Raw genomic sequence first — 52,318 nt, forward strand, 5'->3', positions numbered from 1 at the left:
TTGTCAGATTAGAAAGCATTTGAATTAACATAAATTAGGAAAACGGTTTTGGTAAAAGCATGTGCTTTTGGCATAGGTAGTAATTTGGCATTGCTATAATTAACAGCACTGCAAGTATTCTACTTGTATTATATTTATGGTTTGACTTGATAGATACCATGCAGGTTTTTTTCTGTCTCCCAAGTCAGTGCATTGTATCTCAATCCTCTTCTGTGTCTATTAGCAACTATGACAATGCAGTATGAAAGAAATATTTATTTATAGGTTTAATGCTTTTTGTATTGTAGCTGTTACTTTTGGCTTTCTAGGATAAATATCAAAAGGATTTTAGATTGTATAAAATGAGTGTGGTTTCTTGTCTGTGTTTTTAAAATGTTGGCAGGCTTGTGATACATAGGTAGATTTTCCTTCTTTTGCCTATACTGGAGTGTAAAACTGGTAGGGACCAGTCACATTTTCTTGTCTAACTCCCCACTGTGTTCTGTCTTGGATTTTTGAAAAATTTTCTGTTAACAGGTCAAATTCTAGATCTGTTTTAAATAAGTATGTCTTTAATAAAGCACTGCCATTAAAAATGCATGTGTTGAAATCAAGCATGGGCTATTCTAGGCACATAAGTTTCACTACGAATAGAAAGTCAGAACATTTTTGTGGTTGCCCCTAACCATTAAGACTGGAGGGAGGTTCTTTGAGAGAATTTCTAGCCAAGCCATATAGAGGTGATCAGACACTACTCCTTTTCTTGCCACTGGGAGACTCCTGTTCCGATAGAAAGAAAAATAAAATTACTATTATAAAGACAGTGGTAGCCTGATAACATGCATCTCACTAAACATTAAGTAGAAAACACCAACTGTTTGTATGCCAGGCTGAATATTTTTGATCAGGCTACATGACTGTATTAATCTTGTAAAACACAAAGGTACCATTAGGCCTTAATCTTGCAAGCTCTTGGTCACCTGGCTAATGCCATTAACATGATTAGTTGTACTGTAATACGTGGAGTCCTTATGATAGTAACTTTAAATATGTAAAGAAGCATTTTCAGGTTCAGGACCATAAACCCCATGGATAATACAATAAAAAACCAGAGAAGAAAAATATAGCACATGCAAAATTAGTCCATCAGCTCATTTCCTCATGTATAATTACTGTGGGATGAGAGTTTTACAGTATGCCTCAATTTGCTATAAACATTATGTGATAATCTCCTTTTTGGAGACTGAATTAATAGAGCTGAAGAGGTTTATCTTTCCAACACAAATACTGATTTATTCAAGTTGTGTATGAGAAATGTGGCTCTATCAAAAAATTGATTCTGAAAATGGTTTAATGGGTTTTTCTATTTGTTTCTTGGTGGCTGATTTTTCTTTATGTGATTGCATCATCCTTATTCAATTTTACATAGTTTCAAGTTCATTTGGCTAACCACTTGATTTATGATGTGCAAACAAAAACAATCCTTTCTCTAACTTTGAATTTTTAATAATTGGGGGAAATGAAAGGAAAATGTGTGGGTTTGGCAGGTGAGTAAGCAAGTGTAACACTCAAAATTTAGCACTGGATGTGTAAATGATGTTTTCAATACATTTTCACGAGTAGAGCTTTGCTTTAAGCTATAAGGAACTATTAGGTAAGGTTCATATTCAGCACAGCCCAGAGGACCATCGGTCCAGATTTAAGTCCTTCAAAAGATGCTTAAATTAGGTTATTTTTGCTCTCAAGCTTGAACACAAGGCTTTCTGCTGATCTAGTCCAGAAATCCCTACACACAGTAGATTATTCTCTGAGTTAAAATCAAAATTGTATAACTTACAGGACAATGAGGTTAGCTGCCCTAGAATGTTCTTGTAAGAGTTCATTCAAACGGACTTGGCGGTAACTCTGTTTTTAAACCAAAAAAAGATTCAGTTAGATCAGTGCCCCTTAGTCCTCCTTAGACTACCCCTTAACCCGCGACTTTCTGCTGTTGCTTTGGCACCACTGGAAGCCAGGATGGCTCTGTGGTCCAAAGTGATAGAGACTGCAAAATAGCAGGCTGTCTAGGGTATGTTGCTTGTTTAGTACTGTTACCTGGGGACCAGAATTGTTGACAACTGTGTAAGATTTCCTGGGAATAGAGATTTTTTTGTACTGGCACAGGACCAGATCTGGGTCAGATTTTTTCAGTGTTTGTTTGGCTGTGGAGTATAGCTGCTTGGGAGCTGCATGCAGGCTCCTGTGCTGTCTGTTTATGGCAGTTAATATATTAATTCATCTAATTTGTTGGTGTCCAGCTGCCATGCCACTAGGGCTATATAGCAGTATGTAAATAGCCACCTTGCCACCCAGCAAAAATTCTTCTCTTAATCAAAAGACAGGGAGGTCTCTGTATAATATGGAGTAAAAGAATTAGCTATTTTATGTATAATATATTTGTATGGACTTTTACGATTTGCATAAATGACTTACTTTGAGATTCAGTCAAGATTATGGTCATGCTCAGGCTCTCAAAGCTTTTAAAATGTAACACAAGTCACAGAAAACTAAAGATCAGGGCAGAGTCACATACAGTTTGCAGCACGGGAGATAGGTGTATCTTAACTGAGCCTACCAGATTGTGTCCATTTCCCAGAGAAGGTAAAAAGCTGTCTCTTTCCCAGTCAGACCTTAAATTTTCCTTCTGTACAGAAATTTTGCTTTCATTTTAACCCTGTGTTATATAAGTAAGAATCTTCCTAATTTATTCAGTTATCTCAAGAGAGTCACCCTATAACATCACCCTTTATCTCTGATGGTGCCATGTATTTTCTCCTGAATTTTAAACCTATTCTCATGTAGTCCATAAAGTTCCCAGAAATGACTTAGCACTGAAGATGGGGGACATGCCTTTCCAGGCATGTAATTGAAACTTTTTTTCACTGGTCTCGTTTTCTAGAAAGACTTGGCATTTTCATATTGCTGACTGCTTTCAATGTAGTTTGTTTTTGTTGCTGTTGTGTTGTTTTGTTTGTTTTCCTCCCCCCGCTGCTTCAGTTGTTGATGTGGACAAGACCAAGCTTAATGATTTTTTTTTTTCCTGTTGCATCCTCACCGTTTTTGTACATGGGTGTGTATATCTGGGAGTATATTCCCATCATCTTTTATGCTGGGATATTATAAGGGCTCTGATTCTCAGGTTTTGATGATTTATGCTGAGAGTGCTTTAAAAGTTGTCTGCCTTCAGCTGTCCACCCTAACTTTCTGTTGGTTATCAAATCTATAGAAAGGGTAATACAGTGAGCAGTCAGTCTGCTCCACAGCTGCTGCAGTCTGTGGTACAGTGTGTTATCTCAAATCACCATTGATTTCAGCTTATGTTAATATGGCAGGCTGTGACCTCTGGCAGCTCAGAGCTCTGACTCACAATCCTTGCTGTGCTGAGGAGGTTACCAGCACCATAAAGTGGAGATAACTACACTCTCAGTCCACTCAGGCTAATCCAAGAGGAACTATAAATTAGATCTCTAGATTAATTCTCTGTGAGTTGCTGGACAACTTGTCTCTTCCAGGTGGCACTGTGGGAATGGTTCTCAGTATTCTGTCAGTACTGGCCTGATGAAGCCTTCGCAGCTCTGCCGAAAAGGTACATTCCAACAAAATTAAAGAGAAACCTAGGCTCTAGGTCCACCAAGTGGATCAGGCAACATCAGCCTCAGAGTGCCTCCGAACTGCAGGTGGAGCTTTTACGTTGTAGGTAGGTTTAGACTTAACTCTGCCTTTGAAGTAAGAATCTGTGTTAAATCTCTGCTTTGGACAAATTCAGAGCGCCAGTCATAGGGTCTGGATTCTGCTCTAAATTTCCCAAAGTAGTGAATATTGGAACTGCACTTGCACTTTTAGATAACAAAATTAGATTTTTATCTTGAAATATAGACCCAAACTCTTGAGCTTGCCATTACAGCTAAAATCCTCTATTATTTTGCTCCATTTAGCAATCTGTTAGTGTTTTCCTAGAGTGTGCGTATTATTGCATAAGAAATTGTTCAGAGGTGCATGGATGGATATGTCTACCCTGCCCTTTTAAAAGTTTCAAGCTCTAAAACAACGAAGCAATTTAATAAAGCAGAGCAGAGCTTACTAGCTCAAGCTCAGCACAGTACTCTGTGGCTTCTGGTTTAGAGCTGGCTTTAATCTGGCTGACTCCAAATGTGGGCTGAGCTTGTTCTTATCAGTCTGGAAAATGCCATGTAAACATGCCTATAGAGTGCTCCAAGTGAGGTCTTACACAGTGCTGAGTAATGCAATCGTACTACACCTCTGGAGTGTTTACAGTAAAAATCCAATTTCTGAATGTCAAAGGTAGGTTCATACATGTCACGTGTTTCTAATTCTGTATCTGGTATTTCGCGTTTTCTTACTAATTGCTTCAAACATTTAGTCTATGTCGTAAGAAAAGGTACGAGTGTAAAAAGGTAGGCAAAGCTTTACCTTCTCCTTGAATGCTTCCAGCTCTGCATCTGTAATTTTCCATGGAGTCTCTCGCTTTAATTTCTCAGCAGTTGTTATATCTTTGCAGCTTTCATGGAGGCGATACGGTTCAATCATCTCTTCAAAGAATTTCCAGCTGAAACAGGAATTACAAAGGAGGCCTTACTGCAGGATACTAATTTACTATTTCATAGATATTCTGTGCATGACAGGCCCTGTTGACTACAGAACTGTAACTGAAAAACATGCAAAATCTTTAACTGTTCTGAGCTGTGTTGTGCCCTAAGTTATGTCTGTGCCACTTTAATATGTTGAGGTTATATGAGGATAAAGACAGCATTTGGCCTGTTGTAGTTGCGGGGAGTTTGCTGCATTTTCCTGGTTGTAGCATAGATACTGAAATGAGTTCTACAGTAGCTCCAAAATGCAGTATATTGGTTACTAACATTAATAGTGAATATGGGACGACTCATAAATACTGAGTTGTTATTCAGATTGTTTTATTGTTAACTCGAGCAAAGACGACCAATACAGTTTTACTGTTACAGTTTTAATGAAATGGAGAAACAGGCAAAATATATCTCCCATAGCAAGGGGTTGAGAGAAGTGCTGTGGGTTTTTTTGTTTGTTTGTTTTTCCTAGCTGAAGCTCAGATCAGTGTTCATTCTCAATTCTTCCACAGATTTTTCTCTGTAAATTTTGGGTTGTTTCTTAAAGCTTTGACTGACACCATCCAGAAAAGCTTATTGTCCTTCCATGCTTCCCTGCTTGTCCCTTCACTGGAGGTTTCCACCGTGCCACAGAGACCTCAAGGCTTCTCCTTCGCGTTAATGCATGTGCGCTGCTTTTAACTCTTCATGTGGGTAAGCCTCACTGTGAAGGGAAATGGGAGGCCTGGGCACTGGTCTGGCTTTGCTATATGGCCAGCAAGTCAAGAGCAGGGTTAAAGCCTGTGACATACAGCCTTTTACATTGCTATTGCTAAGTTGACAGCTTTTCCACATCCTCAGTGCCTTTTTCCATATGTAAAACAATGATAGTCTCCTTCGTGAAATAAATGGATGCCAGCTGGGAGAGAAACACAGTGGTCTAGCAAGTGTCTGGTCACAATATTCACTTGTTATGTTCTGACAGTGCTGATGTGGCAAATGTATTTGCTTTTTATGTTAATGCCAAATACAGACTCTCTTCTGATTTTTAATGCACATGCTTTTCTTTCGGCTTGTTGCATTGCAAAATAATTGCTTAGTACTGGGAAGAAAAAGGAAGAAATCATTCTGCACAGCTCTTTGTATAATTAAAAACAAAATATTAACTGAAGAATCAAAAGTGGACTAATAAAAAAAGTGGACTTTAGCTATTTGTAGGTATCTAGTAATAAAATATTCATATGTTTTAAATTGTGTCTCCTAGCTAAAAATCTCCTGTGCATTGTAGAAACACTAGTGAATCTATTACTGGTTTTACAAAGTTACAGGGAAGGGAATAGAGCCCCAGTAGGATTGAGGGAGTAGCCTAAGGCTGCACCGGTGTGCAGAAGAAAGGCTGGGGGGAGCCCTTTGGCTCCAATATCTGCAGGTATTGAATGGGGGGGAGTAGGGGATGGGATAGAAGAGTGTATGGCAAAGTGAGAACATTTTCAGCGGATCTTTAAGACCAAGAGCGATACTGTGAATTGCATTAGGATTCAGTTGCTCCCTGATCAAAGTACTATATACTTTTCTGTAAATAAAGCAGAAGAAATAGTCTATTTCTATAAAACTGTGCTTTTGAAAGCAGGTAGTCTTGAAGACTTTGGATGACCTGCAGTGCCTATGTTGCACAGAAACAGAAATCCGGAGATAAGGAAACTTTCCTCACTCATGTTAGCAAAAGAGAGGAGGTGCATTTGCCTGCCACACTGGGCTTCTCTACAATAGATTTTGAAACAAGGGCCTTCTGTACCATGTGTGTGGCAGATATCATTATCTAAAGTGTCAAAATACAAGCCAAAAAAATTAGGAGGAAACTGTGAAGGCCAGATTGTTTTTATATGCTGTGAAGACCAAAATGTTTAATGGTGGCATGGATCTGAAAGTATCTAATACACTTGGAGATGAAGCTGAATACTGTGTTACCAACTTCTTCACCATTGCCTAAGAGCATTTATTCTGTAAATAAGTTAACTTTTAAAAATATGCAGTTGAACCTTCATTATATTTGAGTGATGGGAGAGTACTATAATGTTGTCCTCAGGGGAAAGAGGAGTATGCATGCGTTCGGCCTGAAAAATGTTAAGTTTCTGAATGCCTGGCATGATAAAACCCAAAAGACCAAGTCAGCTGAGAGAGCAGGGCTGTGAAAGAGCTGTGGCTGAACAATACGATGAAATGAAGACTATTGCAACCTAAATGAATATTAAAAGCCATCATAAAATGATGCCCATAAAATTTAGTGACTCCTAACTATGATGTCTAATTAGTCTTTGTATAAAAAGTCTTATCATTACAACATAAAGAAAAAGGCTGCCTATAGTTCTGACCCTTTGAATTGTGATTTTTAAAACATTTTTTCCCCTGCTCTAAATTCTTGGAAAATAATAGCAATAAAATCACTGTATTATTATCCTTTGATATTTTTTATGATCAACATAAAAGAAACAAGCTCCTGATAAAAGGCTGCTGCTAAATAATGGATTTTGGTAATGTTTCTTACCTCTCTTTGCTGGGCTTCATATTGATATCACAAACAATATTAATGTCAGCAAATTTTATTCTGAATTTACTTAGAAGTGAAGCCATCCTGAAAACAAGAGATAACATTTCATCACTATATTTTTGAGTGCCTTGAATCAAAGAGCACTCATAAATGAGTTAAGATGTCAAATGCAATTGTGTCATTAACTATATGACAAATTACTTTAAATGCTCTAGTTAGTGTTTCAGTTTCCAATTACACAACCAGATTGATATGATTGCTGCAGTGAGGCACCGTGTTGTAATCCTGTTGATACTGGCTAAATTCTGATTCCTGTCCTTGCATCCATCTTGGCTGTTTTCCACTGACGTTTAATTAGATATGTTGTTTTTAACTTGCTGTGTAATTAAGCAGTTCCTGAATTCCATTCCAAGCTGCCTGTGTTTCCACAGGTGGTGAAATGACTATGCCTCTAATGTGTAAAGTGCTTTGGAAGAAAAGGTCCTATGTATAGTGATGATGACAATGAGCTTATAGTAGCGCCTTTGTTTTGCTTGAAGGCAAACAATGATTAAGAAATATAGTTTTTTTAGAAAAGATAAGTAAAATCAACTTGGTCTTAAGTTCTTTAAAGTTTACCAAGGTTAATCACGTTTATATGGGCTATCAGTCTATGGTATGTGCATCTGAGAAGCTTCACATGCAGTTTTACTTACTGCTAACTAGACAGTCTTGTGTAAATCCCATAAAACTAATGATATTTTCATTAAAGACTGCAGAGCATTCTTCTCGGAGAAAAGGTAATGTGAGCTGTTAATGAGAAAATTTGTTGAATACGAACTTCCTGTGCTAATCACCATTTACACTGATCCTTGAGGGCCATGCCATGAGTTCAGCACCTTTAGATGAAGTACATCTTTTTTTCTTCATACTGACCACAGTGCAACAAGCTGAGAATTCCCAGCTTTCTGCTATACATGCCTTACATTCAGCAACAATTCAAACTCTTTAAACAGTGAGTGAAAATAGTTATATTTACACCAGTTTTTCTTCTTCAATCCTATTGACTTTTCCTCCAGTAAAGATCCTTAATTTGCAACTTTTCCACTTCTTCCTGATAGTTAGAATGTAAGGAATTAGGATTGTTAGACCTGGAAGAATATACAAAATTGTGGGGAGATCAAATTAGTGCGTTGTATGGTAAAAACAAAACAAAAAACTCCATCCTTCACATTGACAGTGTTGGACGTAAGTTTATCTTAAAATATTTAAGCCAGACAGAAAGGTAACTACGTAATCTAAATGCCAACAGTTTTGTACATGTTCCCAAGTACATTTTTGTGTTTGGTAACACAGAAATCTCTCTGTACTTGATTTCCTTACCTCCATCATCAAACAGCCACCAAACATCAATTGTACCTTTTCCTTGCTTCTTCTTAAATTGAATGCTGGCTTCTAGCAGCTTCTGATTGAATTCACCCACATGCATTGACTGTATTGTGCTAATGGTGCTCTCTGCAATGAGAAAGAAAAATGTGAAGGGTCACTGAAAAGTGAAGCAACAGGGAGACAGGTGGAGAATAAAGCTTTAGGAGAATTCCCCCCAATCTCCTGTTCACTCATTTGGGGGGGGGGGGGGAATTACATTCCTTGGTACAAAATAATGGAGTAAAGATAAGTGAAATTTCGTCTACTCTTACTATAGTTTGCCTCTTAATTATGAACAATGTGTTTATGAGTTTACCTGTATAACATTCAAAAACAATGGATAATTTTCATAACCCAGCATGTTTGTATGATATTCGCCATTGTTAATTGTATTGAACTAATTGAAACCTTAAATCTGTGAACAGTTCTATATATGGTTAAATTTACTTACAGGAATCAAATTGGCTGATACCTTCATAAACAACAAGAAAACATCTCCCAGAAATGTGTCATGGTATTTTGTGTGTCACCTGAATCCCCATGAAGAACTAGGAAAAGACCTCTTTGATTGCTATCACATGCATCTGCTTTCTTTCATTTGACCATCATGTTTAAAATTCAGCAGGTGTGTAAATGTTTGCTTTAAGGCCACTATTTTGGATATACTTTTAAACAAGATATTGAAGGTGCAGGGCCTGACTTGTTTCTGACATATTTTCTATATGCTAAATCTGCAAAAACTTACTGCACAGATACTGTGGACTTTTAGTATACCAGTACACACAATTTCAATGGGAACCAAAGCTCCTGAGCTTGTGTAATACTGTGTCATTAAATTGTAATATCTTTAAAAGCGTTATCTCATTATCTATTCTCTGGATCTTATTAACTAACCTAAAATTCACTGAAACATAAGAAAACAGTTAGGAAATGTCTGATAGATTTTAGAAGTAAATGGCAATTTAAGTTTGTGTCCTTTACAAGCTTATCTATCTATTGCAAAATATAGAAGTCCCTAAAATGTGCAGTTATGGAGGGCAAAGCTAACGAGGTACAGTGAGAACACAAGTGGAGGTGAGACTAGATGACAGAAAACATAAGCATATATAGCAACTGCCCTGTGCTTGAGAGGGTCTTTGTGTTAATTGAAAATATACTTTGCTTCTTACTATTTGCTTGGCTGGCTTTAAAATGGACATTTTTGCGTATGTGCTGACAGTATCATCTTCCATTCCATCTTTTGAAGCCTGTGGCTTTATTACTGCTTTTCTTTCAATGATTTCAAAGGGACAGTGTCAGAGCAGTGTTTAAAATGGAGCAGACAGGCTTCTCTAGAGGTTTTGCTCTGATCTACTAGGTTCTGAAAATGCTTTGTTCAGTTTTCCAGTATTCCTAGAGTGTGGGCAAGATAGTTCTGAAACAGTTATTGGCTGTCCTCTGCAGTTCTAGCGTCCGTGCTGGACGATGCAACAGCTCTGGGGAGGATGAATGTATAAGCAAAATGGAGAGGCAGGGATATTTATTAATATAATCTATCTCATATATAGAGCCAAAGTGTGCAATATGTATTTCCTTTATGTCTTTCTGAACTAAATTGAAAAGGGTAGTTGAAGCAGGGGTGCACATTTTTGTTGTATTTGTTATAAAAATATATTCTACTGAAACCTGCAAAAATGATCTGAAGTCTACCAAGTAAAGAATAATGACATTTATGTTTCTAGTCTGTAGATCTTCTTGATACCTGTGGGAGTTGCATGCACAGCTAGATGTAATAGTCTCTGCAGGTGAAAATTCTGAAAATATTTGTCTGTGTACAAACACGGCTTCAGGTGGGTCATTATCATTACAGCCTAGCAATTGTGAAATAAGACCTTTAATTCTGTGTATACTTCTATGTCATTTTACTATATGGGATGTACAATTTTGATTCCATCACCTATATGTTTAGGTTATGTGTTATTTTACAGCATGCTGTATGTGTACTTTAGTGCTTTTACCACTTTCATTTGTGCATTTTTTTTATGAAATCATGCTTAGAACCTAGAGCTGTATTACCACTTTTACCTGATTTCCAGCTGGATACTGTTTTTGTGTGTGAATGTTAAGTAAAGTGAGATTGCTTGTTCCCTGAATGTTGTGTATACATCCTGATTTCTTATTTTAAAGGGGAAAAAAGGCCTCTGTTTAAAAATGGAAAATGCCCTATAAAAAACAAAAACAGACTTTTTCTGTGTCCATCTAACATTAATAACCAAATGCTATTTTTGACAAATAGATTTCAGAATAAGCAGGATTGTGAACCTCATCTAGCAAATGAGAAGAAGTAGTTTTGTCATACCAGGTAGAGCCTCCTACCAGCAGAGGACACTCACTCTATGCTGCCTTACAAAGTCATGGTCAACTAAGGCAGGTATGCACAGGGTTAGCTCCTATTCCAGAGGCTTCTGGGCGGCTCTGGTGCTTTGGCATTAGAGCCAAAGTCCAGTTTGTACATCAGTGAAAGTATGATGCATTGAAGGATCAGGGGAGAGAGTTCTCATTTCAGTACTTACCCTTTTTTGTTTCGTGTTTTGAGATATTGAACTTGCTGGCTTTTCTGAAGAATCCACAGATACCATGTTTTCCTTCTTCAAATTCATTATCTTTAATGGTAGCTTCTAGTGCCAATCTCTCCTGCTCCAGCTTCTCTAATTCCTCTGTATATTGGGAAGAAAGTAAGGGAACTGGTGACACATCACTTGTTATTTTAAACTAAATCACTTATTGAAATAATGGTGATGAAATTATTGTTGTGGCACTTAGTACACAATGTAAAGCTGCTGGGAGAAAAACTTTTAAGTGCTTTTTAAAGCAAACTGATAGGCAGCAGGAAGCTGAATTCATCTCTCAAAGCTCTAATTTAGGGTGCCTCGGTCTGTCACAGCAATGGCATGTACTAAAGTGCTGGTCAGCTGCCCTTGGACTTCCCTTTTCTTAATCAGACAGATCAGATGTGGGAGAATTACTGTATTTTATAGTTACATCAGATTTTACTTGTTTAATTTTGTTTTTTTTATTTTCAAGAGTATGAAAACACTTTAGGAAAGCTGCTTTCCTAAAGTGAGAAGCTGATGTATCAAGTCCTTTCCTCAGGGCCCCTACTGCTGCCTTTGAAATTTGTGAAGTCTGCTCTTTGACATCCATTGGCAGTGTACCAGACCTAATTTATGAACAGGGGACATGATTTTCTTGGTTGTTTCTTGCTCTTTGGACTTCGAAATTCTCAGAAATATATAAGGACACTGAATACACGATCAGTTTCTATGCTGAAATATTTTAGTATGTTTTAATGTGTTTTTTTTTAGTATTTGCTGCAAAGGCATAAGATTTAGCTAAACAATTCTGTAAATTCAGTAATACAAATGAACAAATCTATCTCGACAATATTAGCCTTCTGAGAAAAAGGTAGCATATATTGTTATGGAATATATTATCGTGAGGTACTAATTAGTGTGATATAGGCATTTGCCTGCTGAAACCTTTATTCAAAAGGAAAATTTTTATTTGAGTGAGACACGGACTAAGAGTGAGGCAAATTCATTTAGGAAATTGTGTTTAAAAAAAAAACCAACAAAACTCATCTGCTATATGTTAGCTCTGTTGGCACTCTCAATTGCTATCATTTCTTTTACTTAGAATCCAGATTGACAACCAGGTGCTTCTGATTATTAGAGGTGATGATAGCCACTAACTTAACAGCTATTCAAAACTAAAATTTCTGTTTCTCCCTTAAGCAAGGGTAATAGAATACAATGATACAATCCCCATTTCAGACAGTTTCTGACTTATATAGCATGCAAAGAGGTAGGCAATTCTCCTTGAGGTACCAACAGGGGGAAGAAAAAAGCAGAGATCAGTTTGAATTTTTTTCTTAAATCCCTATAGTATTGCACTATAGCTCTCCATGCAAATCAAGCTACCAGGGAGTCTGCCAGATAAATATTCAGCTACCCTTATTTTTTAAAGGAGTTTCTGAAGCCTTTTAATCCTTAAAGATGATTTGCTTTGGGGGGTTGCCCCATCCTGTAATCCATCTTTAATGGGGAGTTAATTTTGATTTTAATTAGTTGAGTAAGACAGTTATGTTCTTTCCAGGTTTTCTCCCTGACAGTCCTGAGAGCAGCCTGTGTCTCAGGGATGCTGCAGAGACAACTGGGAGGCAAATTTGCAGCAGGCGGCAGCAAAGAGTCACCATTCTTCTTTCTTATTACTGCCTATGTTCCTTGTCTATAGATTTTATCCAATTCATTTATAACACAGAAAATCTCTCTGGAAGGGAGGACATGGGACACTAGGTGTAATTTCCAGGTTTAGGTTGACTCTGTCTCATCAAGTGCTCAAACTTAATGGGAAGTGGGAAAATTATCCTACTGAAAATCTTGAGAATTGTTCAGATGGAGTTTTATGTGGAGTCATTTCCTTCCCAGGGTCCCTGGGAAAGTGGCAAGACACTTGTGTCCTAAAGGGGAAAAGGAAAAACAAAGGCAACGGTTGTATGTACATCTTGGAAGCCCTTTGTTTAAATGCAGTCACCTGCACAATTTCCCCCTACCTTTTCACCAGGATAGCACATCTCCCTGAACTGTCATGGTATGGTGGAAGATTTTGTCTTCCCTGCTAATATACTCACCGCTAATCTGAGGAAAAATGGACAAAAAGATGAGAAAGACAACTCACGTTTTCTGTGGTTTCAACATTTTTGCATAGGTGGGAGCTTACTGGGCCACAGCATTCCACAGAGGTTGTACAGAGTGGCAGTTTCCTGATTCCCACCTGTCCAAGAGATCTCATGTAGGTGGAGTGAGGAAGGTATTCCAAAAACAGGGAGGAAACATGCTCCAGAGTGACTGATTACTGTGCCTCTGCATGATTTTACTGCTTTAGCCCATGCCTGTGCTGGAAGTGCTTTGGGACTTGAGTTTGCAGGAGTGCAGAGCCTCTTACTCTGTGAAGTTTGGCCTCCTTCAGCCACTGCCTCCTTCAGCCACTGCCAGTGGGCATCCTGCTTCAGCAAGGATTTTGGGCAGGGCTGAAACTTACAGGGCAGAAGCAATGAGTTCTTGCAGAAGTTACAGGTCTAGGAACTGTGCCAGATACCAGCCTGTGATTCTAAGAGGTCATTCAGAGCCCTCCTTATCCTGAGAGGGAAGTAGTCTGTGCTAGCCATTTTGCTGTTGTATCTCATTTATACCTTTCAGCTGGTACCTGAAATTTTTGATATCCCTTTCATTAATTGTAGAAAATAGTTGCATATTGGCTTCTAGCTTCAGGACACTTTACACTTAATTTTCTTGATCATGGAATCTCTAAGGAAGACTTAGCTAAATTGATGTGTTTGGAAACAAGGATGGAAAAACAGTTTGTTAACTAAGCATGCAACCAGTATGGATATTAGATGGAATTCCATTAGTTGGTCACTACATACCTTGAACCTGGAGGACTTGAGATATATCAAATCCTTGGCTAATTCTGACGATAATCATGCCAAGCTCAAAATCAAATGCATCACTGGAAAGGGAGGAAAAAAAAAGACATGAAAGGATACCCCTTTTATTAATGAAAGCTGACTTGAGAAGATCAATAAAAGTGTTAGTGCTAACTGGCAGGTGTTGTTGCCATGTATGGGGCTGCTCTGGGTAAAGTTATAGGAGGATTAAGCAAAGTTCTACCAACTTTCTTTTGCTATAAAAAGAGGTGCCACTAGGCATGGGAACAGATAGACTATCAGTGAAATGGATCTTCCTTCTATGACAACACTTTAAGAAGTAGGTTGCCATTAGGTAATTATTTCTACATTCTCTGAGGAAATAAAAAAGCTGGGGTGGGTTTGTTCTTCTTTAACTTGCTGCAGCTTTGCAGTCAAATTTTCAGCAAGAATTTGTGAGAAGCCTGTTTCTAAATGACTGTTTTCTAGCTAAATCCCAACCCACAAAGCTGCTGAGCCTTAGGCACACATGAGATCTGAAGCAAGATTCTTCCTCTGTCCTATTGGCTTAAAAGAAGAATTCCATGATGTTCTCATATTCCCTAAGTATGTACATTAGGGTTGTTTTTCTCTGTGCTTCTGCCTGCAAAAAATGGGAAAATATAGTTCTGTAAAAGCACTGCTGACAGCAGTGCAACTTCTTTATGTAGCATTGTCAAGCCACCTCAGCTCTGACAGTGCCAGATGTTTGCTGAGCACATCTTGCTAGGTGTGTGAAGCCAAGGAGGCTTTTTTAATGTGCAGAAACTTCTGCTACAGAGCTAGCACTTGTGAATCCAGATCTCTAGGTGTTTTCTTCCATAGTTTCTACACATCACATTCTGTATGGAAATGCTATAATCTAGTCTAAAGGGAGTAAAAAAGATCACGCTGAACTGTGACTTACTGTATAACGCCCACATAGTTCTCAACTTGCATAGCTGTAGCATTTCTCCAGTCCTTCTTAAATCCAATCACCAAGGTATTTGGTTTCATTCTGCCCAAGCCGGAGGCCTAACAATATTAAAACACTGCTTGATCAGGTACACACACATGGTCTTACTGTAAATGAGAAATAATGGCAAAAGATAACCGAAGTAATGTTCTGGAGACACTTACAATGAGATTGTGTTTCATGAATGTCCTTCATGCTCATACCCAAGCAGAAAGTGGAAAGATTAGCTCTAAATCATCCCAACTATAAATGATTTTTAGATGACAGAAATGTAGTTTTGCTAAATTAGCATTCATTTGCATTTCTTCTGACATGCTCATATTAAAATGGCTCAATAACTTGGAATCAAGAGAGAATTCAAGCGTCGTTTGTATGCTTATACTAACATAATAACTTAAAGCTTTTATCGGATTTGGAATATTCAATAGACAAACTGTGTCTGAAGTCTCTTAAAACAGATAGGCGGAGAATGAGGAATGGATACCCTCTTAAGAATAACTTTTTTGCCTTTACTTTAGAAATGGTTATTGTTCTATTTGTTGTATTCTTTCCAAAAGATTATCCAAAACTAGCTGAGCATACTTTAAAGATAAATTAGTTTATAACACTTAGAAAGAATAAATCATTTGTCAGGATGTTCGATTGCATCCAAAACTGGGTGTGGATGCTAAAACTTTAACTAAACAGTAAGGGTTATCAGATTTGAATTCATCAAACCTAATTTTCATAGAAACCTTAATATTCAATGTATTAGGAATCATGGGGAGGAGACCCACAAGTCTTGTCAAGTTATTACACAATTTGCTGATTTTTACTACTAGCAAAGAAAAAATGGATAAGAACTATTGGAATCTTGTTTTATTTATTTTTTCCTAGTAGGGCTGATACACCCACACTGTATATATTGAAATGAATAGCTGTTTTGCAAAACAATATAAATGTTTTTAGGGTATTATGGTGATGATTATCCTCTCATCTGCTGGAAGGGAACTATTTGTGGTCCAGTGATAGTGTTTAAGTAGTAATGGAAAAGAAGAGATCATCAAACTATAATAGTTCTCAAAAACATCAGAAGGAACTCCTACTGAGACAATGCATAAACCCAAGGTGAAGTATCCATGTCAGGCTTCGATAAAACAAAGGGATCTTTTTTAATATTTCATCTTGCTCAATTGTACTGTCCGTTCAGCCAGCATACTAAGAGCGCTGGTATGCTACCAGTAGGTGACTATTACCCAGAGTGTTTTAGCTGATTCTCTACTATCTCAGCTTGCACTAATGTCTTTTCAACAGTGTATTTTGTGCAAAGGATGGGAGTTTTCTCCATATTTTGCCTCAGCACGTGTGCATTTAAGTATTCATGTATGTGTGAGAGAGGGAAATGGGAAATATGAAAACAGTGCCTCTGTGTGACCTTCATTAAGGCCATTTTAAATGGACTGTTGGAAATGATCTGCTGTATCTTTAGAGAAATAGAAAAATACTGCTGACATTTGTTTATTTAGATGGCCTTCCCTCTGCAAAAACATAGGCTTATTACACATTTTCAGTTTTCAATGAATGCAAAATTATTCTCAACTATTTAATATCAAGCAATAGATTTAATTTGAAGTGTACCAAATATTGGCTGCACAGACATTCATGTGTTGCCCTATAGGTGCCTCTCTTTATATAATAGGCTCTTGTTCATTTAGGAGAGAATCAGTCTGCCTTGTTTGATAATTCTGTAGAACCAGATCTGTTTATGAAATAACCTGTAATATAAATATATGTACCCACAGGATGCCCCTCTCTATTTGTAACATTTTCCATTTATACGTAGGACTACTTAACAAGTAAACAATAATGCTTTACATAGAGGGATTCTTTGATGTAACACTCTTCTATGTGTTCTGTAAACAAAAAGCTTACTTGAAGGAGACTTTTGACTCCATCTCTGAAGCTGTCAGCTGCCACTGCTGCATAAAAGGCTTTTCTTTTGTTCTTTGTAAGCCAGGCCTGCTTTTTTGCCATGCCACTGTTCATCTCCTTAACACACAGCTTGCGTGGTCCCTGCATGATACAGTAAAATATTTTTAAGAAGGCTTTGTATTATACATCACTCAGTGATTTTGAAGGAGTTACCTTGTCTGCTGTGGGAGCGAAGGGAGAGAGTCAGAAAAATACATTTCCAAAAAGAGTCCACAGAGATTCAACCCTTTGAAAAGAACCGTGCTGCTAACATAATTCACATTCTGTTCGAGAGGGCTGAGGCTGTTAATGCTACTTAAATATAGTGATTCTGACAGAAAGAAGGACTACTCCGGATTGTAACATCTTAGAAAAATATCTAAGGTATGATGAAGCACCTCAGAGTGAATAAACTCCCTCCCTGACTTGACTACATAAGTAAGGCTCAGCAGGTCTAAATATACATCATTAAGCTACTATCTACTAGTAATAAGAAAAAAGGGTTGTTGCCATGCAATTAGAGATGCAAATGCTTTTGTCACTAGGTCTTTCCAGTGGTCATCTGACAATTTAATTAGACAAAATCCATCATCTGTATATCCAAGACACAAGACAGATGATACATTTACTTTGTAGTGGGGAACGGGTTGGCAGTGGGTCCCCAAAAGATCTGCCCTGGGGGACATCACTAGTTACTACAAATATGGTCTAATGCTGATGCCTATTAGCATTTTGAAAATTCACATTCAGCAGATATATGTGCTTCTCTGACAAAGCAGTAAATGACCTCATTGGGACAAAATGGAGTTTAGACACATGTTAAACACACCAAACTCACTGAAAGTAATCATACTGAATTCCTTTCTAGGCAGCTGGCCTGCCCTGGAAATGTATGTGCTGGACATGTTGTTGAAAAGCTATTAGTAAGAAGACATGAAGGCTGCAAGCCGAGCCTTTAGAAAGATTGAGATAAATCTGGGGAGCATGCACCTGGAATTTAATTGATTTCAAAGATCCATGCTCCTAAATTTATGAGGTTAAGGTTTGCTAAGCCTGGTTTATTTCCTTTCACATTGTCTTTTATGAAGCAGAATTAGAAGTCCAGATCTTCTGCAGCCAAGATGAATCTCAGAGAGGGGCACTTAGGAGGTCTTGGACCCTGTTTCTAGAGTGGTACTGGGCTGGACAGGTAGTCTTCGCTTTCCAAGGAAGAGTAGAAGACAGAAGTGTAAGCCCCGGGAGCATGTCCAACAGCATCAGAGACTGGATGTGCCAGGAGGAGGCAGTTGGCTTGGCCACACTTGGAGTCCAACAAGTAAGTTTCTGTGTGTCTGGCTATACAAGTGGTACCAGTCTGGTTTGTTATAAGCAAGTGGTTTAGTTTGCTGCAAAGTTTCATTTCATGCAGAAGTCATTCCTTTGTTTGCTCTCTCCTTTTCTTTCTTTTTTTCCTGGTGTTTTTGAGGATGCTGGCAAGCGGTTGTTTTGGTTCCAAAGGAATAGATAACTAGAGGAATCAGTAAACATTTCATACAATATAAAATCAGGAAGGCTTGCTGGACTCGTGCTCAGGAGATTGTATTTCAAAATTCATACTTAAGAGCTTTCACTTTTGAAGTTAGTATATAGTAGCTTCTGCTAAGCTAAGAAACTGGTTAAAACAGAGCTGAAGGAGAGTTAGGTTTTTTCCATAGCAAATAGTGTAAGTTCAAAATTTATTTTCTTTTCAAGAACATTGTAAAAACCCAAACTGAAAGAAATTCTCTCCAAAATGAAATGTATAGGAGGGATCGCTTAATTCAAAATCAATTTCTAAAAGATGATTTTCAATGTAAAACCAAAATGTCCTTCTCTCAGAACTTTTCAGCCTTACTGAAACTTTCTTTGCCTTTCTGGAAGAAAATGGGATGCACTATACATTTATATAGACAAAGAAAAAGCTACAATATATTTAGTTTCAGTAAATTAGCATTGGCTGATGGAAAAGGCCTTAAATAAAATTTCCAGCTAGTTCCAGCTAAAAAACAGAAAATAGCATTGAGAAAGAAGCTGTGAAATCATGTGGCAGATTTTACATGTCATGCTTTTATTTGCACATTTTTATTATAATTTTAAAAAATTAATGAGTTTTGATCTGATCAAAAGTAGGCTGGGTTGATGCTGTCCCAGGCATTGTCCCTTACATATGTTTCTTGCCTCCTTATGGCCATTTGGCTGGGGAGTACAAGAAAAAGGATGCGAGAATCTGCATGATCTTTCTTTACTGTGATCATGCTGCATTTTGGGGTGATAGTAAATTCACTGGTGTTTGCTTGGATTTAATGGGTTTAACTTAAGAAGAGTTTGATCCTGATAGTTGGAAGAGTAGTGTGAAGACTTGGGAATAATAAGCTGAACAATAAGGTTGAAGTTTCTTTGTGGGTATGTCCTGTTAAAAAAAAACAAAAGAGTCTAATCCTTCTTCTCTTCTCTCCAAGGAGAGTCTAAGGATAGAGTTTCACAGTTGGCTTGCACTGTGTAAGGTGATTCACCTAGCCATACTTCCCTACTCGTCCTTTTGTAATCAAGTTAAAGTTTGTGCAGTTGTGCAATGAGTCCAGTGAATTTGCAGACTGGATGAAAACTAGCCTTGCAAAAAATATTTTATGTGAAGGCAGGGAGTAAAAGCAGATTTGCCCTTCTCGCTGGTAACTCAGACTGCTCAAGCCAACATGCGACAAAAGCCTTAGAGACATACAGCTTTAAACCATCTCTATGTTCAGTTGGCAAATTTATTTCCCATCTCTGAACTATCCATCACCACATTCCCAGAAAGTTTCTTGCTCCCCTTTGGGAAAAGGAAATGGAAGATGCTCTCTTTGGCACAAAGACTTCTGGTCCCAAAACTTTGCACATAGCTTGTGATTTTTCAGCCTTTGAGGCAAAATATGTTGGATGTTACATTTATGGCTAAGTAGTATTGCTGTATTTGTTATGACATACATTGTAGGCTGTTCTTCAACATGATGCCTGGGTTCTTAGTCATGGCTCTCTTTGTACAGAAGCTTATGTGCATAAGCTCACCAGCTTGTACTGTGACAGCAAACTAGTTATAAGTGCCCTCTGTTGACATTGTGACATTTCTACTGACCACACATAACCATTTTATCATCAGCTTGTTGCCACAGTTTTAGAAATCACAAAGGTTCATTTTGTTGCACTTTTATTACCAACTAAATTAAATTTAGCTTAAACTGCTGGAGAAATAATAATAATAAAAAAACCCAACAAAAATGTTTACAGTAGCACAATGGATTTAGGCTTTTATAGACTGAAATTAAATCTCAAACACTAAATGAAAGTGGTAATATTAGAGAAACATGCCTAATAATTCAGAAAACTTGCTGAAATTAACTTTATGAAGGTGCCTAGTCTCAGGATCTGGTAGGGATTGATTCTGTGCTTACTGAATGCAATGGCAAAGCTCCTATTAATTGCAGTAGAGAGGATTAGAGCCATTCACTCTTTTTAGATTCATTTGATTTGGAAGGGATCACATGTAGATCTCCTATACTCCCTTTCTGCAACGTGGCAGCAGCAAATGAATTATTCCTATGCTCATGTAGAGGAGTGCATTATCCTGACTGGACTGACTCTATTAGTTAGATTCTGCAGCCCCTTTTGGTGACATGAGCCCTTTTTTTCCCCCTCTGAAAATTAAAAGGTTGTTGTAATATTTAAACTACATTTTTTCCTCTACACTACAAACTCATCTGTTTTTGCTCTGTCCTTATGAAAGACTGTCTCTTCATCCTTTAAAGCACATTATTTCCTGTGTATTTATAACTAAAAATACATTTTGCTCCTCTCTTTAGAAGATCTCAGAAGAGCATGTCTTATCCTCAAAATAAGCATTGCTGTGATTTTGGGGAAACCACTGCACACACATCTGAAATATTTGCCAGCCCCAACACTGCAAATCAGTGACAAAACTGGAAATAGAGCTTAGGTAATTTGACTCTTGTGCTGTACTCTTGGAAGTACTCTGCCTCCCTCATTTTTTTCAGCCTTACTGTGTCCATTTTTTTTAAATCTTCCCTTGTAATGCTTTATTTTTTCAAATTTTTATCATTTGTTGGTCCATCTACTATGAACTCTGAAATGCGTCTCAATGAGGCTCTTACCAGCAGGCTGTGAATCAGCTGCTAGCTTTCTTGTCAAGACTTATGACAAAATTCATTCTTAGTGCAAATCTCTTTCATGGTCTGCACAGAAGCCAGTCAGCATCAATGGGGACATAGTGTGCCAGGTAAGAGTGGAATGTATAATGGAGATCTGCAGCACCCACTGGTGCTGAGTTTTTAGGTTTATATGAGTTGACCTTACCATATACACTTCACAACAGATGCAGAGTCCATTATTCTTTGTGAAAGTGTGTGTGATGTCTAGCAGAGCAGGTCTGATCATGGGAGCTCCTGTTAATACTATGCACTGGGGTCTGTTAGGAGGAAAAAGGAGGTTACATTTAATTGGATAATATTTTTATTCTGAATAAGCCATTCTATTGTTCACTGGAAATCTTACCTGAAGTTTTTCACATGATCTTCCACCGCAGTTAATGCCAGAGCACTGTCTAAGGCATTAATATAGTAAAGAGCCTGTGCAGAAGAGCCCCAATTTACTTCTGCATATAATAAAGATAAATAATGCACATTAAACCACAGGCTTTTCCTTAGGTTCTATTACAAAGGTCAGCAATCAAGTTACCTATGAGCCAAAGCACAGTATATTCTCTCATGCTTCATAGATGCAGATCTATTGTTCTTCATGCTTCATAAGAATAGAATATGTTTGGTTTGTGTAATGCAAACACAAACATACAAATAAATCCTGTCTCATTCTTTATATAAAAAGCATAGGGAATATGCTTCCTCTGCTTAAGGAGTGTTTTCCTCTCTGTTTCATTACCTTTGTACCCTTCTCCCACGTACAAAACAGCCTGAGTACTGCATTTGGTGTGGAACTTCAGCAAGTTCAAATTAAACCATTAGGAAGGAACATTGCTAGTGCCAGTGAATGGAATAATACTTTTTTTTTAATAAGATATTTGACATTAAAGTACATGCCCAACTAGGGCATTCAGGTCAGCTTCCCGTTAGTTAGTTTGGCTGTTGAATCCTTACTGTGCCAGTCCCTTCACTTCAGAGGACTAACATTTTTGAGGCAAAGAACACCTTTTGTAGAAGAATTCCTGTGCAATGTTAAAATGTGTTTATATCATTCTTACTGCTTATGCTAACCTCTCATACAGATCTCACTTTAATATAAACTCAGAGATATTCAGTCCATAATAGAACTGGTATTAAAGGTAGCTTCCAAGGGGCAGTTCTGTATCCTATAGACTGGGTTTTGCCATTACATTTTTAATGCATACAAGATTTTGGGAAATAAAATGAGGCAAAAAATGCCTATGTCCACCCAATTGGAAGAAGGGAACCATTAGTTCCCCATAACAGCAAGAGTAGTCAATAGTGCACTTTCAGGACTTGAAGAGGGCAGAAACCATACTGGAATAGTTCCCAAGAAGCCTTTTGGAAGGTAGCCTGTCAGTCTTGCTCTGAAGAATCCTACAGTAAATCTGGAAGGAGAAGCATATTCTTTAAACCCAGAGAAGCTCAGTTCATTGTGGTTACAGCAAACTCAGACCTACCATTCTCTGGACAGTAAAAGTCCAACAAGGTCTGGTTCCTAAGCTACCTCAGGTAACTTAATTTTGGGTTTAATCTAGCTATGAAAATACCTAATGTAAAAATCTAGATAGTCAGATTTATTTTAAAAAGCTCATGTGTTGATACGGTGGAATTTGATCATTCTACTATATGAGTCAAAAATTGCTCTCCAAAAACAATTTTGACATTTATCTTTTCTTCTCTATGGTACAGGTTTTTGGTGGAGGGAGACAGCTAAGAAACAGCTTTCCACATTTTACTTTGAGATCTACGCGAATGCAGATCATGTCTGGTTATGTCAGAATACAGAGCTACTCAGTGCAACGGAGTGGAGTTTTTTGTGGAGGGGTCCCTTCCAAAGAATATTACACTTTTGTTTAGCCTTCAGTTGTTGGTAAATAAGTGCTGAACAGAAGTCACTATTTTGGAGAGTGGGAAAGAGCTTTCGTACAGCGTCTTCAGTGAATTTAACCTGGCATTATGCTGCTACTTTGCAATAAGGACATTGACAATATACTAGGCAAAGGCTAACAGTCCTCAAATGAGCTTCTGACAACTTTCTTTTGAAAGACAGGCACATTCTCCTACAACTGGCAATGTTAACAGGGAGAGAGCCACAGAATATCCCAGTGCATGTGAGAGCTCAGAAATAGGGAAGACATAGAATAGTGCTGTAATTTACATAGAGAAGAATCAGAGGCTCAGAGCAGGTGCTGCTATCCCAGGCCAGCTGTAATGAAACCACATCCTATGCTGGGGAGTTTGCCTCTCTTCTGTTTGTGTTTTCTTTCCACTGCAGAAGTAACTGAGATGGTTAGCAGTGAAGTCTCAACCTCGGTTAGTTTTGTCCCAGGTATGAATAACCAGACTGCAAAGTCTCATATTGGTGCTGTATTGTATTAGGGTACAGATTTCTAAGGACAGCTCATAGGGATTTCTAGGGACAGCTCCTGTGGTTTGCTGAGCTTCTGAGCTATTCTTTCCAATAGTAAAATGTGCCTGTTCTTCTTGGCTTACTGAGAAATTGTAGGGAGGTGCTGGAGGATGATCAGTTCACAAGTAATTTAGCTTGCATTTTTGTTGTACAGTAGGCAGCAGGTTGCCATTCTGAGTGAACACCCCAAATGAGACAGCTAGGAGCATGCCAAAATTCAGGGAAGGCTTTATGTTTAGGTGGAAAAAAGTTACAGGTGATACCCAAGTAAAAGTCCAGATTAATCTGTAATAAAGATGTGGTGGGAATAAACTGGTGTGCTAACAGGTATAAACAAAGTCCTGGACTCTACTTGAAGTGCTCGTTAAACAGGCAAAAATATGCCAGCCTATTGCCTTAATCTATATATAAAGTGGGATTTAATGGGATTCTGTGATCCTCTAGGCTTCCCTTTAGAGAAAGTCATTGCAGAAAAAGGAATGTCTAAGCAACAGATTTAGGAACACCTGTAAAGTCCACAGTGGCTCTGTATCATATACAGAAAGTAATAGTGTCTCCTGGCCTTACCTGGTTTCTTATATGTTACGTAAATATATAAGAAGAGCTCAATGGCGTAAGTGATGAGAGCTGCCCACCAGTTGATGACAAACATGACACCACAGCACAACAGGGCTCCAAAAAGTGACACCCACATGTTATAATATCTGAATGCAGGTCTCCAACCTGTTTAAATGAGAATTGAGAAAATTGGAGGAGCAGAAAATCTGTTGAGCAAATGCTGATCCACTGATTTTGAACATACAGACCCATGTGCAATTTGCTTCAGGCTCTGTCAGAAGAGGTGGGAGGGGAACGTGCAAACTCTGAGGCATTGTGGGTATCAACAGACACTTCCACGTATCGGCTGAGGCAGATTTCTATACATACTGAGTACTGGGTCTTACAAGCCTTTCGCTGTAATCCTTTTTCTATTGCTTTGTCCAGCCTGACTTTGAATAGCCAGTCTGTTTATATGTATTTTTGCCAAATCAGAGCTCACTAGTTCAGAACTGAAAATAAGTTTTCTTTTAGCTTCAGGTAATAGGCTATTATGTCCTTTCGATGCATATGTGTAGAACTTGTTAGCAGGAGCTAAGCACTTGCTGAGGGGATAGTATATGCTAAAGTACAGCTGTCTTTTAAACTTTGCCTGGCCTCATTGCAGAAAAAAAAATTTTGCAATTGACTTTAAAAAGATATTATTCCTGCTGCTCTTCAGCTGTAGTATTGAATCCTTCTCCTGCTAGCAATTAAAATGATGAGGCAAGCAGTGAGCCTCCATGGTTTGCAGGTCTCTGCCAGGTGTTTTTCAGAACAGACTCTTTCGAGAGGGAAAACCATTGAAGATACAAGGAGAGGCTGAGCAACCCTATCTTGGATCATCTTTGTAATGAGGGAATGGGAAAGTCCTGCTGTGAAGAAATTTGCTGTCTTGCAGTCTTGCAATTATGATAATCTATCACTGTGAACGGGCAGAAATTAACTGGAGGAAATGAGAAAAGGAAAAAAATGACTGTGGTTTTGTCTGAAATGTTAAGTAGCAGCAGAGTTGAGCCTGATGCACACACGAGGTCTGTAGAGGTAGTTTTTACTCGGCTCCAAGGCAGTGCAGAGCAGATCTACATTTGTTAAGCTGTGCAGGTAATTAGTAGAAGTGCTCATCTTTTCTGCCCTCTGAACAACTGGCACCATGCAGGTCTATAGGAAAGGAGTTGATGTAGGCATTTATGCGACCACTCCAAGTTTCTTCATGTTGGAAATCAAACATGTATTCCTCACTGCTTGGGCTGAATAATTGATTCACAGCAGTAGGAAATTGCCTTTCCTGTTGGCCCAAAGGATGTTGCTCAGCTGATTGACTTCAGGTGTTTGAGTGTCAACCCTTCATTCATGACGATGATGAGGATAATTCTGCTGTGGTGATGCACAAGCCTGTAGGCCTGTATGATCCCTTGCTGCACAAATGTAGAGGGGCACCTCTCTCAAGTTATCCTTGTACAGGGCCTCATTGTGCTCCACCCTACAGTTCTGCCATTAGCTCCTGCAGAGCTGTGTTGATACTTTTTTGTGGACCTGTTGTTGATCTACTTGTTCCCTTATGGGGAGTATCACTTTGAGCACAATTGCTGCTCTTATTAACTTCCTGCAAATTTCAGTGTAGATTTGGGGGTGAGGGGCATAATGGCCCCACCACCACACCTTGCTTCCTTGGCCAGAGAGAGCATCGGTTTTTACCCACCTATGTTGGGTGATAGTAAGGAAAAAACATCCTAGGGAGGAGCTTTCCTGCTCCAGTGTGAGCCACTGAAGTCTTTTTCATGCTATACAGCTGTGTAGAAGAAATACAAGGACTAGAGCCATTAGTTTTATCTTTTGGAGATAAATGCGTCATCATATTGAATGGGAGCAGTAAAGCCTCAGAATCACGTAGCTTAGGTATTTTACAGGTACTGCAGCTTTCTCTGACAGTCAAAAACCTGCTGAGATCAGGCTGTAAAGCCCATATTTAAATCACTGGAAAATGCAGACTCACCTGGAGATTTTGCATATGATGCATGAAAACAGGAGAAATTAATCAAAGCATATGAAGCCAGGAAGAAATTGGAGATGATGGGAGCAATGGTGTTCAGTTCAGCTGCAAGACACACAAGTCAGACATTTGCACAAATTTGTGCAAATGCAAGGTTATATTTGATATTGTGATTCTACAGATTGGCTATTAATGATGCAGATCCATGGCAAATTTCAGAATTATAAATGTATAATTGAGAGGACAGATAGATTTCTTAAAAGACTTACTGTTAAATTTTATTGTTTTGCTTTTTAAATGGCAATCTGAATTCTCTCCACTATACTACTCATTTATTGACAGTGTTACACAGTTTGAATTTGAAATCTTGGAAAAACTAATTTAAAAAACCTAACAGTCCCAAACTACTGCCAATGATGGTACACTAAATATGGTAGCTGGGATTTTCTACCATCAGTGCTAGCAATTTGGGAATTGCTTTGGAATTGGCTGTGGGGAAGACTTGGCAGATAATGCATCCTAATTATCTCAGAATTACCTCAGAGCTATATGCCATATAAACTGGAAAAAACATTTTCAAAGCAGGTGACATTAACTTATTTGATCTGGTTCTAAGCACTGCTCTGTCTCAGCAAAGTGAACAGGAATTGCACCTACTTAGTATCTTTGAAAATCAGGCTATCATGGCATTAAGACATTAGTAATGTCCCTGGGATTTTTTATTTTATTTTTGTTTTGTTTTGCTTTGCTTTGCTTTCTTTTGAAATAATGGAATTGCTGCCAGGACTTTGAGTGTGCTTGGACTCATACCACAGTTGACCTGAATGGAGATTTTTCTTACCAAAAGCAAAGAATTGTATAAACTTAACAGATTATATAATTTCAAAAGATCAGTTTATAGCATATGTATAAATTATATACAAACCAATCAAAATGAATGCCATAGCAATCACGAAAGTGAGAACATATCCTCTGATGGGCTCGTTGTTTTTCCCATATCCCTTGGCAAAGAAGTGGAGAGCTTTGTAGACATTATCCTTGCAAAGAGCCTGGTAGACAAATCAGAACTTAATCCTGTTAACCAGTGCTTTTTTGCATCAGAAGTTCACTCTCTGTGAGTGACAGCATGCTAGGCTTTTGCTAAACAAAAATTTAAATCTATCTTAGTGTACTTCAAGCATGTCTACTGCTACAGCATGTAAGCATTCCAATAAGTTGATAGCTGATATCCTACTATATTCTTATACAGCAGCAAAACAAAACCACAAGCATTTAATTCAGTGCTTAAAAAAAAAAAAAACTTTAAGAATCTAAATTGGAGGAAACTGAAACACAAATTAGTAGCTTGTGTAAGATGTGCAAGCTATCTTTCTGTCCCATGCACTCTGTTCCCACTCTGTCCCCACTGCTGCTGCCCAGATCTCTTCGAGCACATCTGCCAGCACATGAATGTGATGGGCTGCTTACTCATGAGGGCTCTTGCATGCTCCTGACATTCCTGAGCGTACAGACTGGCTTTGTGTAAGGAGATACAAGTGGTCTTGAGAGAAACCTTGAGGCTGTCTATAACGAGCACACATATATCCCCTGCTCGTGCAGCAGAGCTGAGCTCTGAGCAAAGGAACATTATGATCCTGAATGCTTAGTTCTGTATGAGGGTGATAAGACCTGCCTGTTTCTGCAGAGGAACATTCTACATACTGTACCTCTTCATCCCATAAATGTAAGTGCTGTTTGAATATAGGTCACATTCGGCACATGGAGTTCAATCAAATTATATATCTTTGAAGTAAAATATAAGGAAATTAAGATTTTTATTTTACCTGGAAAACTTTGGGTGCACTGACAAGAGATGCCAGAGCTGATGAGAGGGTAGCGGAAAAGATGCCTGCTGTGATGAGAGGACCAAAGCCGGACACCATGCTCATCACCTTTAGAAAGAAGAAGGAAAAATGAGTAGTCAGACTTGCATTTTGTTACACTTTTTGATCACAGACCCATTTAGGTCTGTTACTATGGTGTCTCTGCTTTTCACAGTCCTAAATTCAGTTCACCACAAACCAGCTGTGAGGTAGGGAAATACTATTATTCCTGTTTTAGTGGAAAGCAACTGATGCTCTGCCAAATTTTTACACAAATAATCAGCTGTCTGCTGAGGCAAACAAGTACTCTGTGAGATTTTCTCACCTCCTTTACTGGGTGGTGGCTCTAAGTAACAGGCTCTACTTGATGGGTAAATAGTCAGCTTGTAGCAATATGGGAAAATGGAAACTGCAGAGAAGAGCACCAAATAACTAAATATGGTCGGAGGCACTTTCTTTTTTATTATTATTATTAATATGGCTGAAAAAGAGAATGTCTGATTGTGCTGACACAGCACCAATACCACAGACAGTAAAGTCGGGCCCTATCAGACCTCCCTCAGCCCTCCCAAAAGGCTATTACTGGCCTCTGCAGCCACTGAAAAGAAAGCACTGATAAGTTAGGAAGCACCAGATAAGGAAGCTAAAAGATGAAGTGGATGGATGTGATTGCCAGATGCTTGGTATGTAGGAAGTACTCTAGGAGAGAGACCGGTTAATCCTGGAGATTTATCAGCTGAAGACATATTTTTTTCTGACTTTAGTCTGTCAAGGATAAATGCAAGAAATGAAACTGTATTGACAGCTTTCGTGAGGTCATTGATTTTAAGGGTTGCCCTGGGTCTGGACACCTAACTGAGGTGGGGGTGAGGATGGCAGACAATCAAGAAAGGATAGAAAAGAAGTCTGTGAGAGGGGCAGCTTATCCTCTAAAGGCCATGAGCCAGCCCTGTCATTTAGCAGAGCCAGCTGGGAAGAAAGCAAGAGACTTTGAAAGCTACAACTGGCTAGTTAAAAAGAAACTGCAGGTGGGTGGTGAGCTCCTCTAGCAGGCTCTGAAGGAGAGAGACTGAAAAGACATCTGGGAGCTGTGGTCATGAGGCTGCAGAAGAACTACTTTAGTTTGATGCTTTGCCTAAGCTTTATGTTGAAGAATAAAAGTGGTAGATGGTCTCTCTCTGGCCTAGGAGAAAGACTTCTTCACTTTTTGCTTGATTTTCAGTTGACTATTCTTGGATACTTTTTTTCAAGAAGAATTACTCTGGTTTCAGTACTGTGGCACAAACCCATAACAGCGACCACAGCACCCTTAAGGTAAAATCACATCCTTGTGTAAGGAACAGTCAGGTGAGTTGCTTATTCGGCAGGAGTTCCTGAGGTCTCTGTTAAGTCTACATTATGAATTTGAAGATGCTGCAGCATATACTGCTGCATGATACTTGTTGAAAGAGGAAGTAAAGGCCTTAACAGAAGGCTGGGAGGGTTACTGATAGGTAGTATGAAGGTAACGTGGAATGCAGGGGACTTTTCCCTTTGATTATTCCTATAGTTTTTGACTCTTTTAGATAATGGTGGACATCCTGTTGTAGTTGTCAGCAAACAATATTTCTGTGTGTTTATGTTTATGCATTCATGTATTGCTTATGATTATACATATTATCTCATTAAAACCTGGAAATTATTCATCAGCCCATAATCACATGGCTGATTTCTGCATCTGGAAAAATCATAGCCTAGGGTGCAGGCAGATGATCCATTACAGCTCATTCCAGATACAACTGTATCATTGACGTTCCCAGTAGCATCTCGTACAACACAGGAGGCTGTGGAAATAACAATATATTATCATTTTTCTTTCTTGTGACAGCAGGAGAATGTTCTTACCATACTTTGACTCTTTGTACATTGACATTTTGTACAATTGCAGCCTTAGTCTCATCCCAAAGAGTAATGCTTCATATTAGACAGAGATTACCTCCCCATGTTGTGTCTTAGTTTCTCATGTTATCTCTAAGAAAATATTTATTTCTGCTACTTGTAAAGTAATCAACTAGCTGACTAATGGGGACTAGCACATTTATGAAAGTAGAAAAACAGACACTTCCGAAATCAACAGAAAATTAACTGACTAACTCAGTGGTACATTGTCCATCTTTTACAACTGCCAGTATTCAAAGGTAACATGTTTTCAGTGAGAGTCTTAGGTCTGGGCATATTTTTTTTGTCTAACAAGGAAACACAGTTGCTTTAGAGATCCAGATCCTCAGCTGGTCAAATTGGCATAGCCTCACTGTTAACAACAAAGAAAGAAAAACTTCCAACAGGAGAAATTGCTGATAGTCTTTTCCTTGTTATTAATAATATTTATGCTGCCTTTTTTGTTTGTCACCAGAAATGGGAAGAAACATATGGAGTTAACTTGCAGAGTGAGGATCTCAAACATCTTTAGCAGCCAAAATGTAAGTTTATATGGTATTTTCAAATGTGTCAAAAACATTGTTATTGAGAATCCCAAAGTAACCATTATCTGTTTAGCAAACCAATATGCAAACGGAAAAAAAAGTTACTGCACTGAAAAGCAGCCAGCTCTGAGGCTGAAATATAGCTATTGCTTATGAGAACAGAACAACACATTAACACAGGTTTAGAAAAGGAAGTGAAGAATGACAACTTCAACTGAAACTGCAGGGGAAATTTAGATCCAAATAATGCAATAACCTGAGCTGAAATTTGACTTGAGCACTCTGCCTTTTGCATAAAGTACAGAGACCACAGAAGTCAAGAAGACTTGAGATTCATTCCCTGTAAAGGGGAGTACCCTAAGGACATAGTGTACTGAGGTGTTTGCTCATAAGTAAGTGCCATTTGCAGCACTATTTCTTGCAGTGTTATTAATACGGAAAAAGAATAATCTTTATTTCTTGAACAGAGATTTATTGTACCCTTGTAATTTAATTGCATGTTCCTCCAACAGAGATATGGCTTCAGTACCAGTCTCCTTTTTATGGCTGTGTCCATTTTGTTACTTCACATTCTGGTATTGTAGAGCAACTTGTGAATTAGTGCACCTTCTTCCAAAGAAGTAATTGACTTCTGTCTTTGACATATGACATACAACATATGTATGTTACCTCATCACTCACAAGTGCTCAGTAAGACTAGTGAAGAGCAAGTAGAAACCATCTGAAATTTCAGTGTGAGTCAGGAACAAAAGATCAGCGGATTGATCTGAGGTTCCTTTAATATTTTCTATGCTCCTCGCTACTGTATGCTAGTGGTATTTGTCATTGAATCAAATGCAAAAGTAACCATACAAGTTATAAGGAAATCCTTCTTCTATTCATATGTAGACTCAAACAGGGCATATTCCAAATAGAGACTGCTGATCTGTTTATCTTTTTTCCTTTTTAAAAAATACAATAAATTTAAAACAACTATCTCACTACATAATAAATCCACAGGATGAAAAAGTGATGAATTTAATCATTCATCTGTATACCAGGCTTTAAAACATTTTAACTGTATTAATTATGACATCAAACATGTTCACTACTTACCTGCACATATTGCAACTCCTATATAAGCAACAGTTGTAATCAGAATGGCCAGCATTGTTCCTTTGGGTATCGCACCTTGTGGATCCTTAAAACAAAGCAGTGACCGAAAACCACTGTGAGTTCCCAAGCTGCACTCTGCTTGCATTTGCATACCAGTGAGTGCTGCCACACTGTGATATGAAGATAGCTTTAGAGGGTAGATTTTTATTACTTAGATCTGCACCAGTACCTCCTGTTCTCAGTATGTAGATGGGACTGAGGCAGTTCTGTGGTGCAGTGCTCCTATCCTGGATACAGCAAAAGATGTTCTGCAGGACCAGAGCTCATGTATTACAGCAGCAGGAGAGTCCTGAACTGTGCATTTTTGCGAGCACCGAGTTCTCTTTGCCTCTCAATGGGCTTTATTTTAAAGTCTTAATGATTTAATGCCTAAGCATTTACTGAACTAACCATCTAGTTGCTTGTTTCAGGAGAGTGGGTCCAGATGGTTGTCTGCTCATCACTTCCAGGCCTTGGGACTTTTCCATTCAACATGCTGCCTTTTCCTCAGCAGCAGGTAATAGTTGTACAGGCAGCCACTTTAAGACCTAAGATTACAGCTGATACTTTCCTATTAGCTCAACACTAATTCTTCTGTGCCTTCATAAAGACCAGGGCTTTGGTGTAAGCCCATCCTCTATAAAGCACTTCTGCATTAATGCAGTTTATGAGGCTAAGCCATCATGCTCCTGTGGATGACAAGACTAGATCATTTTGAGTTAATTGGTGAGATAACTGCAAATAATCACCCTGAACCAGAACACAGCACTCTTGTGATTAGCAACTAGTAACTGTTAGCTGTGTCTTAACATTAAGCTGCTTCCTTTCACTTGTTTTGACTTTTAATTTAGATATTTCAGTAAGGCTGTGTTATGTATTCTTAGACTGGCTTAACATAATACCAGCATCATTCATGCAACTGTAGGTAAGAGAGTTCAAAGATCTGCATTATACATTGTAATTTTAAAGGGAATTTTAATATCAACCAACCTTACAACTTAGTGCATGTTTGTTTAGACTAGAAAGCAATTTTTGTGAATTTTCTTCTTAAATTGATTTAATGAGTTTTTTTAGTCAAAGATGCATGGAATAAACTTCTTTACTTTTATAACTTCTTTACTTTTATAACTACTGTGCTTATTTCATGGAAAAGAAACAAAATACATATTTGAAGAGTCATTGTGTGAAGCATGGATGAATGGCTTAGTTATGTTAATAGCTAATATCATTTTTAAATGAGGTAAAGATTTATTGAGCTGAAAAATAATTGCAAAGTCACTTCAGCTGCAAAGACCTTTTGACCTCAGATCATGATAACTTTCATTTATACAGTTCTGGTGTGCATGTCTTCCGTTGCTCTTTTCATAGATCCTTCTGCTGCAATGTTAAACACTGTAACTTTAAATGTGAAGGTTAAAGCTTCTTACAGTTTTACAACTTTTAAATTGTATTAATAATTAAACACTTATCTAATGTGCTGTTACCATTTTACGTCCTGCTCCCAAACCTGCCAAAGTCACTGGTAAGACTAGTTCTTAGTGTCAGTGGGCTTTGGAGTAGGCTGCTACTGTGGGAGTACAGCAGCTACAGAAGCAAATACATAGGTGTTTGCAACAAATTCAAAAAATTTTGGTTTGCCTATTTTACATGTTTTTAATACTTCTTAGCGTGTGTTTTAGATTTCTGGAGAGGCTGATTAATTTCATTAAACTTGTCTAATGTGTCTAAGCATGGTCAATGGGGAATCTGCAGCCTGGAGGAGTTGGATGTAAGGCTATTTATTGCCAGAGCAAAACAACTATAGAGGACCAATGGGAGAATGGGTTCCCTTGGTCTGCTCCGACTCTTTCAGATAGCTTATGAAAGAAGCGATGGTGCTGTGGGAGCTTGCCATTTGTATAGACCCCCATATATGGCAAAAGAATTATTTTTGTTTGATAAAAGGATGGAGATCATGTGAGACTGATTCAGTCTCAGTGGGTATAAGAACAACAATTTTTCTTTTTTTTAATTAGAAATGGAATCTATCTCAAATTCTGTTAGTGGCCCAGTTTCTACAAATTTCTTTCTGTGCTTGAATTCAAAAGCAGTCCTCTGAAAACACAGGAGACGAATCATACAGCTCAGTGTGAGGAAGGGAGATGAAACTGACTGTTAGAGCTGGTAGGATCCTGATGAACTTGTGACTACTATGCCAATACGGAAATATAAGATCTTTGGTTGAATTCTTAAGGTATATTTCTATACAGTGAGTCTGTATGATAAAGCCAGATAACCTCATTTGACCGGCTAGGGATGTCAAGGTGTGAGCCACTTCTTTTTGGTAACATATTTGATTTTTAGTACTAGATTCCAACAGCTGAGGAGTTATGGATGCCCCACAGCCCACCACAAGTGCATTTCTGAATTTCTTATAATACTACAAAGTATTGCATTGTTCCACATTTACTAGAGACATTTTACCAAATGCTTTCCTGAACTTTGAATTAGTTCATCTTTAAACACTCTTTGCATTGTGCAAAACCATGAAAACTAGAGGGCACTCAGTTAAAACTAAACTCCTGTCTGTAATTTACCGGTTTGTTTAGATACTGGAAACATCTCATGAAACTGCTATACTACAAGATGGACACTTGACAGCATGGCAACAGCCAGACTTTTGGGAACCCTTTCCTTTCTCCTCAGACTTCTTTCTTTTGTTACAGCTGCAAACCTGCAGATTTTCCTTTGAGCAGCAGCAGTGACAGGGTATTGGAACATATTTGCTTTCATTAAATGCTCTGTTTACTCTGCCCTTGCTATGACCCTGCACAGAAAAAAGCTGGTTTCCACTGATTCTTCCATAAGCTCTTTTGTGAGTACAAACATGAGTTTTAGAAGTATGCTTTTTGGGATGATACAGGAGATTTAGCAAAAGAAGAGCACCAGGAGTTACACAGATAATTTCTCTAAGTAACAGGCTGCTAATGGACCATTAATATTATATTATTGTAGGTTACTGAAACATCCTTTTAAATGATATAGCAACCCAAATCTGAATGCAGAAATTTGTGTAACTAGTCATAGTGCATTAAAAGAGAAAATGTGAACTGATGTTTTTTAAATAATAAAGCAGGTACTTAGAAGTGAGAGTTTTGCTTTCCAAAATCAGCCATGATTTAATACTGAATACAGTGTTGATTCATAATTTGTTTTCTTGTTCTTTCTCACCCTATAGCTAGTATTACAAAGTTAAAGAAATACATACTTCCAGATCTCCTGAGATATTGGCTCCTGCGAGAATGCCAGTGGCAGCTGGGAAGAAAATGGCAAACACCGAGAAAAATCCTTCTCCATCTCTGAAATCTGGTCCAAAGTTTTCTGCAAATATTGATGCTGAAAATATATATGAAAATGGAACATATGACCAGGATTTGATTCCAAAGTTACTTAATGAAGGAGATGAATAAGCTAGTCTTTCGCATCTGGACGACTGGGTTTGAATCTGTCTCATATCATAAGCAAAGTGAATTTGATTTCCTCAGCCTGGTCCCCAGTAGTATGTGCATGTCTGCATATCAGAGCTACAGATCCATATTGAAGTGACAGGAGTGTCACTATAGCACTTACACATAGCTCTGTGCAAAAGTTTGCCTGCGCTCTGCCAGTATATAAATGACTCAAGCTGCTGCTAACCGTGCTGTCAGCTTCAGCAGCAGAGAGACAAACTCAAAATTAAAGATCAAATAAATTCAGTCCCTCAGAAACAGATGTGAAAAAACTTTGGTTCCTGTGGTTTACAAGGTTATTTAAACTTGGGCAGAAGATCCTGATCTTGTGACCTTTTTCAGTAGGATCTTCAACTCAGTATAAGACCAAGAATTATGTGAGCTTATTATTCTGCGATAGACAGCAGTACTTGCCTTGGTAATTAAAAAAGCCTCTTGCCTTCTTTTCATTGTTGGTAGGAATGACTGTCCCAATAAAGAAGTTTGCAATGGCAACAAGGAGAACAACTAGAAGAATAACTTGAGCCTGTTATTAGAAACAGAAAGATTTTACTGATTGTTTTATTTTGCAGTGATTGTGGAGATGGTTATATAGTTAGTGATTTGTATGTACTCCTTACTCCTTATGACAGATGACAAATTTCTACAGTTCTAGAAAACACCAGGAATCAAGATAGCTGAAAAGACATACTGCCATCAGCTCATGACAATAGCAAATAGTTTTTACTAAGAGGGTTTATGAAATTTATAGTTACCATTTAATTTTATGTTAGTTTCCTTTACAGGAAAAAGAAAAATGAAACAGCTAATGCATAAATGTCAAGTATGAGACATTTTATATTGTTATATAATTTGTTTAGCTGCAGTGGATTGTCTCTTCAAGGGTTATAATATCTAATTGGCTTTCTGACCTCTTTTACAAACAATTCTAAGTTTCCATCATAGCAGAATATAAAAATCAGGTTGCTATTCTGGACCTGATTTTGACAGCTGCATCCCATTCTCCAAAGTATTTCCAGTCCTTCATTTTGCAAGTATTTTCTCCAATAGGATAATAGAGTTTTGGACTTTTGTACAGGTGAAGGAATAGCAGAAATCATTAGAGATTAAGGAATGAATAGTAAATAGAGCTGCCCTTTTGTTGGGCTGGGTTTGAGAGAGTACAGTGGTAAGACTAGTTTTTACTACTGTTTATTCTGCCAAACTGCATCAAAAATGAGGGCAAAAGGGGCATTTACCCAAGGCTCTAAATGATGCCATGAATTACAAAAATCAATATACTCAAACCGTCTGTGGAACACAGACTTCTTCCCTCTTCAATGCTATGTTCAAGGAAGCCCATGGAGTTATTTTGCTTTCATTGAATATAATGATTAAACTCCTATTGCTTTTAAAAAGATTGAGCATAACCTGAAGCTGAGTGCTTTTGAAAATCCCACCTGCTGTATAGCATTCCTCACACACAAACCTTGTAAAGTAGTCCTACATACTGCTTACTTATATATTCTTTTAAAGGTTTACCTTTGCTTCCCATTCCATGCCGGCGACAGAGATGCCAAGAAGACATACAACAGTTATGGTGCCTATTATTCTGATGTCATTGGACTCATCTACCATGATCGTATCACTCTCCTGAGAAAGGTAAGAAATGTTATTAGGACCAGTCTTTCTTGACCCAGCTGGAGGGATCAGATAACAAAGTGAGTTGTCAGAACTTACTTAGTTTCAGGGGCATGTAAACCCAAGTGTTTGTATTTCGTGTTAGCTCTTTGTGGCTGGTGTTGTTTGGCTGACTAATTAGGGATCTGTTTCCTTTTATAGTTTTGAGGTTCTTGTTGAAATGTTTGAAGAATTGCCATAAGGTAGAAATAATGGAGAGGCACTCCATGGCATGTTTAGAAAGGCCTGCTTCCTGCTACCCTGCTAAAGATGTCCCTTAAGCCTCAGCTAAAAAGAATCATCATTTAAACAAATATAAAAATGATCCCCAGTTTAACCATAAACAGCAAATATCTACATTTACCTTAAGAAGTTCTACAACTGTTTCAGCAAATCCAACTACATACATAGCGACTGCCACTGCATTTGCAAAAGCAAAGATAAGTCCTATAGATCCACCAAACTCTGGGCCTAGACTTCTTGAAATAAGATAGTAAGCTCCACCTGCAAACAGAAATGATTTTGATTCAGCACAATTTAAGATGCTCAGTTGTTGCCTATTTTACTCACATAATAATACCAGAGGAATCTCTGCTTTTTGCCTAATAAATACCATCAAGATTTTCCTTATTAATGCAAAAGAGCAAATACAGCAAACTCTGATAAACAAGGAACATGCTTTGTACTGTTTCTGCCTTCAGAACCTTTTCTAAACATCTTTCTATTACAGGAGTCTTTTTACTGTATGCTAGTGTGCAAAACTGGACCTTTAAACAAATATTCATGATACAGTAGCAGAGAAAACCTCACCCCTAGACAGGCTCTACTTTACTTGGATTCATCCCAATGTTAGCAAGAAAAATCATGCTCTATGCTATAAAGAGGTACTATATATTGCTAAAGCTTCTGCAGAGTGATACCATGAATCTTTAATCTTGTTTTGCATATTACTTTGTCAATTGTTATTTCATCCTATCTCACTGGGTTGAAATACTTATTGTCAGGATACTTAATACTTATTGTTAGGGAGCATTTAAGATTATATAAATTTAAATTTATGGTGGATCCAGTGAGAGAGATCACTCCAAATATTTTTTATTTATTTTTGCTTTGCTTATAACACAGTTATCCCAATTCCCTCCCCCCCCACACACACTTTTTTTTTCCTAATTCAGCTCTGCAGATTTTTGTACTTTTCATGAAGTCATGCTCACTTACCTCCTCTTACTACTCCATTAGTGCAAATGGCAGACATGGAGATACCTGTTAATGTTGTTACTACTACACTCAGACCAATAACTATGACTCCAAGACCTGAAAGATCCGAAAAAGAAAGTATATTCAAGTGTATTCAAGTACCTGCTGTGCTTAAATGATGTAGTTAGAACTTGCTGTTTTCCACAGAGGCTAGAACAGACCAGTTATACCTTCAAGGCTCTGAAATGCACTAAAATTTTTCTTTATAAAATACCTGACATGTGCTTTGGTTTTCTAGGAAAAATATTTACTCATCTTCCAAGGAGTAGCTGAAATGTAAAAGGGTTTAAAAAGAATTATACAGGAAGGTATTGATGCATATCAGTGGATATCACCTGTCTTTAAAATAAGAGGAAGAGATGCTTCGCATTCAGTTTGTCCAAGGACATCCAACCTGAAATGCTCTGAATAAGAATGACCTGCTGAAAGGTAAGAACAGAAGAACTCTGTGAAAAGCCAGAAGCCGTTCCTCAATCAGCATTAGGCAGGAACATCTGAAACGTACTTTACAGACTGAACTGAAATCTGGGATTTATTAAAAGTGACAACTCGAGTATGCTGTAAATTGTGATTAGGGTTGGCTAGAATTGTTACCTTCTAGTTCCTTTAGATGTACTGTTTGGTTTATTGTCCTTCTTGCTATTTTAGAGATCAAGACCTCCGGTTTGCCTCATATGAAAATAGCACATAAAAATCTTTTGGGGCTTGAAAGCATTAGTAACCCTAAAGATTTTACCTCCACGGACAAACCCATTAGTTGCTATTGCAGAAGTTGACAACCCAGTAATTGAGGTTACCATCGTGGCGAGAAGAATTATGATTACTCCAAGACCTGTCAGTAATAAGAAGATAAAATATTTTACTTATGTTCCATGATTCCTACAAATCATTCTCTCTTTAAATTAAATTTTCAGGCCAGAATCAGAGCTGTAAACTGAAAGATGGTTTGTTGACCACTTGCAGTTTGCAGAATGTTTCCAATGAGTCCATGTCACAGTAGTAAATTATTTTCATCAGTCTCCAAGCAGTGATGTTTTCTGATAGGAATAGCCTACCCAGAAGCTCTGTTATGTTTTTCAAAGGCTTTCTTCATTAGCTGAATGAAATGAGCAAACAAGTGTTGCTTGGCATGGATATTTATGTCTACCTTAGACATACATCCTGGCTGTTTAAGAGAAAAGAGATTAATCATATTAACCAAAACTCTTGTTTGTAAGATGCTTCTATCTTTCATCAGTTGACTAAATATTGAATTGGAAAGTGAAAGACTGGCAGTATAGTTTCATAGTGCATTAGGACAAAGACTTTACCCTATCAGGTAGAGAGACAAGACTTGAATGTGAGCCTTCTACATCCTTACTTGCCAGGCTGTCAACTGCAGCCTTCTCCCCTGCTCCCTCCTCATCTCCCTCTTTCCCTGCAAAAAGCAGTTTCACTCTAACACAGGACAAATATTCCAAAATAGAAGCATTGCTTTTCAGACACAGTTTACTTTAACAAGTGACCTGTAATGAGTAATCTTAGGAAACTGTCTTTTTTTAGGTGATATCACAAAACCATATAATTAAATGTAAGTAATCAAGCATCTGAAGATCAGTATTGCTAGATGAACTAGGTTTCTGTTTGGATGAGACTCCGAAATTTGAGTATGTTTGTAATCTTTGGCCAGATAGTCAGGCTTCTTTTAACTCCATGAAACTGTGTTAGAAACTGTAGGACTAAGAGTTTTCTTGTAAGATTTAGAATCGTAGAAACATTGGTTGAAAGTGACTTCTGAAGGACTGTAGCTCAACCTCCCACTTAGCGCAGGACTATTGCCAACACCAGATCAAATCAGTGATGGCTTTGGCTAGTTGAGCCTTGAAAACCTCCATGGACAGAGATCCCATAGCCTTTTTGGGTAACCTGTTCCAGTGCTACACTACCCTCCCAGTGAAAAGCTTTTTCTTCATGTCTAACCTGGACCTCCCAAACTGGAATTTTGGGCATTGCTTCTGTTATATTCTCTGGCACTACTGAGAAGAGTTTGGCTCTGTAGTTCTAGAATACTTTCTTGTTTCAAGTCAGGTGAAGAAATAAAATGGCATTTTCTCTCAACTTCATTGTTTCTATTCCCATTTATGGCTATGAGAGGGGAATAAATAAATAAAACAAGATGAAACAATTACAGTTTGATGCCAAACATTGAATCAGTTCTTAGCTTTATCTGAACTTGCTAACACTTATCCAGTTCAGTGTTTTTCGCTCCAATAGCTCTCTTGTTCCCATAAGTTAAGTAGGTCTTCAGTGTGGAACAGAAGATTATACACTGCCTGTAGCAATATTTATTGACCAGGGCTCATCCAAATTGAAACTTGGATCCAACAACCGACAACTGGCTAGAGGTACTACAAACATATTGATTTATTTGCTCTATTTCTACCTTCTGGCTCTCAGATCAGATTCCCGACTTCATTTCATACTGGATGATTATAGACATCCAATCCCTGAATGAATGTTCTTTGCTGCTTAAGTTATAGCCATGTTATCACAATCCTTTAAGATAGAGCAATGTAATGCAGGAGATATAAATGATATATAACACCATGTAGGATATTTAAAGTGATTGGAGCCTCTAATAAATTACATTTATCCTATTGATTTCTGAGCTTCTATTATAAGAAGCCATGCACCTATTTTGTATGCAGTTCTGTATAAAAAGTCAGAATGGTCATTCCTTTTGGTCAGGTATTATTAATGCCTCACAGAAAGATCTTGTTGAACTCTGCAAATTTTGTGCCCAAGAAGTCTCTGAGTATGACTTTTAATAAGCTGTTAACTTTTAAATTGAGTAGATCAGGCACATTATTTTTGAAGTGGTTTTGAAATGACTGGGCAAATACATGTACATTCTGAAGAGCATTTTTCCTGGATTTTCTGTTATATTTCACAATTCATTTTGTCAAAGTGCATGTGCTAAATAGGGTCAGATATTTTGTTAATGTGATAACTCATATCTGCTTGGAAAGGCTTTATTGTTAATGTTAAAAAGATGGTAACATTCAGTAAGAAAAGTGAATAAATGAAGCAACCCAACCAAAGCATTATTGTAACGTAACATAATTGTAATATTGGCCAGGTTTTCAGTTAGCATAAACTTGGTCTTTTCCCCTTTGGCTAAGCATTCCAGATATAGGTACATATACAGGCTTTGGAGAGTCCCCAAATGTTGAATGGAAATACCAGACTGGTTTTGGACCTGGAACCTTGTCAGGGGCAGACTGTCCCTTTTTTTGCAGCTGACGATGAGTAGAGGACCTTGCTGGAATGTTATTTTTCCCCTTTAATAGCTTGTACCCAAGACAGCCTATCAGGAAATGGAAATAACTGGGTTTTCTCTCTATGGCCTTCTAATGATGGGGATATAAATGGTGCCCAGATGGTGGTTTAAGTGACTCATTTTATTTCCATGTTAGTAGCAGTACCCAGTGAAATCCCCAAGCCTTGGTGATGATGAGCTTCCATTACTGTTCTCCTTAAGCAGCTTGGCTAGGGACATAAAGCTCATTGCTTACAAGACATTCAGAAAACACATTTAGAGATTATTCAAAATGAATTTGATTTCTCATTTCAGAGGTAAAACTAAACTGCTTACATAAGACATGCAATTTTAAAAAGCAGCAGCAGAGCAATAAACCCTAAGAAAGGAGGGTCTGCTTATCAATGAATTAAAATGGTAGAATTAAAAGTGAAAGCAGATTGGCTGTAACTGATGTTAGTGCAAATTAATGTTAGAATCTGATTAAAGTTTAGATTGAAGCCCAGGCATATGGCTGCTAAGTAAGTTGTGCTAAAATGAATTACTCTTGCCTATGGCTGTTCTCACACCTCAAAACAAAGTAATACTTCTTGATGATCTCAATAAGTTACTAAACTGCCCTTAAAAACTAATTTTGCATGAAACCCCAGAGCAAAGTCTTGGCAATATTAAGATGCAGAATTTTCATGGCAAGGCATATACTTATGAGTGCCCTGGGCTGTACGCTTTCATTTGGTATGCATCATAAAATCAGCAAGCACCCCTTTGTCAGGCACAGTGCTAAAGCCATGCATGGAGCACTGCAAAAGCAGGCAAAGTTCTTCAGCTTAGTTCAGGAACTTTTCTGTTTTTTCCACCTCTGTCTCTGTAAGTTTGTGGGTGGATTTTTTTCATTTTCTCTCTCTCTCTCTCTCTCTCTCTCTCTCTCTCTCTCTCTCTCTTTTTTTTTTTTTTTTTTTAGGCCCAGTCTCACTCAAGCAAAACTTCCGTGAAGTCACTGCGTTTTACTGGAAATGAGACTTCAAGCATGCAAAATTTTGGAGGTATTTCCATTCAGTGTTTCTCTTTAGCCAGTAACAAGGAAATGGATGATACTTGCATTCACTCCAAATTTGAGCACTGAGTTTTATCCAAGATCAGGAGTGTTGAGGTCCAGAGGCCAGAGTTTGGAGTCCAGCTCATGCCTACTTAAAATTTCCATTCTATGAGAGGACAAACTGAAATGCTTGCCATCAGTCCTTTGGATTCCTGCTTTTCATGACATTAACATATCCAGGTGCTAGTCAAAGATTAGGGTCCTCTCATTCTAGGCACTTACAAATGTGTGATAGAGTGATGCTGTCATTGACAGCTTACATTTCTGTTTCCCCAAAAAAGTAGTTGCACTGCACAACAACTACTTAAATGCTGTGCCTTACTTCCAGTAGTGTTTCTGTTTTGCAGTGTTGGGAGCACTTTCCGCTCTCACTGTTTTCACTGAACACTCAACAACCGGCTGGGCAGAGCCCTTGGGGCCCAATCCAGCTGCCACTGAGGTTTGAGTTTTTACATTGATTTCATTGGGAGCTGGATTAATTAATAGGCACAGTGAAAGAGCAAAGATACAGCACTATGAAATGTACTCAGTTAATCTATATGAAAGCTGTAACAGAGCTTTAATAACTTGGTGTTTCATAGTACGCTAGTAGCTAGTGCTGTACTGTAGTTAAAAATAACAAAGTCCTGATGAGATGAGACCTCCCTCCAGTTCTGTTTTCATTTTTGCAGAGAGGTGTGAAGAAACGTTGTTTTCAATATGTAGATGACAGGGTTTGGGATTCACAGATAAGCAAAGTGTGAACTCTTAAAGGTTAACTCTGTACGCCCATATTAGAAATTGGCCCGAGTCACGAAGTTTACATCTGTTACAGAATCTAAATACAAACTTCACCAAAGCTTAGAAATATTCAAATGTGATGATTATATGCATAGTTAACAGATCTATGCCTCTAAGCAGTAATTTGGCTGGGAGTCTGGAAAATTCCAGTAGTTTGGAGGATTAACATCTTTTACCCTGGCAAACATTTGAAAAACATAATTTAGTTCAACATGCAAGTGTGCATCTCAGATTATATATTAATCATGATCATGTATAGTTTATCCTCTTTATTCCTTTCACTGTTGAAAATTATATTAAGATACATACCAATTCCTGCTTGACCTACGATCCAGGAAAGTCGAATAAAAAGCATCACGCCCCAGATATTAAGCATGCATCTTACCTAAATTTTAAACAAACAATACTGTATCAGTATAACATTGAAAATAGTGTTAACATTCAGAAGGGTGATAATGTGCATTGCAGGCTTTTAAAAAGCACCCCAAACATCCCTTAAGTCCTCTTTCCTCTCTTGCATCTTAAAAGACCTTAGTATTACAAAACTATTCTTAATTTTTATTTTCTTTTAATTTTTTTAAAATGCAGATAATTTTCTCACCAGCACACCCTTCACCCATCCGAACTTAACAAATCCTGTTTTGTTTTCTTCTTCCTTGCTGGCTGCTGTGTCATCTCCAGCAGTGCCTTCTCCATTAGCCACTCTCTCGACTGAGCTGGTGTTCACGGCTATGTTCTGAAGAATCACACAGAAAACAAAAACATTTTTGTGCCAAGCAGATGACACCTGACTGCATAAGAGAGAAGCGGAATAAAGGAACTCCAAAGAAGTTTGGGTTTTAGTGTCTCTGGACTAGAGTGCAATATTCTGCTCACAGCGAGTATCAGCAGGTGGGCTTGCTAACTGCAAGAAAACATGAAAGAATCACTTAAGCTGAGGAAATATTGTTATCTGATGCTAAATTGTTTTTAGTATACCCCATATACAGCATACATGTTGTGTTGATATGTTAGAAGAGCACCTAACATATTGAGGATCTCTTGTTTGGCCTCTACATGCTGCTGCAACAATATATGAGTAATAGTAAATAAGTATAGAAGCAGGGATAATTTCTGACTAGTGAAACCAAACCTAGCTGAATGCTTCATGGCAAATAAGTTATGCAAAGAACTCTGCTATTTTGGATAAAGTATAAACATAATTGTAGCAGCAAATGTGTAACATTCTTGAAAACAGAGAAATACTGGTGAAATGTGGTAAATAATGCATTAAATGATAATCCTTTCTGTGGTTTAGCCAGCTCTAATATAGTCATGGCAGATAGGATTAAATATTGGCATGTTAGTGATGTAATATTATGCCAAAGGCAAAGATAATGAGTGCCTGTATTCTATCTTAAGGGACCCGTTCCTCCACATAGGTTATTCACACTGCACCTAGAGAAGGGCCAGAATTAATATCCCAGAATTTTGGAATATCCATATGTAGTTATGGACATAAATCTGTATTTTATCTCAGAATCTTTGAGGTAGTTTAGCTCCACAATGTGTTTCTTGCAGCTTGAATAGGAATTAGTTATGGTACCAAGGGTTAAACTCATTGTTTTTGCTGCTTCGTTTCTTCTAAATTTTGTTAAAGAAAGTTCTGACTGGTTTGGGGAGGAGTCATAGTTAGGCTAACCATTGCCAAGTAGCGTCTGGGCCCAGTGCAAAGAACTCCAGGTGGGACTCTGTACCCTACCATAGTCTGGCAGAGAGGGTCAGGAATGTGTGTGCGTGTGTGTCACTTATGGAGGGGAATCAAATTGCTTTTAGGGCTTGGAGAGACTGAAGACGTTTCCAGATTAGGTAACTGTACAAGGCGAGGATGGAAAACATGAGGTCTTAGATCTTGCTTAAGCCTCGAGGCTGTTTCTGTATTTTGTCCGTTGACTCCATAAAATGCATTACAGACATAAAAGCCAGTTGTATATGGTGTTTATGCTAATGTTTAGACTCCCTTCTCATAAACAGGAGCTCTAGTCACTACAATGCAAAGTTGTGGAATGCCTTTGGCACAATAAATATTGGATTCTGCTAACAAATGGTGAACAGGTGCTAACAATTTTTGACATAGGTGTCTAAATTCCCCTTAAGTTCCACTTGGTGCCTATTCCCTTTTGAGTTTTTGGCCCAAAGTTAAATGGGAACATAAGATCTTTTGAAGGTCTGTGACTTTGAGTTCCTGAGTTACTTGGGTACTTTTGACAATTCTCACCCTAAAATAACAATGCTGTGTTTGTTCAAAATATAGTAAATGATTAAAGTGAATTAAGGAGGATTAGCAACCAGAATAATATGACTTTTTTTTGCTTATTTGCATATACATTGGTTAGAGTTTCAAAGGCAAAAAAATAAAAATGCTTAGACTTTGTACTTGAAACAAGTTGTTTCCTATGTACTTTGAATTAATTTGTGCTCTCCCATGCCATTATCATAAATTATGGCCTTAAACCTTCCATAAATGCATTTTAAATTGGTGTGCTTTAGCAAATGATTGGTTATTTACCAAGCAGCTGTACCTGTGCTACTTGTGCATTAAGGATGTGGAATAAAAGTGACAGGACATTTTGAAAAGCTACCAAAATCGAAAGTTAGCTGCTTTTTTTTAAAAAAAAAATCTTTCCTTTCCTTGTTTCAGAACAGTTTAGCCTTCATATCGCCTGGGACTAAAGTTGATGAGCTCATCAAGTCTCCATAACAAGTGTGGAGAACAGTCAAGATGAAGAAAGGTTAGATGATTTCTTATGTAGGGTAAATATTAAGCCTAAGTAATTATCACCAGCCATCAGCTGTGAAATAGCACTTAGACTATTTTTTAGGTATTTAATTGGCATTTTGTGACTTAGTATGTGCAAAAAATGGCACATCTTGCTAAAAGATGACACACATTTGACTCCAGCAGTGTAGGAACTGAATTTTTGCAGTTTCTTTCAGCCTGCTTTACATTCTGACATTTAAAAATTTAGTATTAAAAAAAGTATTAAATATTCATATTTATCTTGTGGTGCTAAGCCCAGCATCAAAGCACAATGGGAACACTTACATGATGCTTAGAAATCTGGAGTCAAACATATGTCACTTCTTATCAGAGTCTGGCAGTGGGTTCTGACAGACCAGTTGTCTTCAACAATTTGGGTTTCAAAAAAAAGGGGAGGAGGATTGCTTGGGGTAAAATGTGGTAAGTCCAGATTTTAGTGTTAAAGAAAAAAAAGGAATAAAGCATCTTCTCCACAAGTGAATCTTGGACTATTAGTCTAATCCCTGCACACTCAGTGTAGCATTTCATCGCCTTCTTACTGGTGGCTAGAGAGCCTGATGCACCCTGGGACTGGTAGATGGGCACCCCATTCAGCAGCACATACTGCAGAATCCTTTCACCTCCCATAGAAGCTGGTAGGAGCTCTGCCTGTTCATATTACCTTAATGCTCTGCTTTACTAATCCACTATTTGGTGATCACTCACTCATTTATCCTTCAGAATACCCAAATTGCTTTTCATTGCATCTTTTTGTGGTACATTTCAGGGGAAGATCTCGAAACACTTAGCAAATGTCAATAAATTCCATCTTACAGAATCTGTCTCAGGTCTAGCTAAGTATCGATACCTGCAGTTTACAGATGAGGAAATTTAAGCTTGGAAATTTAAGGTGGGACCACATGAAACACCACAGAGCACTTGGAGATATGCAAGTGAGGCTGGTATGTCTAGATAGTACCTAGCAGCTCCTGCACTGTTGCCAGGAGCTGAATCAGTATGGTGCTATGCCTGCTCTTTTTAGCCCAGTGGCTGCTGTATTCCTTCTAACTCAGGAACTATCCTGTTCAGCATTAGCCTGGAAACCCAGTAAAGCTTTGTGTTATGCTCCGTAGACCTAAGTGGTTTGTCCAAGGTCACAGAGTGAGTCCATGGGACAGCCAGGAACAGAGTCCAGCCATGCTAATGGCTGGTTGTATATTCCAGCGCCTTGGTCAGTGGCTCCGAGACTGGGGCTGTAATCCCACATAAGGACACAGCAGGTTGCCAGCGTGACAAAAATCCCATTACGTCTGACATTGACCCTCATATTTTGAGAGGCATAAAATTATCTTTCTGTAAGTAGGGTTGCTACTGGAAAAAGTCTGGGAACAACTGAGCTAGACGATGGTCTTTTCTCTTCCCTAACACTCTCAGCCTGTGAAACCTGATGGTAAAGGAGGGAAGCAATTTCTCTTCAGTTTATTCTGGGATGAAAGCTGCTTTCTTTTTAACCTTCTCTGGGTGAAAGTCCTAACAAACCCTAGACAGTTCATCTGATTTTGTTAAAGTAAACAAAACAAACCTGCTTGCCCAAATGAGTCGTACAAGAGCAAAAAACTGAATTTGGTGGTTATGGTTAAAACTGAGAATCCCTTAATATCTTATGTTCAGTACGTGTTCTTTCAGTATATGTTCAAAGCCAAAACACTGGTGTTTTTCCCCTCTCTGGCCTCCACTAGTGTAAATTATTTCTATAATAGGAAGTTTCTTTTGGTATGGAAGTGTATTTAGTCCCTTGAGTAGCAGTTTACACATCTGCAAATGAGTAGGGTTACCAAATTCATATTGTCCCCTTCTTCACATCCATTTTACATTCATTTGGGGAAATCTAAGTCATCACCCAGGGAACATGGTTCTCCTTTCTCTGTAAGCCATTTTTTCCAGGTCTACAGAGACCATAATTTAAATAAGTAAGGCCCAAGCTAAGAAGCTGTCCTAATCAGGTCCCAAGGAATCAGGTCCTAATTTTCCTAATGGCTAATTTTTTGCTTGATTTCATTAGTTTGTATTAATCCTCCTTAGGACAGGTGAATCTCCAGAGAAATGGAGTTTGAACAAGGTCTGGACCAGCATCCAAAAACCAGATGCTTGTCCAAATTATTCAGACCTCAAAACTATGTAAAACTGTGTGGAATGGCAATGAGAACATGGTTTCTCTGGAGACTTCTCATTTCACCATTGCCTAACACAGAAAAGGAATAGGTTTTTTTTGCTGTGTCTTGACAGTCTTAGTTTGAGTTTGTCTATAGAGGTGATCCCTCTCTTTCCAGCCCTGCCCCGACGTGCCCAATTAAAAACCTCAAAAAATTTTTGATTTTAGTTTGTCTCTGAAAGTGTGTGTATCCTGTGTCTCTTCTCTGCTTTTTATAGAGAACCTATTATTGTGGCTTAAGGGGGAAGAGTCTAACTTTACCAAAGTCAATTGAGTATTAAATTATTCCAGTAATGTTTGCCAGTAGGGTTTTAAATAGTTTAACTGTTTCAGAGAGCTTAATCTAGTTGTTCTTGTCCTCCAAAAGCTCTCATTACAGTTTTCCATACTTACTCACGTGGAGGGAAGTGATTCCTCCATATAGGGAAATCAAGCCTTAAAAGATTCATAGATAGATGAATTTTGCTGAGGCAGTAACACAGAACTTAGTGAAAGTTTGCTATTTGAGATTTAGTGTTATCAACTTCTCAGATTCTTTCCCATGGAGTTTTTGAATGTGCAAACTCCAAAAGATTGTACCCAAACAATGAATTTTATTTTTGCAAAAGTAGCTATAGAGAGTGACGAAAGTGAGGATTATCATGACAAAGGGCATGTTTTGGTTTTGGTATTTCATTATTCATTTACTGAAGTGCCCCTGCATTAAAAATGGAGCAAACGGGAAGAGTCTACTGAGGGGAGTAGTAAAGAGTTTACTCAATAGTAAACCACTACGTTGTGTTAACCAAAAGTAGATCCATATTCCCCTCAGAAGGGGAGATGAAAAACCGAGCCCTAGGAAATCTTTCAAAGACCGTTTAGGCAACTGTATCCTATTCTGTAGTTCTTTCTGTAAGTTTATATTGCATGGATATAGTCCCATCATCTATTGTATGAACAAAGTCTAAACAGCTCTTCTGGATGATGGATTAAAAGGGATTTAGCCAAATTATTCCTCCCTAACTGCTTTATATGTAGCCATTCAAGTGGCTCTTCAGATTCTCTCCAAAATCATTGGTATAATGAGCATGAAGGACTAAATCCATCCACTGATTCAGTACCTGAAAGTTGTTGTCTGCTATTGTTCTTCAGAGCAAATATTTTCCACCTAAGCCCCCATGTTCTGGATTTTTTCCTGCTATTTGAATGCTTTTGTTACTGCAATAAACAGGTAATGCTTTGGATTTCTGACTAGTTAAAATTGTATCTATTACACATTATAACACTTTTTTTAATAATAGCTGTGGATATATATTTTAATGAATACAGCAGAGGAATCTCTGAAACTTAGTTAAGAGTTGATGTTAGATTCAAATTTAGAATAAATATGAATCGCATAATTTGGTTAAATTATGAATTGATATTTATCATCTGCCATCTTAACTGTAACTGAAACAGAAGGAATTTAGTAGTTTTATACTTTTAGACAAGATTAAGCCATGTTTCTCTACTAATCAAGTACATTACTATCAGCCTTTAATAATAATCTTTGCTTAAGCAGGGTACAGGGCAGAAAACATACTGCAGCTAGCAAAGGGAATACAGTAAGTGATTAGCTCTACTTTTTCTCTTTAGCAAGGTCCATGAATTTAAGGACTTTCTCATATTAATAAACAGAATTAACAGCCTGGAAATGAAATAGAGAAAATTTGTCTCTTTCCTTTTCACTTACCTTTGCCAGTTGTTCATGAATTTCTAATAAGCTTGGTCTGTTGAGCTTATTCCCACTGACGCTGCCAGTGTTTCTATAATAATCAATTTTAGGAACTGGGTCCACGGTGTTATGGCCAAAAGTTTGTAGATAATACATATTACTGTGGGTATCATAGGGATGTAAACTAGCTTCTGTTTTCTCCCCATTTTGAAGGAAATTGTCATATAATTCTCTCTTTCCTGGTCTGTAGCTGATTTTCAGTCTGTTATGTGCTTCATCAGTAAAAGATGTTTCTTCGTAATGTGGTGGGTCAGAGCCCACATCCTCTTGGGATGTTTCATTGTTGTCATGGCTTTCATTAATTATGTTAACTTGAAACCGATTTGCATTTGGATCCAAGAATACATTTGGAGAATTATTCATTGACATCTTCAGGGATGTTATGGGCTTAGGTTACTGATCCTTCTACTCTTCTGTGGCTGCAACTAGTGCTACTCTAGCCACAGCAAAGGGTCTAATGCTGTTGCATCTGAAGTCTTTTCTCTTAGAGTAACAAAGTTCTCAGAATTTTTTCTTGAAACCCCTAAGCAGTCTTCCTACTGCTCTCTTCTGTGGTTCTGCTATCAAAAATATAAACAAAACATTTCTATTAACTTGCACAGTTAGGTAAATTTTCCACTGTAAACCCTGCTGCCAAATCACCATGAGATAGTCATCTTATGATTTGTTGAATAAATGATAGCTGATTCAAAGACCGACTCTGTGGGGATTTTTCCATCCATCGAAAATGGGCTTTGAATCAGATTCCAAGCACCTAAAATTATATATCAAATACAGTATTTCTCTTAATTACGTAATGTTTAATTGAAGCTAGTGAAAGTATAGGCAATACAATATAAGGGATGCAACACAGACTCCATGAAGACCATTTACTGTTTATGTTCCATGGAAGTATTATGACACTATGTATATTCCTCCCATAGTCTAGCAGCAAATTGATGTGAAAAGTTTGAATCAAACATATTTTTGGAAGTTAACTACAAAAGTTAAAGTTTTCAATAGTTGCAGGATGGTAGACAATTTATGAGCAGGCAATTAAAGCATAGCAAATCATTCATTTTAGATGTAAATGCAATTAATGTCATAAGAAGGAATAAATAGGCAACTGAAACATATCTAAAGATAGCATTGTGTTTGCTGAACTGTAATGGATGAAATAAATGAATGTGTCCAAATGACTGTGGCAAAGTAGTAATTATCAAGACATATTAACAGTAGTCTTAGGCATCAGAAGGTTCATAGAATGAGGCACTCAATTTTACACTTGTGCACTCAAAACATCCTTCAAGACAATTTGAAAGAAATAGAAGCAAGTCATAGAATCAATGAGGTGGGAAGGGATCTTGGGAGCTCATCTAGTCCAGTCTTCTGCTCAGAGTAGGGTCAACACTGAATGCAAACTGGCTTGCTGGTCAAAGCCCATTAGGGCTTGAAATCCTCCAAGAACAGATTCCACAACCTGCCTGGGCAGCCTATTTCAATACTTAATTTTCCTCATACTGATTTTTTCCCTTTACAGGCATACCTCAGAGATATTGCAGATTCGGTTCCAGACCACTGCAATAAAGCGAGTCACACAAATTTTTTAGTTTCCCAGGGCATTTAAAAATTATGTTTACACTATACTGTCATCTATTAAGTGTGCAATAGCATTATGTCTAAAAAAAAATGAACATACCTTAATTAAAAATTATTGTTAAAAATTGCTAACCATCATCTGAGCCTTCAGTGAAGTCATAATCTTTTTGGCGATGGAGGGTCTTGCCTCGATGTTGATGGCTGCTGACTGATCAGGGTGGTGGCTGCTGAAGGTTGGTTGAAGGCATTTCTTAAAATAAGACAGCAATGAAGTTTGCTGCATTGATTGACTCTTCCTTTCACAAAGGATTTCTCTGTAGCATGCAATGATGTTTGATAGCATTTTACCCACAATAGAACTTCTTTCAAAATTGGAGTCAATCCTCTCAAATGTGCTGCTGCTTTATCAGCTAAATTTCTGTACTATTCTAAATCCTTTGTTGTCATTTCAACAATGTTCACAGCATCTTCACCAGGAGTAGATTCCATCTCAAGAAACCACTTTCTTTGCTCATCCATAAGAAGCAACTCCTCATCCGTTAAAGTTTTATCATGAGATTGCAGCAATTCAGTAACATCTCAGGCTCCACTTCTAAGTCTAGTTCTCTTGCTGTCAGTTCTAGTTCTCTTGCTGTGAGCCTGTCCTCTGAAGCTTTGAAGCCAGGCATTGACTTCTCCTCTCTAGCTATGAAAGTCCTAGATATCATCTTCTTCTGGTATAAGGCTGTTTCGTCTACATTGAAAATCTGTTGTTTAGTGTAGCCACCTTCATCAAATATCTTAGCTAG

The 52,318-nt window shown here is 37.9% G+C and overlaps 1 protein-coding gene across 1 annotated transcript; it reads right to left on the minus strand.

Moving 5' to 3' along the window:
* Window positions 1-623: 623 nt before the first annotated feature.
* Window positions 624-50,321, minus strand: SLC12A1 (solute carrier family 12 member 1). Its single transcript, XM_067305216.1, has 27 exons — window positions 49,911-50,321; window positions 43,810-43,944; window positions 43,518-43,593; window positions 38,771-38,866; window positions 37,996-38,091; window positions 37,142-37,281; window positions 36,640-36,750; window positions 35,533-35,644; window positions 34,878-35,005; window positions 31,592-31,676; window positions 29,706-29,857; window positions 27,996-28,103; window positions 27,098-27,221; window positions 26,176-26,277; window positions 24,171-24,326; window positions 21,525-21,624; window positions 21,327-21,438; window positions 16,923-17,063; window positions 14,964-15,070; window positions 14,018-14,100; window positions 11,106-11,249; window positions 8,509-8,640; window positions 8,165-8,276; window positions 7,144-7,230; window positions 4,450-4,585; window positions 1,817-1,884; window positions 624-759 (listed from the first exon to the last, which is right to left on the minus strand). The coding sequence occupies exons 1-27, from the start codon at window positions 50,319-50,321 to the stop codon at window positions 624-626; spliced, it is 3,390 nt and encodes a 1,129-aa protein (XP_067161317.1).
* Between the last annotated feature and the right edge of the window lie 1,997 nt (window positions 50,322-52,318).

This window comes from Apteryx mantelli, chromosome 15 (genome assembly GCF_036417845.1).
Source record: "Apteryx mantelli isolate bAptMan1 chromosome 15, bAptMan1.hap1, whole genome shotgun sequence".
NCBI classification, from domain to species: Eukaryota; Metazoa; Chordata; class Aves; order Apterygiformes; family Apterygidae; genus Apteryx; species Apteryx mantelli.

Coding starts and splice junctions, on each gene's coding strand:
- SLC12A1 (XM_067305216.1), bottom strand. CDS start 50,321: ATGTCAATGAATAATTCTCCAAATGTATTCTTGGATCCAAATGCAAAT. Junction 24,327..26,175: donor ATCATATGCAAAATCTCCAG/GTGAGTCTGCAT, acceptor TCATTTAAACAG/GTTGGAGACCTGCATTCAGA. Junction 17,064..21,326: donor TCTGTTGTGAAGTGTATATG/GTAAGGTCAACT, acceptor TGTATCATGCAG/GGACCACGCAAGCTGTGTGT.